Below are 64,335 nucleotides of genomic sequence, written 5' to 3'. Positions count from 1 at the left end.
ATGTTGTGGCTTCCTTTGGTTCAGTTACGTATTGCTGGTGTTCTCGACAACGTTTGTATGTGAGAAAAAGAGAGAGAGGGAGAGAGAGAGAGAGAAGAGGCAAGTGTGAAAGTGAAGTAAGTGTGCTTCTTCCGTCTGCATACGGACCTCACAGATCCCCATCCTTGGGCGCTTGCTCCTCCTTCCCAATCCGCTCTTTTCCTTCATGATGAACGATGGTCAGATGGTCAGTCTTAGGTTGGAGGACTCGGATTCGTGCTACCTTCGCTACAAGGGTTGTGGCTTCCAATTGCATAACCACAGGAAAAGTTGGTCTTGGCCTTGGATCTGCAGAATTGGTGGGGATGAGGTCAGAGGTGGAGGACCTCGTTATCCTTAAGCACTTCTGGCGATAGGCCGGAGTGGGGTGCTTGTTGCGCCAAGGCCTACACTGCCCTTTCCGACTTCAAGGCAAAAATGGGTTGAGCTCCAACTCAATCTCGGGCAGTCGTTCGATCGCTACAAGCCACTTGGGCTTGGGCAGCTGTTCGAGCTGACAATCCACTCGGGCTTGGGCGTGGGGTATGTAAGATGTCAATGGTATCATAAGTCTCCCCTTCAAATCGAGTCAAGGAGCTGTAGCGTACGAGACTCAATTAGAGTGTTGTATTGAGGACAGTAAGATGACGAGGTGGCCTGAGTAGCTGAGTTAGTGTGAATACACCGACCTGAGTCAGGAGAGATAACCATATCAACCCCTTCCAAAAAGGGGAGGATATCACTGAATCGATTCTGTTCGAGACGGGAATAATTTAAGGCGACTTTGTTCCAGACAGAGGAAATTTTCTAAAAGTGACTTTGTCCTAGACGGAGAAAAATTTAAGGTGACTTTGTACCAGATAGAGAAAATTGTTAAAGGCGACTCCGTCCAAGATGAAAAATTTGAGATGATTCTGTCCCAGATAAAGGAAATTGGTGAAGATGATTTTGTCCAAGATGAATGAAAATTTGAAACGACTCTATCCCAGACAGAGAAAATTATTGAAGGTGACTCTGTCCGAGATGGAGAAAAATTTAAGATGACTCTGCCTCACATAGAGGAAATTGCTGAAGGCGAATTGCTTAAGAGATCTTTTGTATGGACCAACAACTCTTATAAGAGAACTTTTATAAGAAGAAAATTTAGGCTAACAAAGCTTTGCAACATATTTTTTAAGAGAAAATAGAAAAATCTTATACAATATCGGAAGTAAATAACTTGACCCAAGACTATCGGGGATGAAAAGCATTCCATGGGCGACCAAGTTGCTTCCTTTGGAATCTTGTAAGTAGTAAGCTCCCGAGCTTTGCTTCCGGCATATCCTATAAGGTCCTTCCCAACGGGGCTCGAGCTTGTCGACCTCTCCCGCGGGTTGCACCTTCTTCCAGGTGGATGTACTTCTCGGCTCGCTTGAGCAGATCGTCATAATTAGTGGGAGGCTTCTTCAAAAGGGACTTAAAGAATTCTCCCTCCAATAACCCTTAAGAGAATATGCTAATGAAAATCTCTGAGTTAGCCGTAGGAACATCCAAAGTCCCCTGATTGAAGTTTTTTATATACTCTCGTAAGGTTTCTTTATCTTGCTACTTTAGCGAGAAAAGACTGAGCGTGGTCTTGTGATATCATTTACTGCTGGCGAAATAATGTAAAATTATCATGTTGAATTCCTTAAAGGAGTGGACAGAGTTGGGCTTCAGCCTATTGAACCATCATTGTGCGGGGTCTGCAAGGGTGATGAGGAAGACCTGATACTTCACTTCCTCCGAATATTGGTGTAACAAAGCAGCGTTCTCAAATCAGCACAAATGGTCTTCTTGGTCGAAAGATCCGTTATATTCACTAATCTGCAGCGGTTGGAAGTAACTTGGCGGTTCCTCCGCTATGATGTCTTTAAAAAAGGAGGGTCACATCAGATTGATTTTTTCTTCTTTTTATCTTAGCACTTGACAAATGAGATCAAACTAGCATTTATATATGCTCATTCTTTTGCTAAATGAAAAATGTAATAATTGGCTCTATACTCTTAATATTATTAGGCAATATGTCTAATATTATTTTTCAACAATGAAGAAACAAATGAAACAAATTAAATGCATACATATTATCAATTGCATTACTCTGAAAAGGTAATGAATATAAGAAAAAGGTTATTGCATGATAGTGGAGTAAGCAAGTCAATCAGTTCATGCTAAATAATGAGTAATTTCTCCAATAGAATCAAATCTAACTTGATGCAATCATGCAATGCTCATTTCTAGAGTCTCTAACTCAGCACACATTTTGGCCGATCTCAATTCTCTAAATCTTTCTATCTTTAAGAGAATAAACATGATTAGTTATGCATTGCTCAATTTTCCGATCATTATCCACTTCCTGAAATGATGAACATATTGCAACCAGCTAGCAGATATTGATAGGTGAAGCAATTATACTTATGCATTAAGCAAATAGGCATATTCTATCATGAATCTCATGTCATTATCGTTTGTTGGTATTATTGTGGCACTAGGAGATTAATATGATGACCCAGATCAATCTCTTTAAGGACATTCCATGAGAGATCTAAAAGTGACGCAACAATTGTCTTTGATAAAGTCAGGATAAGTACAAAGAAAGAGGAAGGAGGGAGAATGATACAAGCCTAAATTCATTGTAATGTGTATGAAATAATTTTCCTCTACAAGAGTAACCTTCATGCAATATTTGGATCCTAAAATATTTGAGTTGCTAAAAGCAAAGTAGTAGGACACAACAATAACGCCAACGTTGTCAATAATTCAGTATGACCTGCATTTAAGAATCACAATATCACTAATCCTGTATAGTCCAATCAACTTTATTTTGATAAACTTGCCACATTTCCCCCTTCTCCTTTACTCCTCTAAGTTCCGCTACTACTAATTCAGCTATCGTCCAACTAATCGATTTCAGAAACAACAAAGGTACCATTTCAATTGAATTTTTTTCGGAATTTCCCTGGAAACATTTCCCTTCTTCTCCTCTATGTCTTCTACATCTAATGCAGTTCAACTATAGTCAAAATAAATGTCTAGAAGTGCCTTTGAATTGGAGGCAACGGATCTCCCTTCATTCCAGTCTTTTAAACACATCAAAAGAGCAGTAAAGGGAGAAAAGCTTGATTTAAGATGACAAATTCGACCTTTATCATTCTTTCGGTTATCCGATGACTGAGAATCGTTCTTGGAGCAACGAGGGGGGAGAGGAATGCGCGATGCGAGTCTCCCCAAGCCGAGATCCATCTTTAGAACGCAAGTGCTAGATCAATGTGCTCTTGCGTAAGTAGCACAGTTGATGAAGAAGAAAAAGGAAGCAAGAAGCGGAAGCAACAGGAGCTTTCATAGAAAGAGAAGACCACCTCCGCCACGCCATCGATGGTAGAATTCAAAGCAAGCTCCAAATGAAGCAAAAGATTGAGGTGGAGAAAAAACTTGGCCCCTTTAATTTTAGATTCAGATCAGCTGTATTGTTCATTCACAGAATAAAGATAACTACTTTGCTATGGGCTATTTTTGTCGGGCCCACCTCCCTCCTGAAACAATGAACCTGCACCGTGTCACAGACCGGACACCCGATCTCCGCTAATTAACCTCAGGCCAAGTTTCGCTTCCTCCTCCGCGCTCTTCGAAAGTTCGAAGTCTCTCCCATGGAGGCCTCTCTCCGCTGCCCTCCCAGTTCCAAGCCGCGCCTCTTCGTTCTCATGCCCAATCCCTTGCCCTCAAGCCTCTCGCCAGTCCCTTCTCCCTCTCCGGCCCCGCCGCGAAACCCCTCCTCCTCCTCCGCACCGCCATCAGCCGAGCTAAGAAGGTGCAAACAGTGGAGACCATGAAGAATCAGCTCGACGGATGTCACCTCATCGCCGGCATCCGCTACGAGGATCTCACTGTCAAGGAGCTGCAGGAAGTCTGCGCCGTCCTTCCCCCCAGCCTCATCGTCGCCAAGAACACATGTCAGCACGGCCGTTGAGGGGCACACCCTGGGCCGCCATCGCTCCCTGCCTCCAGGGCATGAACGCATGGCTGTTCGTCCACTCCGAAGAGATACTGGAAGCCCTCGAACCCTACCGCACCTTCCAGTGCGAGCGCAAGCTCGAGGAGAACGACTTCTCCGGCCGTTTTTTAGGGCAAGTTCTATGCGCCAGACGAGTTCAAGTCCCTTGAGACTATGCCTAGCCGCGCGGAGATCTACGCCAAGATCCTGGGCGCAATCAAGAGCCCCTCGATCTCCCTTGTCAGCACGCTTCAGCCCCCGCCAGAGATGTCGTCCTCGTCCTCGTCCTCAAAGCCTATGTCAAGAAGCTCGAAGAGTAAGGTGCTGCTGCGTAATTCCAATCCTCATTCTGTTTGTTACATGATCATTTTACCACTTTGGATTTGGATGATGAGATTTATTCTTCATTAACCTTGCAATTTATGATTCTGCCTACATCTTCGACTGCAAATTTCATTTCCCTTAGGCTGTATCTATCAGCAATAAGATATCCCCAACCAATGCGAGATCTTCTCGTATAAATTCCTTTTTATCAATGCTGAATTTTATGAATTAGGGCAATAAGGCATGATGAACATGAGTGGGTCGAGTTGTAGAATTAGGCCTTATAGGTACCATCAGAAACTCATGGTTGCCATAATCGGCGGAGGTAATGCAGGGTACAGATACTTTTAACCACTGCAGCTACTAAGATTACACTGGGATACTGAAAGCTAAATAGTGTTTTACTTAGTTGCTAACTGCTACTCTATGCTGATAAATTTTACTAAATATTTTGTACCTGGTGAATTAGACAGCCATGTTACTTTTCTTCAAGACATTCTTTTAATTCGGATAGAACACCACTGTATGATTAGTCTTTTTTATAAATGGCTTTTGTAATTCAATTGGATCACTGGGTCTACAGTCTTGGTCAGATCTCGAGGCTAAATTCTCTTAAAAGAAACTAACAGACTAATGTGGATGCTTAGCAATCAAATAATAGACATACAAATTCTTGAACTGCATAATCTATCAATACAAGGGAGATAGGTTATGGACCATTTATATAAGTAGCTCGTATATTTTTTGATTTGTTGCATGCATTAATCACCATATTATAGTGCTTTTATTTATAAGTCATAAACATTAGCCACTATGTTGTTAATATTTTTTTTTTGTTTAAGCATATTATAAGTGAACATGGAACTTTATAAATAAAACAATAATAATAATAGTTTAATAACACAGCTTTTATTATAATATATTATATACTATATTAATGCATTTTCTAAATGCAAATTTCAAATGTAAAAGCAAGGTCAAACCCAACCATATTATGGAAGGCTAAAGGAAAAATGATTTAATTGATATGAATATTACTAGTGATACATCTTTGCATAGAGTTCAATGGGAGTATAAGATTCATATGGCCATCTTAAGATAGTAATAATGGACATGAGCATGGGTTGATGTGATGAAAACAGCTAGAAATTTTATAAAGGTTTGTAATCCATGTCCTAGTCATTGTTATTCAGTTCAGAACCAAATCCAAGGATCTTAATTTTGTTTGTTTAATTACTTGTACTGATTGTCACACTATATGCCAAGAGGACTAAGACATCAAGTGACTTTCATTTAGATAGAATGCTGGAAAGTCTGTAGACAATGAATTATCATGTTCATTTGTTACAATGATTGTGATACATGATTCAATGAGTGGGCTGTCTGATATTGCTTTTCGATGAGTGGGCTTTCTGATCCACTACAAATACTTCATGTGTTAAATTTCTATTAGCTAGACACTTATGTTAAGGTGTTAGAAGGGTGACTAATTTTTTACTACAATAGAAGATCTACAAAAGCTCTATGGAATAGAAAACTAACAAGCCTTGTCTTATGTTGAACACCTCAAACCCTACTTTGATGTAACTCACCAAAACCTTCTCTGCCTTAGTGCACTTGGCTCTACTTTAGAAAATCTCATAACTATCCATCTTGGACAAGTAGCTCAACCAGCTAACTTAACCTAATTCCATACCGGCATTTATGTACAACCATTGGTACATGGACTATGGAGCAATGGTGAAAAATTATATATAAGAATTATAATGTTTTATAGCAGTGTTTTTACTAACAAGCCTTGTCTTATGTTGAACACCTCAAACCCTACTTTGATGTAACTCACCAAAACCTTCTCCGCCTTAGTGCACTTGGCCCTACTTTAGAAAATCTCATAACTATCCATCTGGGACAAGTAGCTCAACCAACTAACTCAACCTAATTCCATACCGGCATTTATGTGCAACCATTGGTACACGGACTATCGAGCAATGGTGAAAAATTATATATTATAATATTTTATAGCAGTGTTTTTACTACCATTGGTATCAAGATCATATAATGGTGGTCTTAAAATCACCTGAGTTTATTCATTATTATATAAGTTTTTTTAATTGTGTCACGCTTCCATCTCAAAGGCAAGGATAAAATAATCCAACCTAAGAATCAAATCATCCGCCTAGGACATCTTAGCAAGAACAACCCTATAATCAAATTGTCAAGCATCATTTGCAAGATAACCTTCTTGAAAGCTAGAACTTCCATCAAGGGCAATTCATGTCCACCGGGATAGATTGGATCTACACCCAAATTTATTCACGGATTGCTCGCCAAACAAATTGTCTTCTCTCATCAATTTTCCTTTACTTTTACAGCTAAATATTTGATTTAACCTTCTTAGAGTTACTAAAAGCTTAATTTTCTATTGTCTGTTAGATAAAATATGTTTCATGCTTTTAGGGAAGAAAATAACTTATATTGGCTCGTCAAATCTGATTTCAGAATGGATGCTTTTATAAGTTTCAACTATTGGTGCAATTAACCTTTGATAAAGCTTGAATTAGCTTGAGTTGAGTTTCGATGTTTAATCAATATGTTTGAGAGTAAGATGTCGAGTAAAAAGGGGGATTGTTGGAGGGGGAGATTGTTGATGCAATGGATCTCGGGTCAAGATTGATCAAAATTGAGTTGAGTTTCTATATTAGATGGTTGAGCGAAAAGTCATATACGTTAAGATTAATCGGATACTTAATAATAGAGAAGTCCAAATATGCCAGGTTAACTAGATATTTGATGGTTAGAAGTCCAATAGGGAGTTGGCACGTGTGAAGTCTAAGTGGGGTCACAATTGATCAGACACTTGGCGATTGAAAGTCCAATAGAGAATTGATAAGGCCAAGTCCAAATGGGGCATGGAGGATCAAACATTTGACATAAGAAATAAAGTTCAAGTGGGCCACGGTTGATCAGACACTTGACAATGAGGAAAATCTTAACATGTCATAGAGGATCGGATGTTTGGCATGTCAGTAGTGCTATCAAATGGATCAACTCATGGCGGGGTGGGCCAACTCGTCAAAAACCTGTCATATGGTAGGGTGGGTGGACCGACCCACCATCTTGGCGGGTTGGGAAATCTCCAATTCAACCCAACCTAAGGCGGGTTGTAGGTTAGGTGAGCCAGCCCATGAGCTCGTTAAAAAATAAAAATCTATATAAAAATGTTGAAAATTTTAAGTTTGAATTGTGGATTAGGTGGGTCAAGCCCACAAACCCATTGAGTTTTCCATTTTAGTTTTAAATTTTAGAAGAGTTTTTTTTCTCAGCCCGCTAATCAACCCAAGCTTATAAGCTCATTGAGTTTTCTATTTTAGTTTTAAATTTTGGAACAAATTTTTTTTCTTAACCTGCGGGCCAACCCAAATTTATCACGGGCCGACCCGCGCTGGTCGCGAGCTTAGGCAAGTCGGCCCGCCTAGACCCGCCTTAAAATGGGTTGATAAAATTTCAACCAAATCGATTTAAATCGTTTGGCAGCGCGGACTAATTTGGCGGGCCTAACTCAAATTGACGGCTCTACATGTCGGTGAAGTCCTAATAAGTCATGGAGGATCAGATGTTAGACATGTGGAAGTAAAGTCCTGATAGGTCATGGAGAATCAGATGTTAGGCACGAGAAGTGAAGTCCTGACAAGTCATAAAGAACCGGATGTTAGACACAAGACAGAAAGTCCAAACAGGTCAAGGAGGATTGAATATTTGGCAATGAAAAAGTCCTAATAGGTTAAAGTTGATCGAATGTTAAGCATGAAACGAGAAGTCTAAACAGGTCAAGGAGAGTCGGATGTTTGACATTGGTGAAGTCCTAGTAGATCAAGGTTGACCGGATACTAGGCTGGTGAAGTCTTGATAGGTTGAGATCAATCGAATACTAGGCAATATAAGATTTCAACTTGGTAAGGTTGAAACAAAAGTGTCGACTGCTACAGGAATAGCAATCTACTAATGAACCCTAAATCATGAGTTCAGTGTTTAAGGGAGATTTAAGGGAGTTTGTAGTGTGATCAATCGACTGTTGTGTTTCAGTAGTCAATTGATGAATCAGTCGAGTGTATCGACTGATGATATTGTTGGAGCAAACAGAATATTTGAAACTCAACTGATCGTTGTTAGTCGATTGATGAATACTATCAATCGACTGTTATTAAACTGGATTGAGTCGTTGCGCTGATAGAGCACAGCAACATTCAAGTCAACAGTGGAACAATCAATTGATGGTGATAAGTAGTTGACTATTAGACAGATTCCATCCACAATTTGAAGCATATAAAAGAGGGTTTCGTGGAGGATTTTAAACGTCGGTTCTTAGAGGTTTTGAAAGGAAATGTTGCTACATTTCAAACCTTCAAGAAATAATTCAAAGTAAAAGAAAGCGAACAAAGTGAGATTCAATTGAAAAGTTGTTTTATTTGTATTTGTAGCTTTTGTATTTTTTTGTATTACTTGTAAGAACAGGCATTGTTAGAGGTTTTTCCATCTTCAAAAGATATCCGAGAAGGAGAAAATATAGTGATGTTATTGCTAGGGTGCTACATCGTGAAACTGGAGGTTTCGAACCATGTAAAAAATAGTTTGTTGTGCTTGTGTTCAGCAATATTTGTTTCATTTATTTTCCGTTGTGTATTAATCTTTTGTAGACAAATTCACGATCAAAGAATGAACGATCGAAGCGAATCGTTATTAGCAACGTCACCGGTCCCAACAACTATTCTAATGAAATTAGTCATAAAAAATATAACCCTTGCAAAACACTTATTGCAAATCCAAAGAGGATTAACTCTAAGCATTCTTGTCAAATATGGCATTAGAAAGTTATGCAAGATGATTAGAACAGCTGATAAAGAATTGATAATAAATTTTCAAAACTTGCACTCAGGAAATACACAAACTACATAGCCAGATCATAGTCTATCAAAAAGGGGAGAATACTTAGTTCATTTTGCATCAATGACATTTGCATAAGTAACCAAGTCACTAACAACCTACTTGCAAAATGAGACAGTTCATATGAAACATACAGAAAATAGTAGAAAACTTTTCTGCCTTTAGTTTCAGAGTCATTTTAGAGTATTAGAATCATCAAGTTCATATTAAGAAACATCTTCAAAGTAAGCAAAATATTGTAGCAAATATGTTTATTCCATAGCGTATTGAGGCAACCTTTGTAGAGAATTTGATAGATGGTGATAATTGAGGTATTAACTTGTCTCTTAGTCGATCCCATCTAGTGGAATAAGACTTGATTGATGTTATTATTGTTGATGAGCAACATTATCATGCACCTATAATTTTGTAGCAAAGATAGCAATTTCTTCCCCTCCACTCTTAATTCATAACTCAACTCCATTTTCTTTTCAGAATTCTCAAGAGACAACTGGCACTCCTGGTTGCTCAATAGACTTTGGCCTTAGGGAAACATTAGCTTGTTGTATCTCACCATCCACCCTGTTATCACCTCTCTTATTTCTCATCCTGTACCTACCATTTAGACAAGCCATTGACAAAATATTTTTGCTGCATTGAAGCTCCTTTGTATATGTTCATTGAATTATTGAAGAAACTTTTGAACTCTGCAGGATCTAATGGTAGCACTTGACCTCCCATTGGAGGTTGGGACCTTCCTCAGCTTATGGAAGATTGGCAATACTAATTTATCGAAAATCTTTCAAGAACTTGTGTCAAAAACAGGTCCGCCACCATGAGCTTCACATGGACAATCCTGACATACAGCTCTCTTAACCAAGGTAATTTAAAAAATAAGCATTAGTCTAATTCTTGATCATTTAAAAAATAAATCTAATTGTACTACGGTTCTATGCATAATGAGTACTTCTTGCCCTCCAATGATTTTGTTAATACGCCTCTTATACACTCCTTCAGCTTGGTTGTTTACCTTTTGCATACAAACATAGACATTTTAATTTAAGCCTCTAGCATTTGTTTATTCTCTGACAAAGTTGTTATTATATGATATTATGATTATGAATCGCGAAAATAATTTTTACATTGCGTATAATAAATTTAATATGATTTGATTTTTTTTTGGGATCTGTATTGATAACCATTTTGTACATCGATTTATCATTTTATTTATTTATTATCCGACATGGATGCACTCATGCAGCTGCCAGGGATTGTATGCCTGACACCATCATAAATAACTTTTGCTCTTGTGTATATTTTTGCGGGCTTTGACATAGTTACCTCTCTCTTTCTCTTATTTTAATAATATTTATTGTACATTATTAATTTTAAAATATTACAACCAAAATATTCTAATTTGATATAAAAATTATAAATTAAATAGAACTATCTTGGTAAACAAAATGTAAATATATAGTATTTAAGATACTAAACAAACACATCTAGATGAACTAAATAAAGTCATATAAAAATACTAACTTTGAATATTGTGTATGATAGATTTTTTTTTTAAATCAGAGTTGTATAATTTTTTTATCATATTTATGGTAAAAAGAATTTAAATGATTTTGAAAACCTCTTGAAGGAGGCAGCTCAGTTAAGTTTTTGATTTGAGTTGTATAGGATGGTTTTAATTACTCCTAAGATTTATTGTCTTTTTTAAATATTTTTAAAAGCTATTAGCGTTGACATGTTATTTAATATTAATTTTATTATTAAAGTATTTTCTTTTTTAGTATACTCAGGTGGTAATTTAAAAATGTTAAAATAGATTTTAACCCTAGAGAGTCTTTTTAACAGTAAAAAAAATTATAAATATTATTAAATACTAAAAATATTTTAATAATTTTTCTTTTTTTCTAATATCTCCACTAAGTTTGCATTATATCTGTTCCTTCTTCACTTCCTTTTGGATCTAATCGATCCGGTTTGACAAAAAGCTTCCATCTCCAGGGAAAAGTAGAAAACGCCAAGCAAATGCCCAGTCACCCTCGGCTTTTTGATTTGATTGAACGTAAAACTCCATCGAAAATCTACAAGTTGTTATTTAAATCTACAAGTTGTTATTTTTTTTAGTTAAATTAATCCTTACATTTTAATTCCACGTAAAGAATTAGGGATGCCTTATGCCTAAAAGATTTATTTTTTATCAACTTAATTTTGAAATTAATTTGATTTGTTTAAAAATTTATTTTTTATTATTTTAATTTATTTTATTTGATTTTAAATTTTAAATTTTAAAATTAAAAAAATAGGAAATATACAAATTAGAATCGGAGGACGTTGGGACATCTGTCTGATATAAACCTGCCTTAAAAAGAAAGAGAGAGAAAAATGGTGGGTGGGTCGTCGACGAGGTGATCCCTTCCCTCGGAAGCGCCCTCGCCCACATACTGCCTCTTTCGCTCTCTCCCTATGTCACTATCCACCACCACCTCCTCCCTCCCCCATAAGGCAACTTGGACTGCAGGCTTCCCTGCGATCTCTGGATTCTCTCCTACTGTCACTTCCTTTTACTACTGTTACTTCGCGGGGTGACGTACGGTGGCGATGGATCCGTCGGACGCGTCGTTCTGGGTGGACTTCCTGCAGGGGATGCTGAAGCCGGTGGCGGCGCTGGCGGTGGTGCTGATGGCCGTCGCTCTCTCCTTCGTTCAGAAGCTCAAGCTCGAGGGCGAGATGATCTACGCCATCGCCCGCGCCTTCCTCCAGCTATCTGTCATCGGCTTCGTCCTCCAGTTCATCTTTGCCCAGAAGAACACCGCCTGGATCATCCTCGCTTACTTGTTCATGGTACTCTTCTTTACTCGAAACAAAATCGAAGCTTCGCGATTGGGTTGTTGTATGCTCTTCTTTGTCTTGTTGTTTTCCGGCTTGGGTGGAAATTCAGTTCATTCTGGGAAGGTCAAAGGTCGCCCTAGAATGCTTAAACTGCAGTTGCGAACTTGTTGGGTTTTGAAGGTCGTGAATTTTGGACTTCTAAAGTTGGAAAAATGAGGATTTTGAGGATAAAACTATCATGAAGGGGTGTCTTTCTATTCCATATGAATTTTAAAACGGGATGTATTTTAAAATAATTTGGTGGCACTTAAAAAGAAAAAAAATTTAATGACACCTACACTACAATTAGGTAACACTTATAATAAATTTTGTTTGCACTTAGGATATAGTGTTAGTGTAGTAGCCCCTAGAATATAATTTAGTAGCATGTACCATATAACTTGGTAGCACTAATATACAATTTGGTAATACCTTCAATACAATTTGATGTCTTTTAAAATATATTTGATAACACCTTTAACACAACTTGGCAACATATAAGATATATTTTAATACCACCTACAATTTGGCAATGCCTATAATATAATTTATATTACCTTGGAGTTATGAAAATAAATAAATAGTGCTTTAAGGTTTGTACACGAAGCTATTTTAAGATTCATACATGAACAAAAAAGCACCCTTTCAAATATTGGGGCATAAGGTGATACCCTCACCCCGGGAGCCCCTCCAGTACTGTCCCAAGCAATTTGGAAGGGAGGTAAATTACGGAGGGTTTTGCCCTAGCTCAGTGACCCACTACATGAGAAGGTGAGGCAACCAGCGAAAAAAGCACCCTTTCATATAATACATGAAGGGACCTTTATGTTAGTGTTGTCTAATTCTTTGAGCTAAAATGCGAAATAGCAATCATATGCCCAAACACTTGCTTTCGTCATTCTAAAGCCAAATTGTTAGCATTCATCATGACATTATTTTTGCAAGCAAGGCCTTTACCTGTCAAGTACCTTTTATGCTTTCAAATAGTTCTCCTTGTGGCATTCTTTTTTACCTTTAGAGAAGAAATATCAACAACTTTCATCCTTATATACAATTCGTTGCATTTGCCTCTATAGGCGATTTTCGAAGAATTGGATCCATATAAAACAACCTTTTATCTTAAGTCAAATTAGAGTATAATATCAAAACGTTTCATCCTTATATACAATTCATTTCATTTGCCTCTGTATGCTACTTTTGAAGAATCGGATCCATATAAAACAACCCTTTATCTTAAGTCAAATCAAAGTATAATATCGACATGTTTCATCCTTGTGTACAATTCACTTTCATTTGCCTCTAGAGGCTATCTTTGAAAATTTTGATTCACAAAATAAAATTATCTTAATTTTTAAATTGGAGTAAAATTTTCAACACAGTGAAAATTACATTAAGGTCACTACTTGCTTTCAACCATTACAAAATAATTATATGCTTTTGTAAAAGTTAATTAGGAAGGTTCCCAATCTCAAGTTGCGTCGAAGTTTTGGTGTTTGATTGGAATAATACTATTTCACTATTGTGTCGATGTTATGATGCATGGTGTTAGTGATTGATTGAATGTTGAGGGAGGAAGGAGATGAAGCATAGGAATGATACATTATCTATGTCAAGTGGTATCAAGTTTTAGTAATTTATCAGAATGATATGTTTCGACTATTTTACTTGGTACGGTACGAGATTTTAAACCATGATCAAGATCACTAATACTATTTAGATCAAAGAGATTGTTTAATTGAAAGAAACTTGACTAAACTATTGAGGAACGGATAGTTCACAAAAGAGGAATGGGGAGGAATTATAAAAGAGTTTATGACACAATGCTACAAACTACTCAAAAAGCAAGGCAATTCAGATCAAAGGTTGTAGTTGGATCCCGTTTACTATAGAGTGAAAGAACTAAGACTTCTTACTCTTTTGTAGCATTGTAGCTCAACCAATTGAGTCTTTGTATGCTGAAGTCTCAACTAACGGGAGATGGAATGAGAAGATCAAGAGTTTCTTATAATATGAACTGAAGTTGTTTGATAGATTCCCGACCAAGAGACTCTTTTGTTTCCTTTCATTGGGCAGCTTTCCAAGAGTCTGCTTGAATCTCTGTAGCTGTTGTTTATCCTTAGTTAGCTCCTATTCTTGGCTTCGCACCTGAAGTTAATTATAATAACGTTGGCTACAGCTTCTGCTCTGTTTAGATTAAAGAGATTGTTTAATAATCTGTTGATCTCTTACTAATTTGCATTTATTTTGTTTTGTTATCTTTGATTGTTTAGCCGACCCCACCTAGTGGGATAAGGCTTGATTATTGTTGTTGTATTTTTGATTGTTTCTTGATTCACCTCCTAAAATTTTCAAACTTGTATTGATATATATTTTCATGTAGTGTACTACCACATGTATTTTCTTTTATGTTATCCCATCATCTCTATGAAATAGCATATCGTGTACGATCACTTTAACATATTAAAAAAAAAATTACTCCACAATCATCTTATTTTACATGGTATCAAAGTCAATGTTCATTTGGTCCTATATAGCAAACAATGTTTTTGATTTTTTAAGCTGTAGATGACTTGTTATGTTGGTTGCAAGCATAGCTATGAATCTTCTATTTTGATTTGTCTCCAATTGTTTCTCAATCCATCTAGATATTCTTTCAGTTTGCAATGATATGTATATTTTCATTTTGTATACAAAAATTGACACGATCCATTTACACAACTTGATCTCCAATTTTGTGGGATTAGGTTTAAGGTAAACATGTTATTTAGTAGTAATTTGCATAAGTTATAAATATATAATCTAATAAAGAAGATATAAACATATAGTATAGTAGCATATATATTATAATATATAATCATATGGATTTTAAGAATTTGTATAATTAAATATAGTTGTATGTTGTCTGTATTTAAAATTTATTTGAGTTTGTTAAATGACATCATGTGCACTTATGTTGTTTAATTATATGAGTCATGCCACATGAATTGTGTATAAGCTATCTAACCCATTTAATTACATGGGTCAACTCGTCTATAAATGAGGTCATATGCAGCTTGTAGTTTTTGACCGTTTATTAAGCAGGTCCAAGTTCAAGTTGAGATTATGAAACAATCATAGGGTTTGTTCATATGCAATACCCTACACATGTCTGTCTACTCAAGAAATTTATTTACGGTCTTGGCTAAGCATTTTGAGCATGACTTCATCGTCTAACCAATTAGCTATACACTTAGGTTACTTTGAATCTAAAATTGATTCATCTCTCATATTTAGAGGAACTACTAGCTCCATGATATACATCCTTATTTATGTGGTGGTGACATTTTAATCATTGGGAATGATAAAGACAGTATTAAGGATTTGCTTTGTTATCTCAGGTAAGAATTTCGTATTTAAGACCTCGTTAGTATTTGATTCTTCCTTGGTATTAAGCTACTTCCACATTTAGAAGGTTTTCTTCTATCTCAAATTGAATGTATCTCTAGGTTACTTAAATGAGCAAAAATGTATAGAGCACGTCACATCTCTACACTAATCGTAGCAACTCTTTAACATCCTCCAATCCCCTACTTGATCCTAGCATCATTGGAGCACTCTATTGTTGCCATTACACACTAGATATTGCCTTTATACTCAATTGACTTATTCATGCACCTCCTGAGCAACATTGGGAAGTGGTTAAATGAATACTTCGCTCCCTCAATGGCATAATTCTTCATAGCCTCCTAGTATGTTGTCACTTGACGAGAGAACTACATGCATATAATGACGGGGATTAGGCTAGTTCTGGTGAAGACAAATGTTGTGGGTTCATTATATTTATTGGGAGGAATTCGATCTCTTGGGCCACCAAAATGTAATCTATAATGTTTTTTTAGCACTTAGGTAGAATACATGGTCATCCCAATGCTACATCAAAAGTTATTTGACTTCAATCGCTTCCATTTGAGCTACACCTATCCATCAACAACGTATCCAAGATTTGGCGCAACAACATTGGGGCAACTTATCTAGTTGCCAATCTAATTTTGTATGCCCATACAAACTATATAGAAACTGATTTTTTACTTTGAATGAGAATGTATGGCAAGTCGACAATAGTCTGTGATCAAATTGTTAATATTTTTACAAAATCTCTACCAAGGCAATGTTTCCACTTATTGGAGACCATACTCAGTGTCCACCACCTCTTGTAGGGTTTGCAGCGGTGTAATAGTAAAAAGATCAATGGCAATACAACATAGACACAGTCAAAATATCAACTGTAAATAGTATCAGTTCTATGCTGCACAATAACATTTGTACCTGTAGTTGTACCTATGGCAGCCATCCTTGATTAATTGGCAAGTCATTCACACACCTCCACATCTCTATATATAAAGCTAGAATGGGTGTATGTAGCTCCTGGGGCTATCATGCGATGGTAAGAGGTGGGACAAACTCCTTAGGCAGTGAAGATTCAAATCTCATCCAAGGCACATTATACTCGAGGAGTTTGAAAAACTTATGACGTTGGGCCGTCTGTCAAGACCCATTTGTGCTTCCTGATTTACCCTGATGGTTGGTGGGAAACTTCCGTGAGGCCGGGCTGGTCACCTCCAGGATTTGTCGGATTGTAAAAGCTGGATACTTGCATTACCCAAAAAAAAAAAAAAAAGAATGGGTGTATGCAGAATATACAAAAAATTACTTCTTCATTCTCCTCGGCTTCTTCTTTCTCTACAAATTAACTCGTACACTGACAATGGTAAACCTACCTGGATCATGCCGTTAGCATGATAATCTTTTACTATATCTAAAAAGAATCATCTTTTCTCTGCTCTTGTTGTTTGTGATGTTGGCAAAGTGGCTTACTTTTGCTGTTATGTACACAAGACAACGAATGAAAGGTTTTATGAAAAATTTGACCTATGGATTCTGGTATAGGCTCTCCTTGTAACAGTCTATAGATTTCCAATTGAAGTAATTATCACTTAATCTTGTAAAGCATTTCCACCTAGTAGTTTCTATCTTGCTATATTTTCTAAGGTTAGCTTAAGGATAGTAATTCTGTCCCATGAGGGTTGAACTTTAAATTACCATTACTCGCACATGTTTAGAATGAAATTGCAATGTGTTTGTCATTTGTAGGTATCTGTTGCGGGTTATACAGCTGGTCAACGCGCAAAGCATGTACCGCGAGGGAAATGTATAGCTGGAATCTCTATTCTGGCAGGTACATCAGTGACGATGTTCTTGCTTGTCGTGCTGAATGTCTTCCCCTTTACTCCAAGGTACATCATTCCTGTTGCCGGTATGATGGTCGGTAATGCAATGACCGTCACAGGTGTTACCATGAAGAAGCTACGGGAAGATCTTAAAGTGCAAAAGAACCTGGTTGGTCCCTTAACTCATCAAATGTTGGTTCATACCCCATATGGTTTTTTCTTGATTGTTAGTTTAGATTGTATAAACGTCGTGTAATTGTGCTACTTTATATTCCGATTAGGCTAAGTAGAGAAGGTTTCTTTTTACCTCTTTGTTAGGTGGAGACGGCATTAGCTCTCGGTGCAACTCCGCGTCAAGCAGCACATCAACAAGTAAAGAAGTCTCTTGTGATTGCACTGTCCCCAGTTGTGGACAATGCCAAAACAGTGGGTCTCATTTCTCTTCCAGGTGCAATGACAGGGCTCATTATGGGTGGTGCATCACCTTTGGAGGCAATCCAACTCCAGATAGTCGTCATGAACATGCTTATCGGAGCATCGACCGTTAGCAGTATCGTATCGACATATTTGTGTTGGCCTTCTTTTTTCACAAAAGCTTACCAGTTGGAATACAAAGTATTCGCAGCCGAATGAACTCTGTTTTGTTCCCCCTTTCAGAAATAACTAGTGAATGCCATTTGCTATCAGTGTTGTATTTGATGTTGGTATGATTAGATGAATGTGGATTGAGGATTTGAGTTGTTCTTTTTCCTCTTTTCTGAGCAAATTGGTTATTCCTGTCAACCCTGAAAGAGAAGAAATCCTCAAGTGATCAAGGAAATTGTTCTCCATGGATGGTGTGCCTTCACCTTTGCTGGTGTGTTTAGTTGGTAATAAACTACTCTATTTCTTGTGAGTTCTCGTAAAATAAACATTCTTATATTTAATTGCAAAAATAATCTTTGAATAGTTGTTTTATAGAATAAATATTTCTATAAAATAGTTTTGTTAAACTAGCAAGAATTAGTTATCCATTGTTTTATTATTATTATTTTCTGTTCTAAATAAGTTAGGTGGGTTGCTAAATGGACAAGTCAGAGGGACTAATTGAGTTGAATAGCTAAGTTAGTCAATCTAGTTGATTGAGTTGAATAAGTTAAATGTACTAGGCACTGTAGATGAGTGGTAGGGGGGTAGGTCGAGCTTGATAGGCAACTTAGGTAGGTTGGGTCAAGTGGACCTATTAGGTTGGCCAGGGTAAGTGGGTAGGTCGACTATACTAAGTAGGTAGGTCTAATTGAGTAAGCTAGGTGGTCAATTGAGTTAGTCAAGTTGAGTGAGCTAATTGATCATCCAAAATAAAAAGTATAGATCGGGAGCCTATAATGAAGTTTTAGTGGGTTAAGATTGATCGGATTTTATGCAATAATGAGATTTCGACATATCAAAGTTCATCCGATGCTAGACAATTAATGAAAAATATTGGCAGGTTCAGGTTAATCAGATGTCAAACAAAAAGAGTTCTAATAGGCTGAGGTCAATATGATACTAGGCAAGGGAAGAATTTAACTTTGATAAGGTTGAAATAAGAGTATTAGTCAATTGATAAGGCATATCAATCGACTAATGAATCTTAAACCCTAAATGTAGGATTTGCTATATTAATTAAGCTTTACTATAATAATTAGGGTTGCTAAAATAATAGTTGATTGATGAACAATTGATATCGCTATTATTGTAATAAATAAAAAATTTAGACTCAATTAATCAACATGAGTATTTTTGCATAATAATAGTCAATTGCTACTATAACAAAAAATATATATATCAATAATAAAGTTGGGGAATTGATTGACCTATATATTAGTCAATTGATGAGTTTTATCAAGCGATTGATTTCATTGTAATAGTGAATAAAAGGTTTCTGAGTCGACTGTAAAACTTGATTGTTTGAGCATCAATCAATTGATGAACCGTAACAATCGACAGTTAATGGTCAAATAGAGTCGTTAAAAGTTATTTTGCATGTGCAATGGTCGAATTTAACGGAGTAATCGTCTAATGGTGATGAACAATCGACTGATAGATATAAAAAATCAGTCCCGATCTAAAGACTATAAAAGAAGAATTTTAAAGAGATTTTTATAGCCAATTCTTAAAAGTTTGAGAATAAAGTGTTGTTGCATTTCTAGATTATCAAGAGACAATCCAAAGCAATAAGAAAACATCTAAAATAAGATTCTTATAAAATAGTTCACTTTCATTGTATTTATTTTTATTATTTTTATATTATTTATAATAACCAAATATAAGAGCTTTCTCCGCCTTCGAAAAATATATGAAAAAGAAGAAGAGATTAATGGTAATAGAACACTAAGACTAAACCTTGGATGTAGCAGTTTTAGAAAGCTGTGAACCAAATAAATCTTAATGTTGTCTTGTCAATTCCGCTTCAAGTTTTGCTCTACACAATCTAATCGAGGTGAAAGAAGCTATTTGCCTCCTCTCCAACTCTCATCGGTCCCAACACAATGTTGGCATGATTAAGAAGCCAAAGCCATGCACCTTCTGCTCCTTACACTTCCAAAGACAATATTATCCCAAACTCAGTTAAATCCATTTATGTGCTACTTCCATAGGATTATTCAACCAATGTTTGTTGTGGTTCCTTACACTTCCAAAGGCTATTCTCACATACTGTTCATAGTATCCAATACTAATGTCTCCAATGGCGGAAGGTTCTGGTAACAAGATTTATAATCTGACAACCTTGTCCGCCCTATGGCTCGACTAAATTTTTTTCAACACGAGGAAATCTAGAAAAACCTGATAACAAAGATTAACTCCGGGTTTGCCATTTTCTAACACTTAGGATGGGTTGTAATAATTTTGTTCTCATTTGAGGTCAGTGACAAAGTCAAGACAATCTTTCCAAGACGATTGAGGTTGGACAAAATCATGATTGAGGTTGGACATAAATCTTGAGATCGGATGGATGAGGGCTGTGTGCCAGAGCCGATTGAGGTTGGACTGGCTGAGATGAAGGTCGTATGCTCGAGGTGATTGAGGTCGGACTGGCTGAGATGGGGGCGAGTGACCAAGACGATTGAGGTTGGACTGGCCGAGTGAAGGTCATGTGCCCAAGGCGATTGAGGTTGGACTGGTTGAGATGGGCCGAGTGACCGAGATGATTGAGGGTCAGACTTCATTGACTTTCTGTTTGGCCACGTCGATTGACTTTTTGACCTTTACTGCCATCTAAGACTACTCAGAATTTGTCACATCAATCAACATAGATATAAGGTGCTCAACTAGCTTTAAAAGGTTGAAATATGGTGTTAGTGATAGTGCCCTAAAAATAATCGAATTGTAAAAGAGGAATCACTATACAATATGATTACATATTAATCAATTATAAAAGAGAAATCATTATACACAAGTAGTCAAACTATTTTAATCAAGTTTGAGTTTTTTTATTAAGTTGGATAAATAATATTTTTGATATAATAGTGTTTAGGGTTTAAAATTAATTTAGGGTATGATACTAGACTAAATGAAATGAAAATTTAAATTTAAATAAATTTTATAGTAGATGTTCCAACATATTATTCTCCCCTCTCTCTCTATATCTAATGACTAAAAATAAAGATATTTTCGATATGGAAAATATGATGTATTATATTTTTGATATTTTTTTAAAAAAAGAGTTGCCTTTTACAAAAATAATAATGAAGGGCACCATTTTATTTTTGACCTTAAATAATTTCACTAATTTCCTTCTATTAATGAGTGTGAAGAAAAAAATCATTATATATATATATATATATATATATATATATATATATATATTTTTATATATAAAAGGATTTGATAGGATGCACAGTATATATATTTGTGAGCACGTAATATAATTTTTTAAATTTTTTTTAAGGATTAAGGTACAGTGTTTAGGTTTGAGGATTAAGATTTAGGATATATTATTTAAGCTAAATGAAATAAAAATTGAAATTTAAAAAAATTTATATTAGGTGTTCACGAAATATCAAGCATGCATCATATATTGATTAAAAATAAATTGTTTGTCCAATGCTTCGTGTGTTTAATACCCTTCAGTAAAAGATGGAATTCTTCATTCTAGCGGTTCCATGATCATCTGTCAGGAGGTAAATCGAGAAGTCGAAGTTGACCATGACGAGGGAGGGTATTGCCTCGGCTTTGTCAAGATTCGACTCTTGTCCACTTCAACAAATTTATCTCGTATAATCAACTCAAGTATGCCCTAGAGATATGTGTTTAATACTCAATATTACTAGTTTTGCCATTAAATTTCATTTGGTTCATAAGAGCTAACGTTTGCAAGAAACACTTCTTTTTATTCCTCTATTTTAATAAGTTCAAATTGACAATAGAAAGCCTGCTCTGTTTACTTCGAAGGATGAAAAGGGAGAGAGAAATTCTAAAGGGAATAAATCCCTATAAAAAAAAAACAAAGGAAAGGAAAGGAAAGAGAAAAGCATGAGGAAAGAAGAAGAAACCATTAGGTCGCGGTGGCACAGTCATATAACCCACCGTCCACGATCATATGAGACTAGTCATGAATGACTTATAGAAGAGATGAAATTATTTTCTATCCGATTTAGATAAAAAAATTAATTCATAGGTGGATTAATATCTCCATAAATTTGTGGAATCCAAATACCAATTCTATTGGATATTTTAATATTCAAAATTTTTTAGCATCAAAGTTTGACATTTCAACATGCTTAGAAGAAGCCATCTTCGAAAAGCTTAGACAACTGTAATACCAAATATTTTATAAATAAGATGATTTAAAAGATAAATATATCATTTTCATATGTGATAGCGTCAGCAAAGGCGGCTCAATTTTCTTTTCCGTTAAAAAAAATTATTTTTTTAAAAAAATTGATTGTCAACCCTGTGACGCCACGACGCCTCAATAATTAATCACGACCGCACCTTCGCATCGGCTTCCTCCACGAATTACCAAATTTGCTAACCGATCGGCTCAAGTCATGCGCGAAGCGTCCGCGAAGCTTCCTCCTCCATTTTAAATATTTGATGTACTCGTCGCCTACCCTGACTCGTCAGTGGTCTCTCTCTGGGCCCCGCCCTGGGCCTTCTTTTAGTTCCAGGTGATATTTGCGTCATTCTATCGGGTACCTCTCGGGCCCGGTAGTCAACTGCTGGTATAACGACGGGTCGTGGGGGAATGGGGTCATGGAATTAAGTCATGAGAGTGCGGTTGCATGTAAGAACCGGAGTTATTTGTAAGGCGGTGTCGTGCGCCGTCGCCTCGCCCTCGTTCGCGGAGCGATTCCTTTGCCGAGGGAGATAGGGTTGATCGCTTGCCCAGAGGCGTCGGTTTCCGATTTCAGAGTCCTTTTTTTCTGGATCGGATTACGAACTCCTCCTTGCTTGTTCCTGGCTGCGTGCGGATCTGTGGTGGGCGCTCGGTGGAAGGTTGGTTTTTCTTTTCTGTCGTCGTATACGGGTGTTTTAGGTCTGTTAGGCTTGGTGTTTCTTTTTGTTGTTGTTTGCTAGAGGATGGATGTTGTATTGGTTCGGTTGAACATTTTGAATTGTTGGTTTAAGGGAGAAAGATTTGGGGTTTGTCAGGTTGGGGCGGTTTCTGATGGGGAAAGGAGGGCAGCATGAAGGTAAGAAGGTTGGATTGGAGCAGCCAACCTCAAGTTTTCCGGCTTGGGCACGGAGCGTCCAGGAGTGCGAGGCCGAATTCAAGGTTTCATCGGAGCACGGGCTCCGATCTGATGAAGTGCTAAGGAGGCAAACAATTTATGGGTTTAACGAGCTCGAGAAGCATTCAGGACCTTCTATATGGCAACTGGTTCTTGAGCAGTTCAATGACACGCTGGTCCGGATCCTCCTCGTTGCTGCTGTCGTCTCTTTCGTGCTTGCTTGGTACGATGGAAACGAAGGCGGTGAGATGGAGATCACTGCCTTTGTGGAGCCCCTTGTGATTTTTCTTATTCTGATTGTCAATGCAATTGTTGGCGTTTGGCAAGAGAACAATGCTGAGAAGGCACTCGAGGCCCTGAAAGAAATCCAATCTGAGCATGCTACGGTTAGAAGAGATGGCGAGTTGATTCCTAATATCCCAGCTAAGGAGCTTGTGCCAGGTGATATAGTGGAGCTCAAGGTCGGGGATAAGGTTCCTGCTGATATGAGGATTCTGCATCTGATTAGCTCAACAGTAAGGGTGGAACAAGCTTCTCTTACCGGAGAGAATGATGCTGTAAACAAAACCAACCACCGAGTTGAGCCTGAAGACATAGATATTCAAGGGAAGGAATGCATTGTCTTTGCAGGTACCACAGTTGTGAATGGCAGCTGTATCTGCTTGGTTACGCAGATTGGGATGAACACTGAAATTGGTAAGATACATTCGCAGATCCATGAAGCTTCACAAAATGAAGATGATACACCGTTGAAGAAGAAACTGAACAAGTTTGGGGAGGTCCTCACAGCCATCATTGGTGCAATTTGTGCCGTTGTTTGGCTTATTAATGTTAAGTATTTTCTTACATGGGAACTTATTGATGGCTGGCCACGAAATTTCAAATTTTCTTTTGAGAAATGTACTTATTACTTTGAGATTGCTGTGGCATTGGCTGTTGCCGCAATCCCTGAAGGTCTGCCAGCAGTTATCACTACTTGCTTGGCATTAGGGACAAGGAAGATGGCTCAAAAAAATGCATTGGTTCGAAAGCTACCAAGTGTTGAGACATTGGGTTGCACAACTGTGATATGCTCTGATAAAACTGGTACATTAACGACAAACCAAATGTCTGTAGTAAAGCTTGTCGCAATGGGGTATGGGAGAGAAGAACTTAGAAAATTTGATGTTGATGGTACCACATACAACCCCAAAGATGGCAATATCCATGACTGGCCGGCCAACAATATGGATGCAAATCTTCAAACAATTGCTAAGATTGCAGCTGTTTGCAATGACGCAAGCATCACTGAGGCAGAACATAAGCGATTTGTCACCACTGGTATGCCAACAGAGGCAGCCTTAAAGGTGAGAAGTGTTGTATTCCTTTTTCTCTTTTGCCTTTTCACTGTAACCTTTACTTGGTTTAGATCAATACTAAAACATCTATCTTTCCTAAAATTAAGCTAAGTCACCAATTAAACATTTAACAGAGAAGGATTCTTGAAATGCTATGCATATTGTTCATTCGTTAATTGGGAAATATTTTATCCAATTGTTTGTTCTCTAGTTAGGAAAAATACGCTGGATTATACTTATTTTATTAAATCAAAGAGATATTGAGAATATTCACTATCCAGAAGTTTTTTGAGACTATATAGCATACGATATCCAAATGATTTTCTTTACATATATGGGATGTATAACTTGCTAGAGTGACTTGTGCAATTTGTTTTTTCCTAAGCAATTCAGTGATGGTTAACCCGTCTATGTCTACTAGGCCATATATTTTTGTATTTCAGTTTCCTAGCTTTCATAATTTTTTTCTTTGCTAATAAACTTCAGTTTTATTTTCTCAGGTTTTGGTTGAGAAGATGGGGCTTCCTGGAGGATATGATACTTCGCTGGGCTCAAAAGAAACATTAGGTATGTTTCAAGGCTCAAGTTTGATATTGTTTTTAGTTGATTTCATTAAAACACTGTGTCTGTGTGCTTGTCTGCTTGGTATCAAACATGTGATATTTACATAAGTTGTTACTTGAAGGATGCTGCAAATGGTGGAACACAATGACTCAGAGGGTTGCTTCTCTTGAGTTTGATCGCACTCGAAAATCAATGGGGGTTATTGTGAAATCAAGATCAGGAACCAACTCTTTACTTGTAAAGGTAGATAACGCCTTTTTATCTTATCATTTTATCTCTCTATAATGTTTATCAATTAACCTTTCCTGAGTGCTTTCTTTTCCAAGTGAAAGGTGAATTGTTGGAGGTGTCTTGAGATTTTAACTGATAACAATCAACTGTTCTATTTGGTGATGATAGGAGTATGCTGGAAAGTGGAAACCCATTCTGAGGAAGTTACCTTTATAAATGACATTTTATTGATGTAATTTTATGGTTTTATTTTCCAATTGCATGTTAATTTAGTGGTGGGAAAATTGCATGTTAATTTGGTGGTGTGTAGTAGTGATGATGCCCCTTACAACTTACCAATAATTATCTACAGAAAAGAGTAACAATTTGCAAATTCAGAGAAACACTTACTCTCGTCTATATCTATTAATGATTATTTTGGCAAGTATATATTTTTGTTCTACCACTCTTGTTGTTGATCTGCAATTTTGATACTTCATCCTTTTATCGGTGGGTCTAAATTTCACATTTGTTCAGCAAAATGTTGTATCTAATAAGTTTTTGATTTCTGTGATACATAAAGTATTTGGTTATTTCAGTCATCATGATCTATTATTTCATGGTATCTGCCGATAATATATATTTATGAGGAAGCAAAATTGCTTTGTGACAGGGAGCAGTTGAAAATTTGTTGGAAAGGAGTGCCTATGTTCAGCTGCCTGATGGTTCTGTAGGTTTGTTAAATGAAAACTCAAAAAAGCATATTCTGGAAGCCCTCCATGATATGTCTACAAAGGCTTTGCGCTGTTTGGGATTTGCCTACAAGGAAGATCTAGCAGAATTTGCAACATATGATGGTGAAGACCACCCAGCTCATAAACTTCTACTTGATCCGGAAAATTACTCGTCCATTGAGACTGATCTCATATTTGCTGGATTGGTTGGGCTTAGAGTATGTCATCTTACTTTGTTTGATTTACCTTTGTTGTATGTGCTAGTTTGATTGTATCAGCATTTCTAACTTGTCACTATTGTTTACTTTCTTCTGAAACATTTCAGGATCCACCGAGAAAAGAAGTTTATAAAGCAATTGAAGATTGTAGAGCAGCTGGCATTCGAGTCATGGTCATTACTGGTGATAACAAAGAAACAGCAGAAGCAATTTGTCGTGATATAGGTGTCTTCAGACTTGAGGAAACCATACATTCAAAGAGTTTCACTGGCAAAGATTTTATGTCAATGGCATCCAATGACAAGAAGACCATTTTGAGGCAAAATGGCGGTCTTTTATTTTCTAGAGCTGAACCAAAGCACAAACAAGAGATTGTGAGATTGTTAAAAGAAGACAATGAAGTAGTTGCTATGACAGGGGATGGCGTGAATGATGCTCCTGCATTGAAAATGGCAGATATTGGCATTGCTATGGGTATTGCTGGGACAGAGGTAGACAATTCTCATTTTCTCACTATTGCTGTCTTTCCAATTGGTTTATTTTAAGCCCAAATGCTAAAGAATAAGAAGCAACAGAATACCTCCATTGAATGCAATTGTCCTTGTTAAAAGTTCATGACCTAGTTAGAGAAGGAACATGTCTAATGTAGCAATTATAAACCATAAATTGTTTGCTTCTGTACTCGAAGTCTACTTTTGCCAAATAAAACATTGATTTTCTCTCTCAGCATGTCACAATTTTTCTCTGAGCATACTATGATACATCTGGAACTATGACAAATTGTTGATGTTTCATAAATCAAAAATAGGAAAAAGATAGTCATATAACCTTGTTTCTGGGCTTTATTTAGATCTGTGAAAAAAGTTTATAATACATGCATCTTAATTTTGTGGTAGAAGTTTTCAAGTGTGATTGCCATTTCATGGTTGCTGCTTAATTTGTGGTTAATGCTGTATTTCTTTCGGCTCACTCTTTTTATTCATTTGTTTCTGTTACTTATTTTGTTTCTCATCTAAAGACTCACAATTCCTTAAGTTTATGCTAGAAAGTACTTTAATGTGATGAGACATTTGTAAACTGTATTTATGATATCTTTAATTTGTGGCAAATGCTGGAATTTTTTTGGCTCACCCTTTTTTTGTTTCTTTCTGTTACTTATGTTGTTTCTCATCTAAAGGCTTGCAATTTCTTATGTTTATGTGAGAAAGTACTTGAATGTGATGAGACATTTTATATACTGCATTTATGGTTGTCAGTTTGACTGCTATGATGTTTTATTTATTTGTTTATTATTATTATTATTTTAAATGTATGCATGTTTTCATCTAAAGCCTTCAAACTTGTGTGATTGGTATCAAAAGGATCATTAAGTGAATGGAACATACTTTTTTTCCTTATTGGTTTCAGTATCTGTTAGTATCTTTACCAGGAAGTTCATTTTCCCAGGTTGCTAAGGAAGCTTCAGATATGGTGTTAGCAGATGATAATTTCAGTACAATAGTTGCAGCAGTTGGCGAAGGAAGATCAATTTACAACAATATGAAAGCCTTTATAAGGTCTTGTTTTTTTTTAATAATTTTGTCTTTCAAAATATTTTTCTTTCTATAGACGGGAACTTGTTATTTCTTATCTTAATCTAACTATCTAGATTACTGGCTATTCAAGTAGCATAATCTTTGCTCATCTGTTTTTATGTAATCCATATTCACTTTTTGGTTTGATATATTATGGTAAAATTTTAATGCATTTTTTACTTTGTTGAAATGCTTGGTCTATGTATGATAAGTTTTATTACAGTGATTGCCAATGAGAAATTTGAAGCCATGTAGAAGAGAAATTCAAGGTAGAAGCCTTTACTATTAACTCTTCTAGACATGCAAATTGCGAGTATTAGGTTAATAGAGTATTGATGTAATGGGTTTAGTTGTTTTTGGTTAGTGCTTTTGCCATGTAATTAATTATCTCTTTACATGAATGTGATACAATAATTTTCTCTCGCCAAATTCTACTTGGTATTGGAGCCAACCCAGGGCTAAAGTTTCCAACATAGTACTCCCCTTAGGGGAAGGCTGCTCCCTTGACCTCCATTCATCCATCTGCAGTTCTTCTTCCTAGTCTCTTTGTCTTGTCATCTGCTCTTAGTTGTGACTCACATGAAGTCAGTTCTCTTCTTCATGTGTACCTATGCAACCCTCAGGAACTTGACAGTCCTCTTTCGAACTTACAGTATCTAGTCCCAACCCGTAACCAGATGTAAGGCCACAACTCTTTCTACTGTGCATTCTCTCCTCCAACAAGATTCCACTGTGTGCCCTTTGCCTATGAATGGGTTAACACTGAGACTTTGAAGAAGTGGCGAGCCTTCCTCTTGATGCATTGTGAACCATCATGGTTCACCTCTGTGTTCCCAGCTTAACCAACATCTCCAGCTTTTGTTGCCACCTCGAGCACCAAGGCTGGAAGCTTGCACAGATAAGGCGGACTGAGGCTTTAAGTAGGAGCAGTGTTTCTCCTATTCTCTAACACAAAGCTTCTAAAACGGTGCATGATTGATTGTGTTGGTTGTCTTATGCAGCGACATCTATCAGCTAGCAGCTCCTGCTTGACAGGTTGCTGCTCAACCTCGAAAACCATGATTCCCAACTGCAATCAACCTTTCCTCTCGGGCTTTATCCTTCTCCATTGTGATCTAAATTTGAATCTAAGACCTCTTTGCATCAGTGACCTCATTGTCCAAATCTTATCCTCATCTTCAATTCTACGGAAACCTACTCTGACTTCTTGTTACCAATTGTTCCCCCTGAACTTTGTCCAGATCTAGCACATTTAAAATAACTTCAATCTGTTCTTCTTCCAGCATTAGGTGATTGCATCTTTGTTTTCTTCTTTGTCAGCCATACTCTTCTTTATGGAAGCTATGCTTCTGGCTGTTTTTTTTTTTTTCATATCTGCAAATCTTCTTCTCCTCTTTACATCCCAAACAACAGCTTCACCTTCTTGATTTCTTTGGCAGATCTCATCCATCTTCTTCCTATTCCTCTTTTTGTTTTCACTGTTGCCCTTCTTTTTTGTTTTCTTCCTACTTATTTTTTTTCCAATAGAGTTCTCACCTCCTCTCAGCATCTCCTCCCTATTATCCTGATCTGCTAGTGTACATCTCTTGCTTTTGTGCTTGTTTCTTCTTTTGCTTCTTCTCGGCTTTTTTAGCATATCCTGTTTTATTCTATTTTTACGCTTTATATGCACTGCCTAAAAACTAGAGAAGAGCCAAACAAAGAAAATATCTTGTTCTTATTTTGCTATTCTAGCAAAGGGTCAAACTTTGCAATCTTTCCTTTAGAATGCTCAAGCATTTTTATTTTTTTTTGTAGTTTATTTCATGTTGCTGTATATGCCGCTTCAAGGAAAAGTCCACTTAAGGGATTTGTTCCTAAGATAAACTTTCATTGTTTCATTATGTCTCTCTTTATCTTCTGTTGCCAATGTATTGATTTGATGTCAAGTACATCTTGCCTGTGGCTAAAGTGAGGTCTAAGGGATCATGGATTGAATGCTTTATTAACTCATTAAGTTTTATTTTATTTTGCTAGTATTATGTTTCATTTTGTAATCATGATCTCGGTTAGAGTCATCACTATTGATGTGGAGGCAAAGTAACAGTCCACGTGGTAGGCTCTTGACTCGGTCAGAAGAGAGTCCGGGTGACATGATCCGGACTTGGTCAACATAGACCCCCCATGGTGTGCTAACTCCGACTGGCCAAACTCAGTTAATCCGACCATGCCATCCATCTTAGCTCGACCACCTACCTCAAGGAGTTTTTCCAATAGAAGCCTACTTCTCTCGAGGAGTCTTCCCAACAAAGCCTATCTCTCTCGAGGAGTTCCCAACAGGCTTACCTCTCGAGGAGTCTTCCTAATAGGGGTCTACCTCTCCTGAGGAGTCTTCCCAATAAAGTCTACCTCTCCTGAGGAGTCTTCTTAACAAAGGTTGACCTTTTGACTTCTCGAGCAGTCTGACCCGCCGACCTCTTCAGCTCAACCACCTCAGCTCGGCCATGTCGACCTTTTAAGCTCAACCACCTCAGCTCGGCTCTACTGAGCTCCTTAGCTCAGTAGCCCTTGATATCTGACTCTTAGACCTATATAGCATAGTGATGTGATACCCCCACACGCAAATGTGGGATAGCATAGTCAACCGGACATGGGATGACATGACCTACGTAGCATGGTGATATGACATTGTCCTCCACGGATGTGGGATGACATGACACCCAGAGCATGAGAGCATGGTGATGGGACGTTCCCCTCCATTAACGTGGGATGACAGCAAATGGTCAACAGAACGAGGGATGACATGACCATGACACAGAGCATGGCGATGGGACACCCCATGCCCTTAAGTAAGGTCCCATACGTGGACACCCCTTCTCATACATATGCAAGGTATAAAAGGAAGCCCACACTTACGGGTGGAGATAAGTTCAACAACCATTCCTAAACCTTTATTCTATTTTCCTACTGTGCTTCCTTTCGCTGCGCCTGAGGCTTAACTTGAGCGTCGGAGTGGTTGAGTCAAGGTCCGCCTTGGCCTCCATTCTAACTCTCGTTGAATTTCATAGGGATTCCAGGAGTCTCTTCCCCAGCAGATCATGAGAAGCCCATCAACCTTAAAGACATCTCACCGGTGGCTCACCCTCCCAGGTCTCAGGCAGGAACAACTATATTTGTGTGAGCTTTTTTAGGTCATGTAAAAATATGGACATAGATGATACATATGCTCCATCTTGAGAGGCCAATGTTAAGTGTATTTGGTTGATAGGGTTAGTAGTCAAGTGGATATAATCTTAGTATTTTAGGTGCAGGGTTTAGGTTGAGTTTGTGAATACTCTGTAATTATCTTATTACATGAATGCAATAAATATTCTCCTTTCTTTAATCTACATTGAATCAAATGAGAATTTTCAGATATCTTTCTTCCCTGTGAATTTTGCAAGAAAATTTAGGACAGTTTTGGAATTATTGTTGGATCAACTTTAGTTTGGATTAGAGTTTAGCCATGCTATTCCTTTGGGAGTTCATTTACTGAAATCGAACATTTTATTGCTTCTCCATTTTCTAACATTGTTTAACTAGAAGTTACATTTCTATCTGGTCTCTTTCTTACACCTGTATTGGTGTCTCTTAGCCATAATTAGAGTTGAAGTTGATCATCTAGTTTCTGCCAATGAGAAGTGTATCTGCTATACTAATTAATCTTATTAGTCAGAGGTATCAGTTGGGCTTGAAATTTTCAACATATTCATGACTTTATTCAGGAGGGAGTGTATGATTGCTGAGCCAGAGTGTAGTGCCATACTGCCACTAAAATTTCTTTAGCATGAAGCACCGGAACTTGCTTTATTAATATTATTTTGTTAACTTGAGTTCTGTTCCTTCTCCCATATATTGTGTAATTGAATGCTAACCTGTCCTCTGGTTTGACCAAGGTATGGTTAGGCTATGGTAGTACTGAAACAGCATATAAGTTTTTGGTTCATTTAGTGCTTAGTAAATACAATTGTAGCTTAAGTGAAGCCTTATTTTTGTTTGATGTCTAATTTCTGTTTAATTACTTTCCTTTTTGTCTTTTTTCTTATGTCCATTCTCATTTCTAATTGCAGATATATGATCTCCTCAAACATTGGTGAAGTTGCTTCCATCTTTCTAACGGCAGCTTTAGGCATTCCAGAGGGTCTGATACCAGTTCAACTTCTGTGGGTTAATCTTGTTACAGATGGACCTCCAGCAACTGCTCTTGGATTCAACCCACCTGATAAAAATATCATGAAGAAACCACCTCGAAGAAGTGATGATTCATTGATTACTGCATGGATTTTGTTCCGCTATATGGTCAACTTCCTTTTCCACTGTCTTGATTCTATTCATTCACTTCTTTCTTTATTGTTTCTCGATTGCACTGTCTTTAAATGTCTTTTTCTTCCAACTCTAGAAATTAATGGTTCATTTGACAGTTCTACCTTTTTAAAAAGAAACTCCAATTCGGTTTAAAGAAATTCACTGTAGTTCAAATTTTATTTTTGACTAATTGGTTCTATCTCTTAGAAAATCCAAATTCTAAAATCTTAAATTTGGAAAAAAAAACAAAGAGTATGAACTATCATTGAGGTTTTTTTCTTCAGAAATTTAGACATGACATTTGCATTTGTTTCAATTATTGTTCACTTACAGTTATTTTTGTACATGCATAAGGAGGTCTCACTCATTTTCTTAACTGTTTTTTTTTTAAACTTTCATATCTTAAGTTTTATTTCAAATTGTGTGATTATGCACTGTCTTAGAAAGACCAGCATTTACTAACAATAGTCGGCAACACCATATTTATTCTTTTGTTATTTGTTTAGTCTGGCAGTATGCATTACATAGCTTCAGATGTATGCATATAACTTTGATAGTGAAATTAGTGCATTGGTGGAATCATGGATTTTCTGGAGATAAATGCCATGCGGTTCTCGCTGTTCTTTGATTTTTAGACGAATAGATACTGCTTCCCGTTTATAATAATAAAATGACTCAGAGTTCAAGGCTTTAATTGAATACATTTAGTATTTCACCAAAAATTATCCTTTTATGCTTCTCTTGCTCCATCAAATGCTGAGGTAGCACTTCTGGTGATATTTAATCATGTATTGCTTGTTACATGAAGATATGTGCCTTTAACCAATGCAATTGCATTATCTGACCTAGCTTTTCCTTTTATAGGTCATTGGGCTTTATGTAGGGCTCGCCACTGTCGGTATCTTCATTATTTGGTATACTCATGGTTCGTTTATGGGGATAAACTTGAGTGGTGACGGCCATTCCCTCGTAACATATTCTCAACTTTCTAACTGGGGAGAATGCTACTCATGGGAAGGCTTCAAGGTTGCGCCTTTCACTGCTGGAGACCAGCACTTCACCTTCAATGAAAATCCTTGCGACTACTTCCAAACTGGAAAGGTGAAGGCAATGACCCTTTCGCTCTCTGTGCTGGTTGCCATCGAGATGTTCAATTCACTCAACGCTTTGTCTGAAGATGGGAGCCTCCTGACCATGCCTCCCTGGTCAAACCCATGGCTCCTCATTGCCATGTCTATCTCATTTGGACTCCATTTCTTGATACTATATGTTCCTTTCCTTGCACAAGTATTTGGAATCGTTCCTCTCAGTTTCAACGAGTGGCTCTTGGTGCTGGCGGTTGCTTTCCCTGTGATTCTTATCGATGAGATCCTTAAGTTTGTCGGTCGCTGGGCAAGTTCTTCAGGTGCTGAGAGAGCTCCTATAAAGCACAAGGATGAGTAGATGCTAACCGGAGGCAGCAACCAGCCGTTTACACATCATGCCCAAGGTGCCTAATTGCCTGCTAATTCTTTTTCCCCTCTCTTATGATAGCTTGAGAATTGGGGCAAACCAGTACAACATTCATTTGTTAATTAGAGCAAAATGTATTAGACTTGGATACTGCCAAAAATTTCTAAAACAAGTTTTTGCTAACGCTGGAATAATCAGCAACGCCAGGCCTAACGTTACATGCACAAGTTGCACTCAGTTGTTTAGAATCTTTAAAAAGTTCAAGCAGACATCATGTCCATGTTTGACAGTGGGGCTGTTGGTTCAACACCTATTGTGGTATATCCTCACCTTGTCTGCCATTTTATATTTGTACCATCAAGTTTAAGTAGTTATAGCAATGATGAGTGAATTGTGTTGGAGCATCACCTTATGATTTGTTATGATTATAGTGAAATGTTGTTTTGTTTGTCACAGTGGACCACTTCCAACATTTGTAGCATCAAGTTTAAGTAGTGAAACATAAAATGAGCTTATGATGCTACACAAGTGGCAGCTTGAACTACTTTGTAGTGATTTGCCATGATCATAATGGAACATTGAGTTTATCATTGTGAACAAGTGTAGTTGTTGATTTATGTCATGGTCAACTGTAGTTTTTCGATTTATTTTCTCATAGATGGTCGTGGGGTCGATCGTGTGGGGTCGTTGGGATGACATATTTTACTTTTTGCTGAAGAAATTGTTATTGACCTAAGCAGTTATACAAATTGTGCTTGATGCTGCACAAGTTGGAAGTTGTCTCGAGCCATCTTATGGTGATTTGTCATGATTGTAGGTGAATGTTAAGTTTGCCATGGTATACTATCAAGTGTAATTCCTGACCTTAACCACATCAACATTTGTAGCATCAAGTCTAAGTAGTTACACAAAATGAGCTTACAGTGCTACACAAGTAGATTGTAGACCCTTCACAAAGATGTTGACATCCCATGTGATGAGATAAATATATCGATCCAATATATATCGGATAGACAAAAGGAATAGAATATAAATTTGTATTCAATTACATCCTCTAATTGGATACAATGTCTTGGATTGACTAGAAATTGGCATACTGTCAATGATTCTATGCCACACTTTATGATAAGGCACTATGTACTCAATAATGTTGAGGTACTTTTTGTTTTGAGACTAAAGTTCTTGCGCATAACTCGGTCAATTTTACAAAAAGACATCTTGTTATTTAGAAAATATGATTTGTAGAAGTCCGAATGGGTCTGATAGACTTGACATTTGATATTGATTAAAAATTTAATTGGTCTTGGTATTTAGAAGTTCAAGTGGGGTCAAAGTTAATGGGACATTTGTTTGATACGAAGTCTAGTCTTGATAAGTCAAGGTTAAGCTCATACGAGGAAGTTCAGATAGATCAGAGATGATCGAAATGTTTGAAAAATGTGAAAGTATTGGAGGAGTAAATTTTAGGTAGATGTAAAAATCTTAAAGAAATAAACTCTAGATAGATGTCAAAGTTCTAAAAGAGTGAATTTTAGAAAAGTGTAGAAGTTCTAGAGGAGTAAATTCCAGATAGATGTCGAAGTCCTTAAGAAATGAACTCTAGATAAATGGAATTCCTAGTAGTGAGACTAGTGGATGTCTTGGGCAAATAGAAATTTAGAAAGAGTAAACTCTAGGCACGTGAAGTCCTAGTAGTAAGACTGAGCAATAAATGAAGTCTCAAAGACATTACTACTGAGCAATAAATGAAGTCTCAAAGACATTAAATCTCTTGACACACGACATTAATTTAACTCTAGTATAGTAAGAGTTCTAATCGATTAAGTCATAATTTAGTTGATTAAATTATGACTTTATTTCTTGTATTTATTTAGTTATTATGTTTATCTCAAATATGCTGGATTATATGAAAATAAATAGGAAAATTTTATTCTCTAGAGACTAGAATGTGTTTCAAGTGACCGCAACATAGATCCGGACGATTGGACAACCTAATCAACATAGAGCTCAGTCCAAGAGATGACACTCGATGATAAGTTAATTGAATTATCTATCTTATCTGTGTCTAGGCGACTACAAAGAATATCTAAGTGACTAGAAGACATTGTAAGTATGGAAAGTATAACTTATTTGTACAAAGAAGATACTTAGAATAATTTCTAGACGGCCAGAACATCTCTAGTCGATCGAAAGTATGCTATAGACAATCGGAGAGTGGATAATACATGAATATTAATGACTGATTAGATAACAATTCATCCGGATGATCAAATAAGTATTCCAATCGTCTAGAGCTTAAGAAAAATAACTATATAAAAAGTTTCAAAGAGACATCACATCACTCAATCAATCAATGAATCATCAAAAAACAATCAAGCCCTCATTTCCTCGTCCAAAAAGGAGTTTGTGTTGGTTCAAGGAAAGAGTTGTTGCATTTTAGGGCTAATTGGAGTTGTCCACAATAACAAAAGCCATATCTTTTTAGTAACATACGTTTTTATTATTTTTGTTTATTTATTTGGCTTATATTTTGCTTGTTTTGTATTTGTTATAAGAACAAGAACGGTAAGAGGTTTCTCCGTCTCTAGAAGGTGTCCAAAAGAAAAAAAAAAGATAGCAATATTAGTGGGGTTAACCCATTGAAGGGTTATATGTCATGGAGTAGAAATTGAAGTTTTGAACCATGTAAAATTGTTTGGCCTATTGTTCTTCTTGTATGCATTTGTTCTTGTATTATTTTGTATATTCTGTTGTGTACTAATTACCAAGTGTAGAAAAGCAATGAACACAAAAAATTCTCTCCCCTTTAGTGTCTCCATACGATCCTTCAAACTTCATTGCATTTGTGAAAATAATGAAAATTTATGAGAATATTTTCGTTGATAAAAGTTGTTGAGTATTTTCAAATTTATGTTTGATTAAGGGGAAGTGGCCATTTAAGACTTTTTGATGAGATCCTTGCAATCTTTTTGTTGGTGGACGATGCTTCTATGTGGTTGAGTTCAACTTTTGATTTGGTTTATTGTAGGGTAGATGGGTAAGGGTTGAATCTTGGCGAAGTCGAGACAATGCCCTCTCCTGTAATGACCAACTGCAGTTTTTCGATTTACTTTCTCACGGATAATCGTAAAGTCGATCGTGTGAGATCGTTGGAGTGGCGGATTTCATCTTTTACTGCAGTGAGTTCAACAAGATTATTTTATTGTGCAATAAAAAATTTAAATTAGATTTAACTTATGTTGTTGATGTGTGCGTTAAATGTGTAGGAACATAGAACAATGCACATAAGAGCTCACAAAACTTAGTAACTCGACATAATCAAGTTGGTTTGGTGGATGACTCAATAAAGTTGAGCCAAGTGGGTTGTTGGTTTAATAACTTATGACCTGACATAGAGGTGTCTTTGGAAAGCGAGGGAAAACGATGACACATGGAACAATCTTGAAGGACTTAGTATATCCGAGGTACTTGAGACTTGAAGCAAGATGTACTTTGAGGTAGACTCAATAGGTGAGGAGAGAAGGATGACATGTGGGACAAGCTTAGTGCATCTGAGGTATCGAAGGCCTGAAGTGAGGTTAGTATGATCGCTCGACTGGACCACATTTAAAACTTTGAGCAATTTCAATTTCAGTTAAAACCTTGAATCTAATCATTCCATCAACACTTATTAATCTTCAAACCTTTCAAATACTTAGAAAAGTGTTAGATTACATTCTTTGTGAATTCTTGTAAGTGTTGTTGGTGCAAATTAATAATTTTAGGTAGGCAAAAATTTTACTTCTAAGAAGCATATGTGGCATCTTCTTTAAAATCTTTTTACCAAACAAGTGATATATCTGTAATTTTGTACTCCACCTTATTTAAAATACATTTTAGTATTGAATCTTGATTATTCAATAGAGATATCAAGAAAACTCATGATGTTAAGCATTATTATTATTTTCTAAGGGGGAGAAGTTAAAACAACTTTAAGAAATGTATTTTGATAAATGACCAAGAGATAGAAGTAAAATGTTAAGTTTGGAATAAGGTTTAAGTTAGACTATGTTGTGATTATTGATAAGGTGTGTTAAGTGTGCAAGTGTAAATTATTTGACATAAACATTATAGGCGTAATGAAGAAAGTTTTGATAAGTTAAGAGTGATGTAAATTAAGGATGATCAAATTCTTGACAATAAGGAAGACTCAAAAATAAAATTTCAACTAGATGAAATTGATAATGCTCGTACTCTCTTATGATTTCACTTATTCTATTTTGTGCTACCAAGAGTTCTTTTGGGAGAGGAGATTGTGAGAGGTTTCTTCGTCTATAGAAGATTTTTGAAAAGCAAAAAATATAATGGTTCTCAAGGAGTAACTTACTCAAGAGATATAAGTAATAGAGTCAGAGTCAGAGATTCTGAATCATGAAAAGTTTTCAATTTTAACATTGCTCTTTATCTTATTTTTGTACTTTGTACTTGTTTTGTTGTGCACTAATCAGAATTGCTGACAAACTAGCAATCTAAAGCTATCAACTATTCACCTTCACTCTGGCCTCACCTATCGATCCAACATCTCATCCTTCCACAATAGGCAATTGGACAAACCTCTTATAATCCCTACTTGGGATGTCTACAACACAATGATACTTTCAAATTTAACAGATGAAATACAAACTAAGCAAAGAAATTACTAAGAGCTCGAGTTAAACTCTTAGACGTTGTCCAACAACTAATCAATAATTGAGCATTCGATTAGAGATCCTATTTAATCAGTTGCTCAACCTCCACTTGCCTAGATAGGACTTTAGTTAATTGCTACTCATATAGAAGTGTTTTGTTCTCTAAATTGATGATTCAATCAACTTTTAAGTCAGCTAAACTTTCTAATCAATTGAGACTCATTTCTAGTTGATTGAATATGTTTGGAGATTCCTCCTTCACTTGGCTTACCTTGTCATCGACCTATGTTATGGGCGCATGCGTCAAGCCCGGTTATTCAAATCAGACGGAGGATGTTGGGTGCAAGGTATCGGGACCGGACACGTGGACCAAGTCGAGTCCTACGAGACCACCAAGTCGGGTCCCCCTCCCAGGACCGGACGAAGGGACCGAGCCGAGTCTCTAGAAGCCGCTGGGTCGAGCCCACCTTAGGTACCCAGCCGAAGCCTCATGAGTGTTATCCTGACGGAGCGCCGGCGTCGAGCAGAAGCCATCCCACTCGGCCTGGACCATTCCTATATTGACCCCCCGCTTCTTCGCACCACTTCATCGAGAACTTCTCGGTGCTCCTCCCTTTGAGCTGTGACGGATAGGCTCGGATGGGGCCAGTCGGTTCGGCCCCTTGCCGTCTAGGTCATTCACCCTACGTCCAGAGAGGGTCCACTCGGCTCGAGCCCTTTGAGGAACTAAGGGTGCGTATAGGCCGAGCCGAACCACTTCCCTTCCTCTCTCCCTGCCATCAACTCATTCTAATAATAATAAAAAAGACCACTCCCCTATCGTACGGTTATGAATGCTCTCCTGACACCCTTGTGTATCATCATAGCAAATCCTTGGTAGATCTCAAAGCATGCTTCCTTAAATGTTAATCAGCGATGGGACAGTAGTGTTGGCCATACCCTGTTCTCTGACACATTCATAACGGCGATGTGACTTTAGTCACATCCTTGATGTGACTCTACCTCACTAAACCATGTAAAAGGTCAGTTGCTTAATAAAGAGAGGTATGCAATCTCAAATCCTGCGCTCCTTCATCTAGTTTTTCCTCTTCCTCTCTTACGCACTGACTTAAGCATCGGAGTGGTCGCGCCAGGACACCCCTGACCTTCCATCTCACTTTCCTCTTGTGCATAGGTGCTGTTCTCAAGCTCTCCTCCCCGGCCTCACTCTAGCAGTCTTGGTGTTGAAGAAGACGGTCGAAGCTTCCTGGTGCAAATCTCAACAGGAACAACCTATGAAATGTTAAAGATTGATCTCAACCGACAAGTACAACTTGGGATATTGTCACTTAATCAAAGGCTTCAGTACTCAAGCCACTAAGTACTTTGCCCCTACTTGAAATATCAACACAATATCAAAACATTGTCGTTCCAATTAAAGATCGAAACTTTCTCATGGCTCAAGATTTTGAATTTTGATTATGAATTCACTTGTGATGCCAAAAACTAATGAATTTTTCATCTTGTAGCAACATTCTAATGCTTATTGTTAGAAGTCCTATTACCTAGAGATGAAAAAAAAATCATGCATGAATTATTTTGGGAAGATGAACAAATAAGTGCTTGAGGATTGTTTAATTTATCTTTTTATTTATTTACTGTAGTTGATGAAGAAATAGAAAGCTGAAAATTATAAGAGGATGAATGATTTGTACATCGAACATCCTAACTAACTTATTCAGCATGAGCAATTCATGTAACTCATTCAACAGATCCAACCTTGCTTACTCATTCAAAGGCCTAATTAACCCATCCAAATCACTCATCTTACATGGCTTGATTGAACTATCTGATCCAACTGACTCATTTGAGCTACCTAGCCTACTCGACTTGACTAGCTTTTCCAAAACATCAAAGCCAACCAACCTACTCAACTCATTTGGACTATGCAACCGGGCATGCTTAGCTCATTTAACATGACTGAATTGCCTTGTTCACCCAATTAACTTACCTAAACCATTCTACTTGCTAGACCTAATCGACTCATTCGGCTTGTCAAGACTAATTGACCTGCCTAGTTAGTTCGGTCCGCTTGACTTGCTCATCTAAAATATTTAAATTTAAATGAATAATTATTTATTCATATATCCGAGATCATATGTATAGTCATCAATGGCGTAGCTAAGATTTTAACTGCCCTGGACTTCAATTATTGGGCTACATTGGGCTCTAGACTGCACTGGGCTGGATTGATTTCATATGCTTTGACTTTAATTAATGTATTGGCTCTAGTTGCAGTTGCACTATAAAATAATATATTGGTAATGGTTTCAATTATATTGTTGAGTTGCACTGGCTGGAGCTCAGTACAATCCAACCCTAGTTACGCCATTGATAGTCATTGTAGGTTCCAAGCAAATTCACAATTGACCTAATGGCATTAGTGCACACAGGAATCATGTCATATTCTATGGGTCCACGAGAATTGCAATAGAGAAAGCTGCACCCAACAAAATGGGCTCCAGTTGCACCACCAAGATCATGACAAATAATAGGGTTCAACCCTAGCTCTCAGGTTTCCCAATTGCAATCGACTGAGGATTGAAAGAAAACTCCCAAACATAAAATAATAATGCTGTTTTTGAACTTGCTATATGCCAACAAGAGTGTGGAACACACAAGCCAGAAGGGAACTCTCAAGGCAGGCAGCACAAATGGCCACAAGTACCACGGAAGCTTTGGCAATGGCATTAGCCAAAGTAATTCAAAGCAAGGTTGAGATTTTAAGGGACAAAGAGAATTTGATTCAAGAAAGAATTAAGCACTCACAATATAATATTCCACCAGGTGTGGATTCATCATCTGTCCATATCCTCCAAGCATCCATCAAGTCCTTGGAAGTTACAAAAAAGCATCAAGCTAAAAAACAAATCAGAGAGCTTTTAGGACTGGGGCAAAAACAAACTTATCCTGGACTGCAACTGCTGCACTAAACAGCACACACATACACAGAGACATGAGGAATTAAATACTAGTTTGTGCAGTAACTCCCTGTTCAATGCATACTGACTACCTTTATACAACCTTTTGGAATTATGGCACTGGAGAAATATTGGTGGCATCCACGTACAGAGTGTTGTTAGTGTGTCAGTGTCACCACGGCAGCAGTTCGCACTCAGCTAGCGCCTGCGATTCCTGCTTGACTTGCGTTAGTGCTGCGAGATATTGTTTTGCTGAATGGCATGCGATTGCCAGCAGATGCCGAGCCAGCGGCCTTTTCAGCCTCAATCGTCGACAAGAGCAATGATGCGATGTGTGATCGACTTCAATAATATCCTCCTCCTCTCTCTCTCTCTCTGGCCTTCACCCATTGGTTGTCGTTGTCGACCTCTTTTACTTTGCTTTGCTGCCGCAGGGAATAACATCTATCCTCTAGTTCATTAATGAAGAACTAATAGGGCCGTGAATGTCAGCATCATTATCGTCACAGTCGTCGTGCCCCTTTCATGTTGTCCCCACCCCATTTGGTATTTCATTATGAATCTGATGTGGTAATTTAGTCACACCAGAGATGCTAGCTAGCGTCGTGTTCCGTTCCGTTATCAGATAACAATAATGTTGCATTCTGGACGCTCAAGTAGTTCAAGAAGGTGCAATTTACATGAGGATTACTTCCACAATCAGCAAATGCTACTCACATAGGACCAATTATGTGGAGTGGAGAGTTGCAACATCGTAGATGTAGAACTATTAAACGGGTCAATTCATAACCGACAAACTAACTCGTCAAAAACCTATTATATGACGGGGCGGAACCGGTTAGTCCACCAATTTAGCGGATTAAAAAATTTTCAACTCAACCCAATTTAAGTCGGGTCGCGGGTTAGGCCAACCCACGGGTCTGTCAAAAAAATAAAAATAAATAAAAAATATTAAAATTTTTAAGTTTGGATTGTAGTTTAAACATGTCAAATTGAAGATTTTAAGTCTGGATTGTGGTTTAAATGAGTCAAGTCCACTAATTTATTAAATTTTTTCTTTTAATTTTAAATTTTGAAGAAAAAAATAAAATTTCTCAATCCACAAGTTTAGGCGAGTCAATCCACCTAAATTCACCTTAAAATGAATTGATAAAATTTCAACCCAATCCATTTAAATTGTTCGGCGGGGCGGGCCAACCCAATAGGCCTAATCTAAATTGACGATTCTACACGGATGTCATGCTTTGCACCTCATCGAATTGCACACCAGTTGGCACTGTAGGGTGGTATATGACCATTGCTGAGATCTACACTCAGCTCCCACTCCTCCCACTTTATCATGTTAACTATTGTGTTATTTTGGATTTAAGTTCTCATGATTTTATTTTTGGACTTAATCTAAAAGATTTTTTTTTATGCTAATGAAGATATCTTCTATCTTATAAATTCATGATCTTTTTCATGTATTTTTAATGTAAAATTTTAATTGTAATTCCAACAGACCGCTCAATGAAAGTACTAGTTATTCGTCTAGGTATGGTAGATCCTCATCTCAGTGTTAGGTATCTGTGGGTACGTCTAGACCACCTTGTTCTTGATGTAGTGGTGCAAGACAAAGTGGTTGTTGGTAAAGACAGAGAGATTGTTATTGATTTTAGGTGGACGAAGGAGTAGAGGTTTTCTTTGAAATTGTCCTTTAGAGTGGCTAGGAAGCTGAAGTAAGTGGTAGTGGATTCAGAGGTGCCCTTTTTGGAGAAACACATAGTCAAAGTAGCAACATCTGCCATAATTGATGGTGGTGCGACCTTGCCATCTTCGAACCACGAAGAGCATTGGGAGACACCTCTCAGACTCAGTCGCAGTCTTTTTAATTTTATTTTATAATTCAGATATTCAATTTTATGATTCAATTAATTTAAAATGATTATATGACTCCACACAAATTTTTCATTGTCATCAGAGTAAATCGATGAATTCTAGAGGGTGGCCCAATATCATAAAATTTTTAAATCTCCTCGATGTAATGTGTCCGGGTAACACTACAAGAAAATTATCATATATTCACGATAAACTTTAGTTATGCATATATAAACTGTAGATAAAAGTAACATATAACCACAGATATATGATACCGTCACTATAAGTTATAGGGATAGATATCAATACTGTGGCTATTGGATATCTATACCTACACTTATATCAATAACATGAGGTGTGAATGAGTTGCTAAATGATGTATCTCCCTTGTAACCTTCTGCAATAGATCCTTCAAGATGTGCTCTATTACACACAAATGACTTCAATGTTAGAAGAAACACATAAGATAACTCATTACTAGGTTTTGAATCTATATATTCTTATTGGTTAAAAAGAATAGTCTATACCTTTCAATAGGATACATCCATCCATCTATATTGCACCGATCCTGCAACCTTAGCTTCATGCGCCAAATAGATTATCAAATGCACCATTATGGTAAAAAAAGATGGAGGGAAAATTATTTCTAGCTGGCAAAGTGTCTCAACAACTTGATACTCCAATAGCGTAAGAGAATCCACATTCAGCACCTTTGAACATATTTGTCTAAAGAAATTGTCAAGATTAATTAAAATCGACGCGACTTTACCTGGTAAGGAACCCCTTAATACAATTGGAAGAAGTTCTTGTATCAACACATGACAGTCATAACTTTTTAATCCTAATATCTTGTGTTGCTTTACTTGCACAGAACGTAGAATGTTTGACGAGCATTCATCTGGAGCTTTTACATTCTTTAGAACACTCAAGAAAGCTTCCTTTTCCTTTGTAGTCATCTGATAACATGCCCTAGGTAAAATCACCCTAGTACTATTAGGATGTGGTTGAGGATGAAGCACACTTCGAATACTAAGGTGGAAATGTAAGGAATTAGGATGACAGGCCAAGTGCTATGAGTAATACTCATAGTTTTGAAAGGATTAAACCCATCAAAAGCTAAGCCTAATCGAACATTATGAGTATCAGATGAAAATGTTGGATATCGAGCATCAAATTCAATCTAAGAAGGAGAGTCAACCGGATGCCTAAGAGAACTATCCATTATTCTACCCTCTAAATGCCATCTCATTAACTCATCAATTTTAGAGGATTTGAATAGCCTTTGCAGTCTTGGCTTCAATGGAAACCATCGAAGGATCTTTGCCCATACTTTCTTCAGCTTATTATTCACTTGCGTTTCCTCATTTTTTGATTTCCACCTTGACTCATCATACTTTGGACATACTTCATCTTTGTTATAGTTGTCCCAAAATAATACACAGTCATTAGGACAAGCATGAATCTTCTTGTATCCTAAACCTAATCATGAAATTATCTTCTTCGTCTCATAGTATGACTCGGGCAAGACATTTCCTTCAGGTAAAGCATCTCTCAATAATTCCAATAACATAGAGAATGATTTGTCACTCCAACTATGAATACACTTTAAGTGGTATAAATGCACAATAAAAGATAACTTGGTAAACTTCTGGCAATTTGGGCAAAGCATTTTGCTCATTTTCTTTAAGCAATTGATAAAACTTGTCAGTATTTTCTCCTTGTTGCAGGTTCCTTTCTTCATTATTGTCGTGGGTTTCTTCTTCCATAGGATGCATTGCAAAAGTATCTTCAGTAATTCTTCCATGTCATGCTCCATTTCTCTAGGCTCTTCAAATAGTCTATTTATAGGTATAGTAGACCTTTCACCATGGAAAATCCACTGTCTATAGCCTCGAAGGTGTTGGGTTGCAAGGGTGCAAACATAGTCCCACATCTAAACCATATGGAAAAGATCATGAGGTTAAAAGGATGGAAAGTATCTCCATTGGTATGAGGCCTTTTGGGGAGAGCCCAAGAACAAAGCCATGAGGCCTTAGGCTCAAAGTGGACAATATCATACTATTGTGGAAATATTTTGATTTCATCGATTTTAACAAGTGGTATCAGAGCAAAACCGCTCTTCACCGGACTAACCGCCCGATGAGCCATGATTTAGATCTAACTATGTGGGTTGAACCTTAAAAAAAGAAAGTGGGTACTCCCGTGTCTGAATCAAGAGGACCAGACACCAGGTGAGAAGTCTTAGTATGTCGGGTGGACCGAGGGATAAAAAGTCCTAGTTGCGACTAGGTGGGAAGTCCTAGTAGGTCGGGTGGATCGAGGGGTAAAAAGTCCTAGATGCGGCTATGTGGGAAGTCCTAGTAGGTCAGATGGACCGAGGGGCAAAAAGTCCTGGTGGGTCGAGAATTCAGACATCAAAACGACGTTGGGGGGCCTGTGGTCCTTTGTTTAAGGGTGAGATTGTTGGGTTGCAAGAGTGCAAACATAGTCCCACATCTAAAGCACATGGAAAAGATCATAGGGTTAAAAAGATGAAAAGTATCTCCATTGATATGAGACCTTTTGGAGAGAGCCCAAGAATAAAGCCATGAGGGCTTAGGCCCAAAGTGGACAATATCATACTATTGTGGAGATATTTTGATTCCATCGGTTTTAACAGAAGGAACCCTCGGTGTGGATCAGTTAGATGCAAATAGACATTAGTTTTATTATGAAGGTGAGTGTTGGTACACTTTATGCAAGGACAAAAGATTTTTCCATCAGCTTTGAAATTTTGAAATACGAATTCAAGAAACTCATTAACCCTTCAAATGTATTCTTCTATTTTTTTTATTGGATCGCTCATCCAATCTCTAGAATCCATCGAAGTGCTACGATTCAAGATATGTAAAGAAGAAAATGAATAAATAGTAATGAGAACTAGAAGTAAAGGTAACTATCGTGTCAGTTCCTTCTCCCTAGTATGATAAGTAGAAGATAGGGAAAAATGTTAAAGACACTAAGGCAACTTATTTTGTTGTGGTAGTTTTAGATATTTCTAGCAATGGTAATATGTCCAGAGATTTGTATTTTCTGGTATTTTTCTTGACATAGTTGTTTATCATCTGTTCACTATTCCACCTATTAGACTGTCACAGATTGTGAATTATCCATCTCTAATATTTCTTTCAACTGAAATGTCATAGTTGGAAAAATATTTATTTTTTCTCAAACCTTTTACTCTTTCCTTGAATTTTCTTTTTTACAGCTTTGGGATATAAATATGAATTCAGCTCCAGTTGCAACCTTTCAGGTTCATGTACTTGAGGCCTAAGGTGAATTGTCTCTTTTAAATAAATGTAGAAGTTAAATTGCATCATGTACATTGTAGTACTTGTGGATGAAATTTAGAAGCTGTATTCAATTATTAAATTCCTAATAACTAGTACTTGTACAAATTTCAGAGTGAAGAATCAAGCAATTACAATGATTTGGTAATAGAATAGTCAATTATATCTACAATCATGAAGGTTATACCATGCATTAACAGTTTAAACAATTTCAGAAACGACCATTTGTAACAATACCAGACACTTGAAAAGAACAAAATATATGAAGCCGTTGAGTAATTATTGAACAAACCAGACAGAACAATCCTATAGAATGGGAGCAGCGAACGACAAAGGGGAGCGACGACGAACGGTGAACGACGAACGGCGAATGACGATGGAGAGCGGCGAAGGCGAGCACAAGGATGAGCAGAAAATCGCGAGAGATTAGAGAATCGCGGATGGGTAGGCGTCGAGATGCGTGAGCAACCGGCGAAGGGGAGCGACGTATGGTGAAGGGGAGCGGCGAACGGTGAAGGGCAGTGCGAATCGACGAGGGATTAGAGAATGGCGGCGGTGGTGGCAAAGGGTTTTAGAGAATGGCGATGGTTAAGAATCGGCACAGTAAAATAGGTCTAGGCAAGGAAATAGGGTATAAGGAAATAATGACATGTATAAAATTTATCATTATAAATAGTCTAATATGATATTTTAATTAAAAATATAATCTTTTTTAATAGATATCATTAAAAATTATTTATAATGATATTTTAAATTAAATGTCATTAAGAAAATGTCATGATAGATCATATTTCTATGTGATATTAACAATCAAAATAAATTGATAAGAGTAAAAGATACGAAAGGGATAACTTGAGCAAAAAATTTATGTGTCAATGGAAGGGAGATGGCGAAGTGAGGATGCGTGCTTGCGTGCAAGCTAGGGCAAAAACTTGATCGCCTCGATGGAAGGGCGACGGAGTTTCGTGAAAACTCTAACATAATATTAAAAACGTGTAGGTATAGCGTAAGATTAAAAAAATATAGGTATAGATAAGGGCCTAACATGCATTAAAAAAATATTAATATTTTATTTAAAAATTTAAATATACCAATAATTAAAATAGGTTGCACTTAATATTTTTATATTATGATTTAATTTTTCATTAATAAAATTTATCATCATAAATAATTTAATATGATACTTTAATATTTAAAATAATTTATTTTGATAAATGTCATTAAAAAATATTTATAATAACAATGAAACTTATAGTGATAGTAAATTATAAGTATAGGTATATGCTACTTATACCCACAATAAAAAAAACTTATAGTGACAGTAAAATATAAGTGTAGGTATAGATATCCAATAGCCACAGTATTGATATCTGCCCCTATAACTTATAGTGATGGTGTCATATATCTGTGGTTATATGTTATCTTTACCTATAGTTTATATATGCGTAGCTAAAGTTTACCGTGGGTATAAAATGATTTTCTTGTAGTGACACTTTTTATACAAAAAAAAAAAAGAAAAGAAGTTCAAATAAAACATGCACAAATAACAAATGGGAAAAAATAATTTAAAGTTTTGTATAATCAAATGATATAATGTGTGATAAAAATTGTAACATTGTAACTTTGTATATTATATGTTTAAATGTTATATATAGATGTTTTGTAAACATGTAATAGTTATATCTTGTCAAATTTTTATACATTTTAGCTGAAGTATATATAAGAGTGTTTGTTTGTGAAATTAAACCAACATAGATCTATGAAGTAGTTTTGTCAAAATTACTATATGGAACTAAATTGATTTAAATTGAAAAATAAAAAATTCAATCAATTTCAAAGGATTCAGGAAACTCAGAAGTATTTGCTTGTGGAATTCAACCAATATAGATTATTTGTGGAGGATGACAAGAAAAGTGTCAAGTTTGCATGCAAATGAACAAATGTAGTGGAATTATAGAAATACAATAATATTTGTGAGGATGTTTGTTAGTTTAGGTGAAGTGTAAGCTAAAAGAAGATGTGACTTGGGGGTGATCTCTTAATTTTTATCCAATATAATTTTATAAAAAAATCAACCTGTAACTTTCAGTACCTTCAAAGTGACCTAGGTGTGATGCAGTACCAATTTTGTACCAGAAAAAACTTTCTCAAAGAAACTAAAAAGTTCCATTAATTAATTATTCACTACCAAACTAAACATACAACTCTAATTTACTGAAAATCATTAATAATTACTTTCTACTCTCTCTCACAGGGCAAAAGTGGCTAGCATGTTAAGCTGAGTTGATACTCAAATTATAAAGTTACATCAATCAGTAAGGATTATTGTTCCATATCTCATTTATCTCTCTTCATTTAATCATGAGACTCAATTTTAACTTTTGGGGCATAATTGAATTAGTTATAACGGAATAGAATTGTCGAAGTAGGTAAAGATCAAATCTCGATAAAGCTAAGGTAATGTCCAACTCCGTCGTGGCTACCCGTTATGTAACGACCTAGCCCGTCCGTCCGTGGGAATTTTACTTATCTCGACCTTTATTTTTCTGTGGATCATGGGCCGTCGACCATCGACCGTGCCGTTACATACTAGAACTTTCCACCCCTGCTCAATGGATTTTTGTCTTCTCCAGATTCGAACTCTAGACCTGCAGGCTAAAGTACTAAAGTTCCTTGAATCTGTTAACCAAGTGTTATAACGACCCGGTCCGTCCACCCGTGGGAATTCTACTTATCCCGACTCCTATTTTTCTGTGGGTTATGGGCCGTCGACCATCGACCGTGCCGTTACCTACTAGGACTTTCCACCCCTGCTCAACGGATTTTTGCCTTCCCCATATTCGAACTCTAGACCTGCAGGCTAAAATACTAAAGTTCTTTGAATCTGGTAATTAAGTACTCGATCAATTTAAACTATAATCAAAATTTAAAATTTTTATTATTTTTAATATTTTTTTATTTTTTGACAGGTCCATGGGTTGGCCCGTTAAAAATTACTAACCGACAATCCGTCTTGGATTGGGTTGGATTAAAAATTTTTCAATCCGTCAAATTGATAGATGAGTCCGTCCTATACTACCATGAATTTTATTTTTTTTTATTGAAATGGGACCCAATTCTAACCTCCACAAAGGCAAGAGTGGAATCTAGTTCCTACCTTCCCCCTACACGTAGGGGCGGCGAAGCAATTATTTCACTTGTTTATTATATACATGGCTGAGCTAAGCTACTGCATTCAATATTGATATGTTGAGTGCTCTTCCACCTTTCAACCATTCACAAGACCTGCAGTAATGGGGAAAAAGAAAAGTTAGTGCAGTTGGAGGATATGGATTCGCCTAAGCAATTGGATTCCTGCAACACTCGCTGAATTCGCCAGAAACGGGCAGAGGCTACTATGCCAATAAATTAAGGCGACGAGTACTAGATTTTGTGTGCATAAGTAGATGGTTTTGGTGCCTATAAAAGCCGGTGTATGGCAGCCAGATGCCTCTCACTCATTCAGCCATAAAGTGGCAGCGAGCGACGCCCAGCGAGAAAGGAAGAGATCGAGGAGCCGGACACAGACGACAGAGCCCCGAAGAATCCAGGATGGCGGCGGCGGCGGCGGCGGCGGCGGCGGCGGCGGCGACGGCGAGGAAAGGGCCGTGGACAGAGCAGGAGGACGTCCAACTGGTATGGTTTGTGCGCTTGTTCGGTGAACGTCGTTGGGATTTCTTAGCCAAGGTATCAGGTTTGAGCGGTGGTGGGGGAAATAGCTAGGGAGAGGCCCCTGATCGGGCCTCACCTAAAGGGTGTCACCACGCAGTGCTGGTTTAACCTTAACCTCCATGCCTTTCCTCCACTCTTGCAGGTCTGAACAGGACAGGCAAGAGCTGCAGGCTGCGCTGGGTCAACTACCTCCATCCCGGCCTCAAGCACGGCCGCATGAGCCCCCAGGAAGAACGCCTCGTGCTCCAACTCCACGCTAAGTGGGGCAACAGGTCTTACTTCTTCTACCTGCTCCAATTCAATTCGAGATCACTAGCATATCTTTTCTCGATCGTGCTTTAATCTTGTGTTTGTAGGTGGTCTCGCATTGCTCGGAAGCTCCCCGGCCGCACTGACAACGAGATCAAGAACTACTGGAGGACTCTCATGAGAAAGAAGGCGCAGGAGAGGAATGGAATTGCCATCTCTTCCTCATCTTCATCCTCCTCGTCGACTTCCAGTGATGCCTCCTCGCCTAATAACGGGCCTCATGTAAGCGGTGGCATCCCAGTAGGGAACTCCCTGGATCTCTCAGAGGTCAAAGGGTACACGACGGATCAGATATGGAATGAGATCGCTGCGTCGGACTCAGTCAGCGACCTCACTTTCGAAGAGTACAAGGACGGTGGTTCGGCTTGCAGCATGGTCGGCACTCCGGTGGCTTCCCCCATCTGGGAAGCTTGCGAGTCACTGTGGAGGATCGATAGTGAAGACATGACGATGATGAGCTCCATACTGCAACCTGCAGAGAATAGATTCTCAGAAGCATTAAGCTTTAACTATTGCTAGCTTTTCTCAATTCCCGTGGTCTCAGATCGATGCTTTAGGATAGCTCTAGATGTCTGTAAAGTTTAGCTAGATGAATAATCTGTTAGTAATCCAGGTTATCTGCTTAGAAGCTTGCCCTAAAAGTTGATGGTTGTAAGCAAGTAAGAGCTAAATTCAATCGAAGTCCTTTCTAGCTATGTGATCAACATACAAATTTGTTGTCTTTTTAATCTGAAGTTAGAGATAGAAACAGTTCAAATGTATACTTCTGAAAGAATACAAAGTGTTTGAACTCTCGAGCCCCCACGGGCGGGGTGAACTCTCGACTTGGGCAACTTAACCACTATCTTAAGACAACTTGGCCAAACTTCTCTCAAATAGCTAAGAATTTTGGTGGTGAGCAAACTTAGATTATCGCTTCATCTATGGGAAAAGAGGTTAGATATAGAGACAATAAGGGAGGAGAATATGACACTACTAAGTTCTTCAAATTCACTTATGAAGAAGGTGTCATAGGGGGAGGAAAAACTCACACATTTAAAATGATACAGATATGTATTAGACGATCAATAAATACTCTAATAAGATGATGTGAAATTATGACAAATATACACATCAAATGAGGAACATCAAACAAGAGTTGATTAGAAAAAATAAAATAAGATAAAATTTATTTAAATATAAATAATGATATAATAGGGGATAAAATCTAATGACGTAAAAGGATCCATATAGCTGACCTCATTTAGTGGAATAAGACTTGATTGTTATGGTTCTTGTTGGTAAACATATTGATGTGCTAGGTTTTCTCAATAATCTTGGAGAGATTCCAAATTAATCAATTGCCGAAAGCTTGGTTATTCTAATGCAACATGGATTCTCAAAGTCTAAGGAGGATTATAGATGTGGCTAAAGGGTTTTTTATGACTTCTTTCAAATTCACCTTGAGGCCCTTAGATTTTTTTTTTGACTCATTGTATGAAAATATTCTAAGAGATTATGCTAAAACATATGAGAGACTGAGCAAGTACATGATTTAAATGATGTTATGTAGATGAAGGAAGTAGAATTGAAGCCCTACGAGGAGCAAAGGAGGTTCTAATAAACGACAAGCCTAAGGGACTTTGGTAGGTGACCTCCTATAATGAGAGATCAGAGTGAATAAGTACAAATACTCCATCATATTCAATAGAGTGATTAGAAGGATTAAATGAAGTATTATTGCACTATCATGTCTACATAGACAATACAAATGAGTGCATACATTTGAAGATCCATATTAATGAATTGATCAAGAAAGGTCATTTGAGAAATTTTGTTGGAGCCAAAAAGATTGAGGAATCTAAGAGGAAAGTTGACTTGGAACCATTTCAAAAGCATATCAACATAATAATTGGAGGGCTAGTCATGAAAGAGAAAATTTATCTACTTTTTTCTTTTCAAATGTAGAAAGTTGAAGAATTTTCTTGCACAAGCATCATTCCATGAAGTGGGAGTTATATTTTTGTTCAATTAAGAGACTTTTTAAGGGCATAAGCACCACCTATTAATTATCTTTAGAGGACTAGAGAATTTTCAATTAATAAATCAAATATAATACCAATTTTTATCATGAGAGTTCTTGACGTGTATAATTATGTGCATAGAGTTTGATGATTTATTACTCTACTTAATGAGAATTTTTCCTTATTAATTCCTAGTTTTTCATATGATCTGGTTGAGATCGAGAGATGGGTCAACTCTCGTGGGATCATTCTCTGTTGACTTTTTGCTATATTAGTTGCAATTGGATTTGACTTCTTCAAAAGGATCAGCTTCTACCAGGGCAGCTCTTAGCTGGTCAGCCTTTAATGGGCTCAACGTCAAGTAGGAGAATCAACTTCCCTTTATCTGGCAGAAAAAGATCAACAAGAGGTCAGAAGGGAGCCAAGACACACCTTGGCATGACTCCTCTCAAGTCAGAGTTGGAGAAAAGAACGGAGAACAGTAGGAGAATGATAGTTCTGAAGTCAATGATAGTTTTGAAGTCAATTCTGCATACCTTGTTGGCTGAAATAATTACCTTATATATAGAGAAAGACAAAGAAAGGCGTTTTGCTATTGTAGTGGTTGTGTCCTTTCTCTTTATTCAACATCTTTATTCTAGGCAGCTGCTTCATTCCGAAAGATGTATAACTCCATCATTTGTAATAGACATCTCTTTCCTGTGTTTGTAACCATCACATCTTTCTTGTGTTTGTAACCGACACATTTCTTCAACCGTTACCCATTACTACTGGCAGGATAATTGTTGGGCCTATTAATTTGATGTTATTTTCCACAACTAATGCATCTCTTATTTTAATCCACTCTAACTCAACCTTGTTAATCCACTGGATGAAGTCCTCTATTGACTTGGCCTCAACATTGCTTAACTCGGCAATGTTAATATGCTGGGTGAAGTCCTCTACTGACTTGGCCTCAACATTGTTGAACTCGGCAAAGTTGCCCTATGTACCACCGAACTCCCTATAAGTATCACCAAGCTTTTTTGAAATTAAACTAACTTGAACCAACCTAAACTAGATGTAGTTGAGACTGTAAGTGACTCAGACCTATATTGACTAAGGTCATGCTATGTGGAGTCTATATTGATTGAGTCAAGGATATGCTACGTGGAGTCTATATTGACCAAGTCAAGGACATGCATGCCACATAATGCTCTTATTCACCTCCACATCACATGTCTCCCCTTCAAAGTCTAGTAAAAAAAGGGCGCATGTCGACTGATTAGAAAGTCAATGTTACAATAAACTCAAAATTTCTAGGACAAGGAAAATTTACTTGGAATGTGCTCTCCTGTGATGGTCAGAAAACATCTTGCATGTTGCTCAACCGCGAGAGTTTCCCTTTTACTAACTTGTTTAATACCCTACAATATATAGTCTATATACCCTGCAAACTATCCGGGAATCTGAAAACTTCTGAATCCTTTATAAACACTTCGTCTATCGGCTGCATAACATAGGATCCTTAGTACTTCTCAATCCTATCAAGCGTCATCTAACGACTACAGCGAAGATCTTATCTTTTAACCTAAATCAAATGATTCCCTATAGAATTAAGTTAATTTATTTAACAAGCGAAATATTTCTCATGCGGGATATTTCTTCGTCGGGGGATATAGAGGTGAGGGTTTATTCTGATAAAAAGTTTGATTAGTTAAAATATTTCTCTTGCGGGAGTAATTCTCCATGACCCATTCTAATTCTCTTTCCAACCCCTGACATTCTTGGAGTGTGTCTCTATATTCCTGATGAAAGTCACAAAAAGTAGGGGTGGTCGCCTTTGGGGCCCTCGTTCATAACCTATAGGTCGCCTCATGAGATGATGCTCCTCGTAGATTTACATAGCTCTTTCGCTAAAATACCGTAGAGGAAGAGTGTTGGGATGGTATCTTTGTTGAACATGTTGCACAGGTCAGGAAGGAGGTTGCTGTTTAGGACAACGCTTGGGGATGTCGACTGGCCTTGGTCTATTTTGCTCTTGTTGAGCTTGCTGAGCCTCCTCTATATTGATATACTTTTCTGCACACGCGAGGAGGATGTCATAATTTGCTGGTGGGTTTTTTGACATAGAACGAAAAAAATTTCCATCTCTGAGTCCTTGTACGAATGCACCTCTTAGGATTTCTAGTATCGTCGGGGGAATCTTCCGTGTAGCCCATATGAACCATTGAATATACTAACACAACATTTCTTGGGTTTTTTTTGTTTAAGGTTAAATAGGCTGATCAGAGTAAGCATGTACCTCTTAGAACTAGAAAAATGGCATAAGAATAAGGTTGCGAAATCATCGAAGGAACAGACAAAACCAGGTCATAATGTGCAAAACCACTATTGAGTTGGTCCCATCAGAGTAGTGAGGAAGACCCAACATTTGATTCCTTTAGTATATTGATGGATGAGAGTAGCATTTTCAAAACAACGTAAGTGGTCTTCGAGATCAAAAGAATCATTATACCTAAGAACTTGTGGTGGTCAGAGATGCCGAGTTAACTCCTCCTTTAAGATATCCTCTGAGAAAGGCATCTGTCGAAACCACCACCCTTTTAGCTGATGAGGGTCTGACAAACTCATTGTCTGGTGGTAGATCATCCTGATGATAGGCTATTGGCTTCGATAAAACTAGGGCCCACAGCAAGGTCATTTTTTGGCTTTGGTAAAACTAGGGCATCATTAATCGGTCATTTTTTGGGGTGATACACAAAAGTATCCCCCATAAAGCTTTAAACCATGTGTGCAAGTGTGATCGATGATGGCCCCATAGCAAGGACTACTTCATGCACTTTTGGACGTTGAGAGATTCTTTTCCTACGTAATACTTCTTCCAAAATGGTAGCCACAAAGCGAGCCATATTTTCTCTGGCCTTAGATATTTGACTTCCTCAATAATGGGGAGGGGGGGGGGGGGGGGGGGGGGGGGGAGAAAGGGGTCGAGATGACTCAGATGAGTCATTCGATTGTTATTCTATCTCAATCATCTAGCTCGAACCATCATGACTTTTTGTAAGATTTTTCACAGACGGTGCCAATTTGATGGTGTCCTTTTCGCTTTGTCGGACTTTACCTTCCCAAAAAACTATATATGTTTTCCACAGATCTTGAAATCTGATAACCTGACAATGCAAAGAGCATTAGAGTTGGCTGACTTTACCAGCATGACCACTTTAATGCTCAAGTAAGTGCCCTTGAAGTGAAAGGTCAGTATCTTGCAAAGATGCGAGATCTAGAAGCAGAGTAAAATGCCCAAGAAGAAGAAGAAGAGCTTAATGGAAAAGGGCCACCTCTACTTACGAGAAGAAAACCATGTCTATGACCTATCCTCTTTGGGGCTTATATATCTGTCAGGAAAGTATCATCACATCAGCTACCCTACCTTTGCTAGCCCTCGTCGTGAGCCTCAGTAAGGGGACCAGATCCAATATTTGTTAAGGGTTTCTCTAATTGCAAGGTTCAAATTTGACAATTGTTATTGGTCTCTCCACTCGTGATCTTCCAAGTGTCTGCTAGCAAGCGTCTAGGGTACTAACTTTGTTTGGCTCTAAAACTGCACCTCTGCATATGCTACTAGACTTGGGAGTCGAATGCTTGATGCTCAGGCTTCAAGCATAGTGTTCGGTCGCCAAGACATGCCCTTAGATGTCAGATATGGTGTTCAAATGTCGATGTCAGTGCTTGGGCATCAAATCTATTGTTTAGGCACCAAGGCGGATGCTCGGGTGTCAGATTTGATGTTCGCACGTCGAGGCAAGCACTCGGGCATCAAATTTGGTGTTTGAGCACTGAGGCAGGTGCTTGAGCATTGGATCTAGTGTTCGAGCACTGTGGTAGGTGCTTGGCCCATGAAGATGGTGCTTGGGCATTGAGCCTGGCTAATTAATGAACTAGCCCGACCCATCATGGAGCAACCTAGGTCCCTTCATTTATCATTTACCAAACTAATTTTATTCTAGCATACAAATTAGCTAGTGTTTTATCTAGCTAACTATTGTGTCACTCTCACTTACACATCGTATCATTCACTCTTGACCAAGTGAATATGATAATCCATAGAATCAATGATAATGTATATGTTAGGCCAAACATCCCAATTGTACACTTGAATGTGCGGACACTCGTCACTTTATACAATGCATGGAAGGCCAACACCTTTATATATGTTTCCTATCATTGCCCAAAAGCAATGTCCACGCATAACACCTTTATATATATTTAGCATCATGCACATGTAAGACAAGCATATAAGATAATGAAAAATTTCCTCCACTATACCAAACCAATTATACCCAACTTTTTATGTTTGTAGTAGTCTAGGTGTTCGAGTTTTGCCCAACTAATCTTGAGGATAGATAGCTTAATTTCACTTTTAATTCGTCTATTGAGTAAATCTAAAATATAACACATGCACATTCAAAAGCCGACCTCTAGGATATTCGTTCCATTTGAAATTTAGATGTTGATCCTCTTATTGTTTCTCTGTGTGCTTTACCATTGCATCACATTCATGGAGGTAACTTTTTTATGTTATTGACTAAATGATAAGATTGTATGTTAGTGTCCTAACTCTATTTCCAAGACCGCACCTTATGTTAACCATTTTCAACTATATGAAAATTCTACACCTATGGATGTACCCTAAAGTTCATGACACTCACTTCAAACCTCACAAGATCTATCTCCTCTAAGAAAATGTCCATAAGATCCTCTTTGATGTTTGTCCTAAATATCTAAATGTTCATGAGTGTCAAAATTAAGCTATTAGATCTACCATTTCCTTAGGACCTTGTATGGACCCTTAGCTCTCCCTTAAAATCACCATTGATTATATTCTTGTCACCATAATAATGGATTTTCCTTACTTTGCAATAATAGAACAAAACTTCTAAATAGCTAATCCTCCTCTTGTGACAAAAAATTTCTTTTCTCACAACCAATGCACAAAAAGTCAAAAATGATCACACTCACAATTAACATATAATAAAGGGAGACCTTTTTTTTAAAAAAAAATAAAAAAGTGCTCCATATTAAAAATAATTTTATTCCAACATTATTAGAACAACTATGGATCATTCATTTTCTTGTACTTAACTCTCAATTTTTTGATAAGAATGTAAGAACAAGTATAAAAGATTTCTCCACAGAAAAAATGACAGTGAAATGTTGAGGTGTGATCCATCATCATAGTCCTGTGGAGTAGGAACTAGAGTGTTGCTGAACGACATTAGATATTTGTCAATTTGTTCTTCTCTATTTGTTATGTTATTTGTTTGTTTTCTATTGCACTAATCTTCATTGTAGAAATGATCGTGATATTTTTCATTAGAAAGGTGATGAGTTGGAGAATATCAATGATTTGTATACTTTATAAATTGTGGCTAGAGACCACCATTGATGATGGAAGGTCAAGGTATTCAAATCATAAAGATTGAGACAATCAAAAGAGATTGTGTATCCAATTCTTCTAAAACACTTCATGAAACTTAATAATTAACTAATGTAGCATAATATCACTTACTATGTTTATGAATTATTCAACAAGCATGTGGGGAACTTACTAATGCAAACAATGAGAAATTTGTTGGAGTAAAATTGGATCAAAAGCTAGTCCATGTATGGAGAGAGTGTGTTGCAATAGGAATAAGTTTTTGTCGGATGACTCAATAATTATAGAGTGAATTGAGCAAGCAACAAAGCATTCCCAATCTCATACTTGTAACCCTTAGTCTAGACGCTAACAATTTCCCCATTTTAACCAATCAACCTTAAGAGTATCGATCTCCAATTTAAAGCTCAACTACAATTCCCCTCGCCTACCTTATCCAATGTATCACATTCAAGAATCTAATAAACTTAGACAAACTAGCTACTAGCAACCCAAGTTAACTTGGTTTCCCTACGTATCCAAGTTGAACTAAACTCAAGTCAAGTCGACCAAATTAACTAACGTTTAAACATAGCCAAACTTCTCTTAAATTGCTCTCCTCATATAAGGAAAGATTCTAGTGGCTAGCGGACTTTTATAATATAGTTTGGATATAGAACTTGGGTGAAAATTACTTTAACATCAATCTACAACATTTGAAATGAATATATCTCCAAGAAATTTGATTAAAATGTTAAGAATAAAGGATTTTGCTCAAACATACATCAATAGAAGGTCGAGGATAAAAAAGGAGAATAAAAAAATTTCTCAATGTTTTTCGTTGATAAATAAATCACCTATTTATAGACTAATACATAACTAGAGGTGAGCAAAAGTTAGATTAAACCAAATAAATCAACCAAATTTAAAAAAATTTAGTTTGATTATTTTAGATTTTAATTTTTTTTTCTAAAAAATTGATTATATTGAATAATTCAGTTCGATTTTAATTTTAAAATCTCTTATTCGATTAAATCAAAATAAAAAATAATCAATAAATTCCTAAATATGTGAATTTATAAATCTCTAATTAATCGGTAAATCTCCCATAATACTTGAAAAATTCAGTTAATTCAATTTTAGACCGAATTAATCGATATTTTATTGGTATAATTTTTTTAATTTTTATTTAAAAATTTGATTAACTCAGTTAGTTCAAAAAAAATTAATTTATTCAATTTTGATTACTTCAATTCGATTCAATTTTAATTGAATACTCAATTCTATACATAACTTACTCACTAATCCACTAACTCCTTAATTATAATACACTAACTCCTCAACATTAATCATTATCCCATTATCTCTCACCACTAATTTAAATATGATAATTTTTTTTATCAACTCATCAACTCACTAACTTATTAACTAAGTCAACATTAATATTTAAATTAAATTTTATCAACACAAAATATTAAATTAAAAATATTATCTATTGAAAGTAAATAATGATACTTATAAATTAATTAAGAAAAAAAAAGTATATGTAAACATATATATTATATTAATTAGTTTATGCAGTACTGATTAAAGTGCTGGCGCAAGGTGACTGTAGTGACAAGTGCTACACAATCAAATTAAAGAGGTTTTGGCCGGCCTTACACGCTTTGCTTTGGCTGCTTGTGCTCTCCTTTATCCTCCTCTTTTTCTTAGCATTATCTTTAGGGAGTAAACAAAGCTAATCATGCTACAAAGTTGAGAGGTACGTGAACGTCTCTAGCAACACAACAAAGGCCCATGCATGTACCTCTCCTTTCACCATCTTATCACCACAATGAAAGCCATAGATGGTTAAATATGAAAATATATAGCTTAAAGAAGAAAAAGGTGATTATATTAATAATTACAATTGTTTAAGATGTGTGATGAACAAAGTAGATACCCTACAAAAGGCATGGAAGTTACTTGGTTGTTTCCGATCGAGCTAAAATAGTCATACCTTCATTACTAAGTAAGCATGGACTCTGTGGCCACTTGATCAAAAACTTCATTATCAACTAAGAAGAACTATAATAAGTACAAAATGAAAGTCCTCTATGTGTGTTTTAGTCCTTTTTAAAAGTCCAACAATGAAATGATACTTGACAGAGTGCAGAAGGCTTTTTCTCTGTTACTTCCACTGCATCAAGCAATAGAGTTTGGGAAGATCTGATGCATAAGAACAGGATGCTGAGAGAGATGCTACAACTAAAGATTCTAAGTGTGGGGAAAGTAGTACCTTCCAACAGTTTTGTGGACCTGCAGTTAATGCCATTCAACTTCCACCTACCTTTCAGTGCGTGCTCACAGTAATGCACTCACTCTGCCAAGGGAGGTTTGGTGCCTAAGAAACAGGGTGCGAGGACAAGAGTTTAGTGCGAAACAGCTTCTTGAATTGTGGATGAAAGGGGGAAGAAGAGAACCAACATCATTGTGAAAAATTGATTCATTAGAAATATAAATATAATCTTCTGCGAAAAATGATCCTTTCTATAGAGATTGGAAACCAATCGAATTGATGGTTGCTTGAATGAAACCTTTATATCTGTTGAACCTTTGTGTTCATTCGACTCTTTAGTCAATATAACTAGTCTACTTGATTGAATAACCATCAAGTCAAATAGATCTTTTTGTTATCTCTCCTTCCATGGCATATTGTCCCTCGGTTAAGGGCTTCAAGCAAACCACTAGGTAGTGTACTCCTACCTAGATAAACACATCACCTTGATGATATTTTCCAAATTTTTCACAATTTTCATGCTTCAAATCTTCAACCTTGTCAATGCTTTGTATCGCCTTTGAGTTCATCTCATTCCAGGTCTTCGATCCCTTTGATGCAACCACCTACTATCCTTCTCCCATTGCCTACAAATCCTCCTCACTTTGAGTCACTCGAGAATACAACTCATGTTAAGCCTCTAGTACCTTAGATGCACCACCAATCTAGTTTATAAGCTTTCTCAATGTCCCATACATCTCTCCCTGTCTTTCGAGTCCGTCTTAGAGTACACCTTGCATCAAGACTTTGATCCTTATAATGTACCAAGTTTGATGAGCTTGTTCCATGTGTCATCCTTTTCTCCTTCATGTCTTCTGAGTCCACCTCTATTTCAAGCCTTCAAGCCAACCAACTCAATTTCAATGAGTCATCCAACAAACCAATTCAACCATGTTAAGTCACAAAGTTCTACGAGCTACTATGTGAACTATTCTGAGTCCCTATACACTTTGTGCATACATAAAAAATACAAGTTAAACCTAACTCAAACACTTTTTCAAACCCATAAAAATCACTTGGTTAAATCTAACCACTTAGTGACATCATTTTTCTAATAATGTTTTTCTTGTTGATGTTCAACATTGCATTTTAAGGAATATAACAATAACAACCAAGTCTTATCCCACTAGAAAATATAAACAAATAAGTTAACAAGGTAATAGAAACTCAAGGCTCCCTTCATGCACACTATTGTATGGAGGCAAAAGAGATAGAAGATTTTAGGTCTTAATTAGTTATAGAAACTTCTAAATTACACTTCAATGCAACCCTCCTAGTGAGCTCCTATGTTCTTTGTGAGGAATAAGGATGAAGCTATGATATTTTAATTGATCATGGGCCATTGAATGTTTCACTCATTAAAAACTAATATCTCTTTCCTTGAATTTGTAACTTGTTCGACTAACTTAAAGGAATTGATATCTATTTTAATATTGATTGAGTCATCTCTAGCTTAGGGTCATGAATAAGGATAATTAGAAGAAGACTACTTTTCAAATGTGATATTGGCATTATAATTCTTTTTGATGCTAATTAGCCTCACTAATGTCTTGGCTATATTATGAATTTGATGAATTAAGTATTTCTAGTGAACACGAATCTATTGGTGAATGTATGTGTTTAGCTAAGGTAAACATTCCGGAGCATGTAGGAGCTTTATGGTAACAAAAGTCTAAATAACATTTTCATAGGCTATATCTTAGACAAAATACATATGAGTTTCTTGTAAAATTTTGAAATCCCTAGCGCCTTAAACAATCATCGATATGTTAGGACCCATATGAGTTAGAGGAGGGGGAGGAAGTAGCTATGATATGATCATTTCGCTTTGATATTGAGTGATCATCATTTGAATGAGTAGCGAAAACTTGATACAAACTCGACATCCAATGCAACATGCTAACAAGATCGATTTTACTTGGTTTATCACCTCCTAAGGCAACTAGGTCCAAGGTCTAGTCCTAACAACTATTCCACTATTTTTCTCCTTCTCAGATACCTTTCGGAGGTAGAGAAGTTTCCTACAATAAGTTTTCACAACAATACAACAAGAATATGAAATACAAAAATAAATACATGAAAGTAAACTACTTTACAAGAATCTTTGCTTTGCTTGCTCTTTTGTCACTTTGGAATGCCTCTTGGTGGTGGGAAACGCAGCGACACTTCATCTCTAACCTCTTGAGAATCGACGTTTTCTCCTTCAAGTGAAACTCTACTTATGCGGTTGTTGTTGAGGCTAATTTCCGCCTAGCAATTGATTGCTTGCCATCATTAAGTGATTGTTACGTCGGATTAGACCGTTTAAACCTGTAGAATGACTCTGTTTTACTTAACCAATTGATTGGTGAGTCACACTAATCAATTGCTTGCTTCTAGTTGAACTAGCCAATCGATTGGAAGCCTTCTGTTTGTTGGCCTCATCTACCAATCGATTGATGAATCACATCAATCGATTGTTGACCAAGAACAATCAATTGGTCAAGCGGTAAACCCCCTTTAAACTCTAAATTCTGAGTTTATGGTTTATCAATTGATTGCCACTACCTAACAATCGATTGTTACTACTTAGCAATCGATTGATAATCCTATTTGAATATTTTAAAAGTTGAAATCTCATCTTATCTGGTATTCGATTGACCTTAGCCTATTAGGACTTCTTCTACATAGAATCCGGTCATCCATGACCTATTGGGACTTCCTGTTGTTCAGCATCCGGTCAACGTTGTACTTTCGCACTCATGTCAAGTGTCTAGTCCTTTACGACCTACTTGAACTTTCGTCATCTTCGATCACTAAGTATTGAATCAATCGTGATCCACTTTCTTGTCATGTCAACTCTTTGTCGGACTTCCTATCACTAAGTGTCCGATCAACCATAACCAACTTGAATTTCTCTTGTCATTTCAATTCTCTGTTTGATTTTCGATCACCAAGTGGTTGGTCCTCCATGACCCACTTAAACTTTCCGTCTCACGCCAAGTATTTGGTCCTCCATATCCACTTGGGTTTTCCCTTGTATGTCAAGTGTCCAATCAACCATGATCCATTTGGATTTCTTCATCATCAAGTATCCAATCAACCTTGACCTATTTGACTCTTGTTCACCGTCAAGTATCTGGTCAACCTTGACCCATTTGATATATCATTACATATTGATCAAATATCAAAAGTCAACGTGAGTCAAATCAAATTTGGTCAATTTGATTAACTTTGACTTCAGATCAATTGCACTAACATGATAAGTCATATTTTTTCAAAAATACAAATGTTTTTCCCCAAACCTAGACTTTCTAACAAAGAAAAATATCCTTAAACTAATTTTAGGTCTTTTCCTTTTGCTTATATATATATAGCATAGGCAACATCTACACTAGTAATGTGATATAGCACAATATAATACTAATGAATTAAAAACTTGACTTCCAAAACTTAAAAGAAGAAAGAAAAAACTAGCTCGACTAGGCGTTTCAGTCAACTGCTTAACTGAAAAGTAATTTTACATAAACGTAATTCCACTAAGTAAACTCTAAACTATTCTTCTAAAAGAACAGTTAAAGAACGTTTTTTATAAAGGGTAGTTTGTGTTGGTGCAATCCATTTCTGATCAGGTTGAACATGTTGATTAAGCTCAGGTAGATTAAGTTTCAGTTGAGTTTCAATATTTGATCAATATGTTTGTTAACGAGAGTGAGACATCATCAAGTGAAAGGAGAGATTGTTGAAGAGAAAGATTGGTGATACAATTAACTTTTGGTAAAGGTTGACTAAGCTTTGTCGACAAAGATTGACTTTGATGATGATGATGAGTGAAAAGTTAAGTAGGTCTGGATATTTGATAGTCGAGAAGTCCAAATATATCATTGTTGACCAGACACTTAACAATGATAGAAGTCCTGAAAAATTATAGAAGATCGAATGTTAGGCGTGAAAAGGGAAGTCCAAACAAGTCAAGAAGAATTAGATGTTTGACAATGCGAAGTCCTAATAAGTCAAGGTTGACTAGATGTTAGGTACGAGCTGAGAAGTTTTGGTAAGTCAAGCTTGATTGAATACTAGGTGAGTAAAGTCTTGGTAGATTGAAGTCAATCAGATACTAGAAAAGGATGAGGCTCTAGTAAGTCGGGGTTAACCTATGCTAATCATACGAGAAAATTTAAAAGACATAAGGATTTGTTGCACATAAGGGAATACAGTGCAAATAGTATTTTCAATATTATGAATAGTATTTTGTTACAATATTTTCAATCCTAAACTTCGAATTCAAAATTTAAAGGGATTTATTATAGATCAATCGATATAGGTTTGATAATCGATT

General features: G+C 36.9%; 2 protein-coding genes and 2 pseudogenes across 2 annotated transcripts; all 4 read left to right on the top strand.

Moving 5' to 3' along the window:
* Positions 1-3,683: 3,683 nt before the first annotated feature.
* LOC141844701 (large ribosomal subunit protein uL10c-like) lies at positions 3,684-4,362 on the top strand (annotated as a pseudogene).
* Positions 4,363-11,676: 7,314 nt separating this feature from the next.
* LOC141845208 (UPF0014 membrane protein STAR2) lies at positions 11,677-18,108 on the top strand. Its single transcript, XM_074733262.1, has 3 exons — positions 11,677-12,124; positions 17,282-17,527; positions 17,677-18,108. Exons 1-3 carry the CDS (start codon positions 11,882-11,884, stop codon positions 17,989-17,991), a joined length of 804 nt encoding a protein of 267 aa, XP_074589363.1. The 5' UTR covers positions 11,677-11,881; the 3' UTR covers positions 17,992-18,108.
* A 4,542-nt stretch (positions 18,109-22,650) lies between these two features.
* Positions 22,651-33,919, top strand: LOC141844900 (calcium-transporting ATPase 1, endoplasmic reticulum-type-like). The gene is made up of 9 exons (XM_074732874.1): positions 22,651-22,818; positions 22,975-24,400; positions 24,892-24,958; positions 25,077-25,198; positions 25,839-26,117; positions 26,225-26,608; positions 27,564-27,673; positions 31,780-32,008; positions 32,879-33,919. Exons 2-9 carry the CDS (start codon positions 22,991-22,993, stop codon positions 33,455-33,457), a joined length of 3,180 nt encoding a protein of 1,059 aa, XP_074588975.1. The 5' UTR covers positions 22,651-22,818; positions 22,975-22,990; the 3' UTR covers positions 33,458-33,919.
* Positions 33,920-49,533: 15,614 nt separating this feature from the next.
* LOC141844972 (myb-related protein MYBAS1-like) lies at positions 49,534-50,994 on the top strand (annotated as a pseudogene).
* Positions 50,995-64,335: the final 13,341 nt, after the last annotated feature.

Source organism: Curcuma longa, chromosome 14 (assembly GCF_044706935.1).
Source record: "Curcuma longa cultivar G26 ecotype Majalengka, Jawa Barat chromosome 14, ITB_CL_G26_1.1, whole genome shotgun sequence".
Lineage (NCBI taxonomy): Eukaryota > Viridiplantae > Streptophyta > Magnoliopsida > Zingiberales > Zingiberaceae > Curcuma > Curcuma longa.
The sequence above is the reverse complement of the archived record's forward strand: the minus strand, read 5'-3'. Positions and strand labels throughout refer to the sequence as shown.

Excerpts from the sequence above, each read along its gene's own strand:
- LOC141845208 (XM_074733262.1), top strand. The coding sequence starts at position 11,882 with ATGGATCCGTCGGACGCGTCGTTCTGGGTGGACTTCCTGCAGGGGATG. Across the intron at positions 12,125-17,281 it reads TCCTCGCTTACTTGTTCATG|GTATCTGTTGCGGGTTATAC; the intron begins GTACTCTTCTTT and ends TGTCATTTGTAG. Across the intron at positions 17,528-17,676 it reads TTAAAGTGCAAAAGAACCTG|GTGGAGACGGCATTAGCTCT; the intron begins GTTGGTCCCTTA and ends CCTCTTTGTTAG.
- LOC141844900 (XM_074732874.1), top strand. The coding sequence starts at position 22,991 with ATGGGGAAAGGAGGGCAGCATGAAGGTAAGAAGGTTGGATTGGAGCAG. Across the intron at positions 24,959-25,076 it reads GGGCTCAAAAGAAACATTAG|GATGCTGCAAATGGTGGAAC; the intron begins GTATGTTTCAAG and ends TGTTACTTGAAG. Across the intron at positions 27,674-31,779 it reads AATATGAAAGCCTTTATAAG|ATATATGATCTCCTCAAACA; the intron begins GTCTTGTTTTTT and ends TTCTAATTGCAG.